The 72,089-nt window shown below is 37.8% G+C and overlaps 1 protein-coding gene across 1 annotated transcript; it reads right to left on the bottom strand.

The window, feature by feature from the left end:
- Positions 1-15,121: 15,121 nt before the first annotated feature.
- LOC123038038 (monocarboxylate transporter 13) lies at positions 15,122-63,538 on the bottom strand. Its single transcript, XM_044461488.1, has 5 exons — positions 63,247-63,538; positions 39,041-39,143; positions 17,281-17,505; positions 17,099-17,225; positions 15,122-17,042 (listed from the first exon to the last, which is right to left on the bottom strand). Exons 2-5 carry the CDS (start codon positions 39,138-39,140, stop codon positions 15,518-15,520), a joined length of 1,977 nt encoding a protein of 658 aa, XP_044317423.1. The 5' UTR covers positions 39,141-39,143; positions 63,247-63,538; the 3' UTR covers positions 15,122-15,517.
- Positions 63,539-72,089: the final 8,551 nt, after the last annotated feature.

Genomic DNA, 72,089 nt, shown 5'->3' with positions numbered 1-72,089 from the left:
CTCTCCGACACGGCGTTCCTGACAAATCACACGTCCTCGTGTGCTACCTTTAAAACACACAATTTTCACATATCAGTTGTAATTCATTTTTATTCTTTTCATTAAAATTTCTTCACATAATTTGAGGCATTTAGACCAACATTAACAAATAAGTTTCTTGATAAGATTTTTTACATTACTTTTCTTTCTTAACCATACTTAACAATTCATACTAACTTATGAACTTCATAAACTTGTGCATTTTGATTCCCACCAAATTACCGACCCCCGCCATAGCATGTCCCTCTGCTATGGTGCGGTCACCACCGATTCCCGCCATAGCATGTCCTTCTGCTATGGTGCGGTCACCACCGACCCCCGCCATAACATGTCCATCTGTTATGGTGCGGTCATTAAATCCCCTATTGGATTCCAAAGCACCTACAGTGGCATCCATATCTTCATTCCCCACTTGGGAATCAGACTCAGCTCCTTTTGAGTCGTCGAATTCTTCATCAACTTCTTCACTTATTTGTCTATTTGGCAATGCTCTCAAAAATTCATGCGCATACTTATATGTTCTCTTACTTGTTAATGATTTTTAAACATATCTATCTCCATCTAGTAACTCAATGATTTCAAACGGACCTTTAAATTTTGGGTCAAGTTTGGTCTGGTGTCGCTCTTCATTTTTCAACAATACATGGTCTCCAACGTTAAATTTAATTATTTTTGCTTTGTTTTTATCAAATCTACGTTTGTCGTAAGGAGCATTAACTTCCATATTCTCCTTAGCTTGTTTTCTTACGGATTCTCTATTAATTAAATTATCCTCTTCTTCACCTGTTGGCAATAGGCCGAAAGGTCTAGCTTCCCTACCGTTAAGCATTTCTAATGGGCTGACTTTGGTGACTCGATTAGCTGTGGAATTCATTGCCAACTGTACTTCGGCCAATGCATCTTGCCACGATCTCTGACTGGTTTCGAAAGCGGTCAACATACTCTTAAGTGTGCTCATAATACGTTCAACCTGGCCATTTGCCCTACTCGCGCCAGTTGCAATTAAGTGAAGCTCAATTTTTTGGGAAGAACAAAAATCACGAAATCCTGAACTGGCAAGGTACGACCCTGATCCGCTATAATTCGAGTAGGCACACCAAACAAACACACGACGGCTTTAACGGCTTTAATGGAACTTTCTGTGTCAATGTTTAAGGTATGATGAAAATAAACCATTTTTGTGAACGCATCCACCAAAACAATTACATACTCTTTTAGGTCGTTCTTTCCACTCAACTTTCCAGTAATATCTATGTGCACTGTGTGCCACGGAATTTCGACCTTATTAATCGGATGTAATTCCAACTGAATTTTTCCAACCGGTGGCTTGGCTAGTTTAAAACAGTAATACAGTTTTCGACAAACCTTCGAACGTACTTCGACATATTTTCAAACCAATAAAACCCATATACCTTATCCAAGGTTTTTTCCCAAACTAAATGCATAATAGATTCGTGGACGTGATTAATCACTGCCCATCTAAATGACCTAGGTATTACAGGTAAACACTTGTTTTGCCGTTCCTTTGTATTTTTCGATTTAACTTAGCTAATAAATCTGCTATTTCAGGGTCCCGTTGTTGCTCAGAAACTATCCAATTGTCAGTTACCTCAGTCAATTCAATTCGCTTTTTAACAATTTTCTCTACACTCTTGCATTCTTTAATCATCGGATTTCTTGATTAAAAATCTACGTGTGCCATTCTTTCTCCTTTCGTGTACTGAATGTCAAAATCAAACGACTGTAGAAAAGCCCACCATCGATGCACCCTTGGTGAAAGGTCCGATTTTGTTCGACTAGCTTTTAGCGAATTGCAATCTGTAAATACAACAAATTTACGCCCCTGTAAATAATACACCATAGCCAATTGCGCTGGCATCTGTATGAAGTTCAATCGAATGTTGAGGGTCGAATATGGTTAGCACAGGCTCCTTGGTTAAAACGGATATTATTTTCGAGCGAATTCTTTCATGCTCTAACAGCCAAACGAAATCTGAGTTTTTCTTTGAAGTGAGCGAATACAGTGTTTTTAAAGTCTCTGAAAATTTTGGCACAAACTGCCGAAAGTAAGATGCTAGCCCTATACATTGTCTTAATTGCGTAACGGTTTTTGGGGGTGGCAATTCTGTCAGCGCTTGAATTTTGCGTGGATTAGGGCGAATCTGTCCTTTGCTCACTTCAAACCCCAGATATTCTATCCTAGTTTTAAGAAAGGAACACTTAGTTACATTGAATGAAAATCCAGCCTTGCTCAAGGTTTCTAGTACAATCTCCAATCGATCTAAGGCTTCATCCTTAGTTTCGGCCACAATCAAAACATCATTGATATAAACGATGGCGTAAGTGTTACTTGTCTGAGTGATACTTGTCTGAGACTGTGTTCTCATTCAAAGCACGGTAATCTACACAAAGACGATCACTGCCATTTTTTTTTAAAGAGCATCATAGGACTAGCGAAAGGTGAACAGCTGGGACGAATAATATTAGATTTAAGGAGCTCATCGATTTTAGAACGTACATGCACTTTCTAATCTTCGCTAAGTCTATATGGCCGGCGCTGCACTGTCTTTTGTAGACCTATTAACCTAATTTCCAAGTATTCCCTCTCAGAATAACGTTCCAGAATATTTTTCAAGGCCATCTTATCGGAGTTACTCAAGTCGCCATCGGAATCTACAAGGTTCTTATAATTGGCAAAATTTACGACATTCACTCTTTTAGTTTTGTAAATACTAAATTTTTCAGCGTTTATTGCTACACTAAAGCCCTGGTTTAATATTTCACGACCAATCAAAACATCGTAATTTAGGTATTTGTCCATTACAACATGCTTTCCTTTAAACTTGTCTGCAACGCTTTTCTTTACCAACGAAGTAAAGTCGAAGCAAAATGGAATTGACTCACCGGATATATTTATTATTCCCTTGGACGGGGAAACAGTGCAAATGTCCACACGCTTCTCGAAGATCTTCTCATTTCCCCTGGTCCGGATTTTAGGACATGAACTAGCGTAATGTCCCAGTATGTTGCACTTAAAACATCATATAATGCGATCCTTTGCTCCAGCATGGCTGCTCCCGCTCTGGTTGTTTCCTTTTGCGTTTTGTCCCCTTTCCAGTCGACTACGGCATTCAGCTATTTTGTGGCCAATTTTCCCGCAATGGTGGCACTTTACTTGGAATTTGGGCTTCTTCCGCTCTGGGCCGGTTGAGTATGCATCCTCTTCGGTATTACGCTTCTTGAAAGCGTGGGCCTGGAGTTGCTGTTGTAGGTCATTTCGGCTTGTTATGTTGGTGGTGTATACCCAGCGCACCAAACCGTTGTCGATTTGGGCCATGTGTGCCAACGCTACCAACACGGCAATTTCCTCCAAGTCTTTACCTTTCCACTTGGACATGAGCGAAGTTACAATTCGACTGCCATATTCTGCGAATCCCTCTCCAGATTTAGGACGACCATTCAAAACGTTCAGTAGAATTGCTGTAAATGTCTCCATACCCACAAAGCGTAGGACAAACAGCTGCTTGAATTGTGTCCAAGTTATGCCCGCAAAACATATCTGGGATAACCATTGCGATGCGCTGCCGTCTAGCGCCTTGCTTAACGCTATCACAAGAGCGCCGCCTTCGAGGATATTTTCATCAAGAATCAGGTCCACCGTCAGCCGATCCCACTTCTGATATCGGGGGCTCGACAGATTCATTATACCCTTGCAGAGGGTATTATAATTTCAGTCAAAAGTTTGCAACGCAAAGAAGAAGACATTTCCGACCCTATAAAGTATATATATTCTTGATCAGCATCACCACGAGAGTCGATCTAGCCATGTCCGTCTGTCCGTCCGTCCGTCTGTCCGTCTGTCCGTCCGTCCGTTTCTACGCAAACTAGTCCCTCAGTTTTAAAGCTATCTGCTTGAAACTTTCCCAAAAGTTGTCTTTCTATTGCAGGTAGTATATAAGTCGGAACGAGCCGGATCGGGCGACTATATCATATAGCTGCCATATAACTGAACGATTGGAAATGCCATAACTTTGGTGTTTTTAAAATTAGGAAATTGGGACTTTTTATGAGTATTAAGAATGCATCAAATAAATAATTTTGAAGAATATAATTTACAGAATATTCTGCAAGGGTATATCAACTTCGGCTCCGTCCGAAGTTAGCTTTCCTTTCTTGTTTTTATTTAATTTTCAAAGCTCAGCAAGTTCTGCTCGTCTCTATGCCGCAAATCGAACTGCCCTCCGAGAACGCAGAGCTCAATTTTACCAATTCCTTATTTGCTCCTGCCTCTGTTCTCACTCAGTTCGTGGAATACGATCAGACCTCACTCAGTAGCAGACACTCAATTTCCGCTACTATGCTTCTTTCCCGCTAGCTGCGCATTTGCAATCCAAAGATCCAAAATATGTCTCGCCAATGCGTCGTCTACTTTAAATGATGTTCTAGGAAATGCACTTACGCAGCGAACACACTCTGACCTACGATGAACATGTACTTGCTCTACGACATATATATAATATATTATAATAAAATAACTTTATATATTACTTTGTTCTTTAAAATGGGGGAGATGTAGTGTGCTAACATACAGAGTACACACTGTACCATCGGCAACAATGTTAGCCAAATCTGCAGGATCAGCACTCTTCAAGTGCAAACGTAATTTGACCACACACGCCATCAGCGAGTGATAAGTCGCGCCAGCTTATTCCCACAGCTTGGCGACTGCAATAAATATACCAATGTATGCACATAACATTCCATTCCCTCTCTCTGGGCACCGCTCTCAGAGATAAACATAAGCTAACATATAAGGCTGTTGCGTCGCTGCCGGCTTGACCGACTGCGCAGCATAGAGCTAAGCTAAGCCAAGAATATATGCTAGCAGTCTAGAGATGACGGCGAACTAAACCAGTAATTGAATAAACATACATATATAACAAAAGAGAACGCTATAGTCGGGTGCCCCGACTATCAGATACCCGTTACTCAGGTAAAGGGAGTGCGAGGGAGATGGAGATAGAAACTTTGATCACGCATAACTTTTTAACGAATGGTCCGATTTGAAAAATTTCTTCTACATTTCGATAGGTATTGATAAACACAATAAAACTGCATTTTTACTTTTCCGAAATATTTAAATTTTTAAAATCGTATATTAGCGATTGTGGGCGTTAAAGGGGGCGTGGCACCTTTTTGAAACAAACTTGCGCTGCGTAGGAACTCCTAGAATCTGCATGCAAAATGCCAATCTTCTAGCTTTTATAGTTTCCGAGATCTCAGCGTTCATACGGACAGACAGACAGACAGACGGACAGACAGACGGACAGACGGACATGGCTATATCGACTCGGCTAGTGACCCTGATCAAAAATATATATACTTTATAGGGTCGGAAACGCTTCCTTCTAGTTGTTATATACTTTTGCACGAATACAATATACCCTTTTACTCTCCGAGTAACGGGTATAAATATATAAAATATAACCAGAGCGTTTTAATAAAAAAACTGAGAACCTTTAATGTCAACATAACAGTATCGTCTCTTTGGATACAATTTATAGAGTCATCAATTGGCACCGAAGCTCGAACAAAGAAAGCAAACAGATGACACCCGGATTGGACTCTTATAGAACGAATTTTAAGAACATTTCAATATGGTAATAGTAACTGAACTATGATAGAGCGATTCCAGTTTCCAGTAGTACCTGCTGAAGCCATAACGATACAAAATAGTCAAGGAGCGACATATAGCGAAGTGGTTGTGTATGTGGAAAATCGAATAAGTCGAGCTGCTCTTTACGTTGCCTGCAACCGAGCAACGAAAGCTTCTGGTCTGTATATTATTGGAAAATTTTCTCCCCCCAAGAAAATGAAAGAAACAGATTCATTTTATATTGAGAACTGAGAAGAATATTATTTCTTTTCACAAGCAAATCTTCGACAATCAAGAAGAGAAAATTATAGTTTACATTAAAACATTCAGGGATTACATTTGCGAATGGCTGGTGTACAAACGGACATTTTTATAAGATCAGCGGACATCTTGTGCTTTGTCAAAAGTTAGACTCTTAACGAAGAGGACTGCGAAATTAATGGATTTAATAAAGTCGCTCAAATCAATGGTATAAACCAAGGAAACAGAAGGTAATTGTGTTTGCAAAGCCACACATTTTCCAAAACATTGAAGTAATTTTTTACCGAACTATTAAAATGGGAAACATTAATGAGTTAATGAGTTATAATAAGTTATTGCAATTAAGCACTTTCAAATCATATATGTATATTATACAGAAATCCTTTATTTCCAGTGTCAAGGTTGAGGAATGCACTTGTAGACTGCATAGAGCAGGAGTTGGGCTTAAGAAATTGAATAGTCATTTTGGGTGACTTTAATATATTTGGCTCAACCAGTGAAGCCATAATGGAAAGGAAGCTAAATGAACTAGACTTCACGGCGCCTTTGGAACGAGTTTCAACAACAAAACAAAACACGAGCATAGATTGGACATTTTCAAACTTTTGTTTACCAAGAGCTTTCATGTATGAGACTTTTTACAGTCATCACGACGGAATTTTTCTCTACCTGGGCTAAATGTATAAAATATAATTAGTAAGAAGCGAAATATTATATGATTAAACCAAATATTATTATTTTAATATAGAAAAGGGTATATCGTAGTCGGTGTCACTTAAAACACCGACTGCTCTTAAGTGGTTCAGAAAACTTCAAACCAAATCAGCTTTGGTTGTTTTTCTGCTAGCGGATGATGCCTGGATACCCTACCGACGATTAAATTTTAAGGCTGCAGACAGAAATGAAAACAGTTGTTTGGCTTTTTTTTTTTTACATTTTTTAGGACACTTGTTTTGAATGTTATGTTTAATTATCTTTGGTTGATTTTTTTTTTGATTCGCAGTGTAATTTTGTTTAATGTTGCTATTTAAAGTCTTAAGGGGGTCCTCTACTCTCGAGGCCCGAAAATGAAGGGGGTTTTCGTGGATGGATTGTAAAAAAACTACTGAACCGATTTTGAAAATTTTTTTTTATTTGCAAGGTACATTTTTGAACATTAAAATATTCTTCTGTTGTACGAAAAAAACGAATATCGCGACCTTGGAGTGCCATCAAATGTCGCCATATAAAGAACGCAGTTGTGACTTTTAGGTAACGATGATCTGAAATCAGAAAACGGATATTTTTTGTAATCGGAGTTACGTTGACTATGTTTTCCCGTGTACGATTTTTTTTATTTTAAAATTTATAAAAGTTATGCAACAATTTGTGAAAAATGTAGATTTTTACTGTTTTTTTTACCTATTAGAAGCTATGAAAATTGAACTAAACAAAATTTCGAAAATCGTACACGGGAAAACATAGCGATGTGTTTTCTGAACAATTGAAAAAAAAATTATTAAAATCGAACTATAACTTCTATGAAAAGGCTTACCTGAAAGGTAAAAAAACACAACTTTCGGGAAATCGCGTTTAAAGATAAAGTACAGTGTAAAACATGATCGGAAACGGCCGCGCACGGGTACCTTCCGGTTCCCAGAAACATGACAAGGAATATGATTTGTACCAAACCCTTTCTGTGGCGTATTCTTAGATACATATAGATCAAAATAAAGCAAAAAAAAAATCGATTTTTAAAAATTTGGAGAGTAGAGGACCCCCTTAAAGTCTTAAAGTCTTAAAGTTCTTAAAAGTCGGCGCTCGAATTAGTTACCAATGAATGTTACATATATCCACATGTACACATGTGTTATATGGTAGTTTTTAAACTATTTCAAAACTTAAAAAAAATAATTTATGTTAAGCTTTTAAAATCCTTTTTTTATTTTTGTAAAGGTAAATGAAACAATAATACAAATCTGCATTTTTTATTTAAATAATATTTTAATGAAAATAATTGTATAATTTTAATCTTGGAAAACGACAAATTGTTTAATTTCTATAGGGTACAATCAAAAAATATAAGTGATTTTCTTAAATTTGTATTACTATTTTAAATCAAGAAGTAAACTTTTAATGATTTTTAATATATTTAAATTTCGATCCAAAACTAAAGCAACGTATGCTATGTTCTTTTCGATCGGAGGAACAGATGTTTTTGTTTCTGCCCGCTCCCCTTACGCTGATTTGGTTTGAAGTTTTCTCAACCACTTAGGAGAAGTCGGCGTTTTAAGTGACACCGCCGCTGGATTCCCAGTTTTCTAGTCGTAAGCTATTAAAAGAGTCCCCAAAAAAGTCCCGCAAAAAAGCCGCTGGTGGTAAGCAGGAAAAGGGGAACACACCGCAACCATAATCAAAAGAACAACAGAGCGTTCCGGCGGATCAGCAGCAGCAAAGCCTCAAATGTTGCTAAGATCAGCAGATAAAAAAGATTCGGTATCCGAACAAACCGTAGCAGAATGTAAGCAACCAGGGACTTCTAAGAATTCCGATTTGTCCGCAGTGGTTTCACAATTACAAGGGACCACTAAGCCCGGACAACCGGCTCAAGTTGGTTTTGCAGAAACAAGGTCTGCTCCACCAAAATCCCGTTCAGTGGGTCAATAATCGGGTACAGTTATAGAAGAAAAATTAAAAAATACATTGTTTTCGCAAGGCAGACTTTCTTAGGCCAATTAATTTTATTTCTGGCTTTAATTGTTCTGATCTTTACTTATGCAATAAGATTTCCGATGCAGTTAATGTTTTTACACTGCAATAAGCCCATTTTCTAATTCCTGTGTTCCGTGGTACTATCCGTCAATCTCCAATAATTCACATTGGTTTAGCAAAGAGTTGACACACTTAAGAAATGTAAAGCCCAGACCATGATACAATAACATTGTATCATATCATATCATTGTATATTGTATAATGGTCCAGACTAATCTCTTTTTGCTAGATCAAGAATCGGTCAAGAATCACCGTGCTAAATGCTCAGTGTTATAATAGTTACCGTTCTAAGGTCCAGTTCTCTCACGACCCGAAACAGTTTTATAACTTCGTTAACACCAAGCGTTAGTCTAATTATTACCCTTCCTCGCTCTCGTTCGAAAACAAACATGTCGTTCGAAAGCGACAAATTAGACAACTTGCTAAATATCTTATAACAAAATTAAAAAAGATTAACAACAAAAAAAAATTGTAAGCACTTTTTTTGCGTTTTTTTCTGATTATATTCAGCTTTTTTTTCTTTCTCTCCAGTTAAAAACAGCTTTTTTTTGTTTTCAAAAGTTGGCAGCCTTATTCTTACATCAACCTCATATTCTGTTCAACATTAACAGAAAGCTCTCTTCTTTTGGATCTTTTTCGTATTAAGCCTGGGTGCGTGGTTAGGTATTGCGCTAAGGCCCTCTGCAAGCCTCTTCAGAAGTTGTTTACCTTATATTTGGACGGAATCATGTTATTCCTCTTTACAAAAAAAGGTAAAAAGTTAGAAGCCAGTAACTATAGAGGAATATCTAAGTAGTCAGCTATTGCTAAGCTTTTTGAAAAAATCATTACTCCCATTTGCAGATCTATCATTTTTCCTTGCTAACGCGGATTTATTAAGGGGGTCTAGAAATTTGAGAAAATCGAAAAAATTTTTTTTCATAATTCATAATATTTAAAAATATCTCCCTAAAAGGAATTTTCAAAACTCAAATTATTTTAAAAGATATAGCCGTTTTATTGAAGTGGCAACTAGACCGGTTGAGCGAACGACTGGAACAATAAGTGCAATAAGCCCGGGCTACCTTAGTATGAATAACTTTCTTTCCTTCTTTCTATAACAATACCCTTATTTCCAGTATACTACACTAATCGTTTGAAGGTTATTGTAAGAAGCTGGGACAGCTCATTAAGGGAATGTAATTTATACGTAATATTCTATCAGTTACGCTACCCGAAACTTAACGTAAAACTTTAAACGCGTTTTTCTCGAAACTACTTTTTTTAATGCGGTCGCCACTATATCTCAAGATCTAATCAGTCGATTTACTTTAAATTTGGCATGAATATTCTTTAAATATATCTCTATCGCCGGAACCAACAAAAAGCAAACATTTTAAATTTATAATATTTTTAAAAATTAGTAAAAAAAATCTACTTTTTTCTTTGAGTAGCCGCCATTTCATGAAAAAAAAAAATTTTTTTTGGTGCTTCATGCCATAGCGACATTCGTACTCATTAAGAATCTATCATTGTTATATTTTTATACCCGTTACTCGTAGAGTAAAAGGGTATATTGTATTCGTGCAAAAGTATGTAACAGCTAGAAGGAAGCGTTTCCGACCCTATAAAGTATATATATTCTTGACTTGCCGAGTCTATATAGCTATGTCCGTCTGTCCGTCTGTCTGTCTGTCCGTATGAACGCTGAGATCTCGGAAACTATAAAAGCTAGAAGATTGGCATTTTGCATGCAGATTCTAGGAGTTCCTACGCAGCGCAAGTTTGTTTCAAACTGGTGCCACGCTCCCTTTAACGCCCACAATCGCTTATATACGATTTTAAAAATTTAAATATTTCGGAAAAGTAAAAATGCAGTTTTATTGTGTTTATCAATACCTATCGAATTGTAGAAGAAATTTTTAAAATCGGACCATTCGTTAAAAAGTTATACGTGATCAAAGTTTCTATCTCCATCTCCCTCGCACTCCCTTTACCTGAGTAACGGGTATTTGATAGTCGGGGCACGCGACTATAGCGTTCTCTCTTGTTTTCAAATAACGACAAGCATAGAAATCATGGCGACGAGGACACGGCCTCTTTTTGCCTCAAATGTTTTTTTTTAAATTTATTTTATGTGCTCCTTTAAGTTTAATAAACAAATGATAAAAAACGACTTGTAAAAATATCCATTGCTTTTTTTTTATTAATTGTTAAAAATAGCTCGGAATTCAAGCCTCTAGACAAGAAGACCTCCTTAAACGTAGATCAACAATCGCAGACGTCATTTACACTGACTTTAGTAAAGCATTTGAATCTGTAATCACTTACTTCATGTTCAAAAACTTGAGGTTAGGTTTTCCAGCTGATCTCCCTATATGGATCTCAAGTTACTTAACAAGAAAGGAAAGCTAACTTCGGACGGAGCGAAGTTGATATACCCTTGCAGAATATTCTGTAAATTATATTCTTCAAAATTATTCATTTGATGCATTCTTAATACTCATAAAAAGTCCCAATTTCCTAATTTTAAAAACACCAAAGTTATGGCATTTCCAATCGTTTAGTTATATGGCAGCTATAAGATATAGTCGGCCGATTCTTATGAAATTCGATAGGTCGGATTAATTAATATAATAAAGCTCATAGAAAATCCCAACTTCTTAACTTTACAAACACCAAAGTTATGCCACTTCCGATCAATCAGTTATATGGCGGCTATAGGATATAGTCGTCCGATCCTTATGAAATTCGATAGGTCGGATTAATTAATATAATTGACGCCCGTTCCGACTTGTATACTACCTGCAATAGAAAGACAACTTTTGGGAAAGTTTCAAGTAGATAGCTTTAAAACTGAGGGACTAGTTTGCGTTGAAACGGACGGACGGACAGACGGACGGACAGACGGACATGGCTAGATCGACTCTCGTGGTGATGCTGATCAAGAATATATATACTTTATTGCAAACTTTTGACTGAAATTATAATACCCTCTGCAAGGGTATAAAAATGCAATTTCTAAAATTCTCCGAGTTACCCTTGGTGTCCCACAAGGGAGCCATCTGAGTCCGATACTTTTTACATTATTTATTAACGATCTTTTTTCAATTATACATTATTCTCGCGTACTTATGTACACAGATAATGTTAAATTATCCCTGCAGTATGAGGACATTTAATACCATTTAGACTTACAATCCGATCTAAATAATTCACTAAATTTAGACGTCTTTAAGTGCCAGATGATGACTTTTATCGGATCAATCCGAAATAAACGATTCTCTGCCGCTCCTAAAACAATTAATACTGACTTTTCCCTGGACTTTTACCTATGTATATTTACATACATATCTCGAGTCTATCTTCTCGCGAATCATGCCGTACGATACACGACTGCCCCCCTCGGTCGGTTGGGCGGGTAAGAGGGCCGTGGGACTCCGCGCGAAAAAAAGTTGTTATATAATTAAATCGTGTTCAAAAATGGCATACAACATTTTTTTCACATGATTTTTATGTGCGTGGTTATTTGACAGATTCGAAAGTCAGATCAACAAATTCCATACTTTGCCTTTAAGCTTTTAATAGCTTTTAAAAGGACAATGATGTGCGAAATGACTCCAACTTCATCCCCGACTATAAAGCCTAGTATCCAGATCGACGAAAACCGTACGCCAGTCATGAGAGAGAGGCAGAGGCAAACTGCTGGCGTTCATTTTTCGTCGGGCCTTTCTTTCACGTCGGTCCACTGATCGACGAAAAAAATACCAGAAAATTCCATAGCGTTGCCAGTCTGCGGAAATGAACTTTGGGTGAACCCTAGCGAAAAGATTAAAAAATTAAATCTTTTGGCGTGCGCTTCTCACTGAACATTATAAGAAATGGAGGGAAAAACTCAAAAACCTCACAAAAGTCGATTGCAGGTGTTTATATGTGAGGACAAAATAACATGAATACTATCTGGGGTGCCTGTTGTCAGAACAAAATGTTTTTTAGGTCCAGAATGTACGAAAAAAACACATTAAAAGTGCAGCTATGAACTTTAAATTAGCAAATAATTATCAGTAAATTAAAAAAAACAACTGTTAAATGTAAATTGTATTGTTTTTTAATTTCTTTGTACAGCGGCAGACTTGTCTTCCCAAGGTATTTGATAATATCTTTTAAAGGCTCTTTCCCGCAAATACGATATTTGAATTTTAACTGCTTGTCAACAAACCCAGCTGATTGACAGTACGACCGTAGCACGCTTAAATCTGATGAACTCTCAAACTTTTGGTCACACTGGAAAGATTAAAATTTTTACGCTAGCGTAATCGTTTGTCGATCTGGATACTAGGCTTAAGCAGGGAAGTTTTTCTACCAAAAAAACAATAAAGTACCAGAATATTCCCTTGAATTCTGTAATGCATATTGAATACTTTCCCACCTAGAAAAAGCAAAGGCAACTCTGCAAAAACAATGGTTCCTTCCGTTCATACAATGTATTTCTACAATGACAAAATAACCTTTTTACCAATTTTCACACGGAGTAAACTATTTGCAAAAAAAGCCATATATGGCATACTCTCAATGCGCTAAATGCATATTGCTTCAAAAAATTCTAAACAGTACTATATTTAACAAGAAAAACGTAAGCTTAGGCAAGCCGAATTTGCATAGTGTTATATATTTATTGATTCAATATCTATTGCCAGAATACATAAATTTTCCAACCATAATTTTAGAAGAAATTAAGAAATAATTTCCTCTGCAAGGGTATAAAAATATAAAATTCGGCCACTAAAGTCAGTGTTTTTTCGGCTTGACACTGAAAAAAACTGCTTCCGCATAAGGGCTACTTAATACGATTGCATCTATGACAGCTATATAAAACATATATCAGATAGATAGATAGATAGATAAAAAGTATTTAAATAAATATTAAATAATAATAAATCACCAATTTCAGAATTACGGTTTTAGTTCTATAAATATCGGACGACTATATATAATATAGCTGCCAAAGGAACAATAAAAAATTTATCGAAACATCGAAAGTCGATATTCATTCATTGTTTTTAAGCATCGAAATCGAAATATATAGAATTTATTTAATTGTAAAGCCTAGTATCCAGATCGACAAACGATTACGCTAGCGTAAAAACTTTAATCTTTCCAGTGTGACCAAAAATTTGAGAGTTCATCAGATTTAAGCGTGCTACGGTCGTACTGTCAATCACCCAAAGTTCATTTCCGCAGACTGGCAACGCTATGGAATTTTCTGGTATTTTTTTAGTCGATCAGGGGACCGACGTGAAAAAAAGGCCCGACGAAAAGTGAACGCCAGCTGTTTGCTTCTCGCTCTCTATCATGACTGGCGTACGGTTTTCGTCGATCTGGATACTAGGCTTAACAGTGTAAATAAAATTCGGCTTGCCGAAGTTTTTTCCCTTCTTATATTTACATCACTTTTCACTAAAATTTACAGAAATAAAAAAATTTGATAATTTCAAAATTCTGTAAAATGCGATAGCACTGTGCCTACGAATACAAAAATAGAGTCACATCTACCCACTTTTACGAATTCGTTTTAAAAACAAGAGAGAACGCTATAGTCGGGTGCCCCGACTATCAGATACCCGTTATTCAGGTAAAGGGAGTGCGAGGGAGATGGAGATAGAAACTTTGATCACGCATAACTTTTTAACGAATGGTCCGATTTGAAAAATTTCTTCTACATTTCGATAGGTATTGATAAACACAATAAAACTGCATTTTTACTTTTCCGAAATATTTAAATTTTTAAATCGTATATTAGCGATTGTGGGCGTCAGAGGGGGCGTGGCACCATTTTGAAACAAACTTGCGCTGCGTAGGAACTCCTAAAATCTACATGCAAAATGCCAATCTTCTAGCTTTTATAGTTTCCGAGATCTCAGCGTTCATACGGACAGACAGACGGACAGACGGACATGGCTATATCGACTCGGCTAGTGACCCTGATCAAGAATATATATACTTTATAGGGTCGGAAACGCTTCCTTCTAGCTGTTACATACTTTTGCACGAATACAATATACCCTTTTACTCTACGAGTAACGGGTATAATAATGTATCTATTAGAGCAACCCAAAGGTGTATGCTCTTTAAATATAAATCTATAAAACTGCAATTAAAATTGAAAGTTGCACAAATAAATGATTTTTATCTATATAACATGCTAAATTTGCTGTGGCCCACGCCTTACAGTATTGGTTCCTTTTGGTATAGGATATTGAAGATCGAAAAGATTCAAATGCCTATAACCAAAAAACATTTATGGCATTACAAGCGTTTGTCGAAATACTTTCGTTAACAGAATTATGTATCTTTCATGAAAAATAATTTGATTGACTAATAAAATGTTCACAAAACCAAGTTTCTTAAGAGTTATGCGTACAACGAATTAATTCTTTCTTTTTCGGTGTATTTTTATTTTTGCAGATTTTTTTGTTTTATTTTTCGTTTATTTTGTTTTGGCATATTTATAGAAAAAATAGTTATAAAATCGTTACTTTTTATCAACTCTCATTGGATTCCTTTTAATTTTTATGCGGTCTAGGCCATCATAGTATTGGTATTAAGTAAATAATAATTGTAGTATTATATAATGTAATAGTGACGACTAACCAGTAATACAAAAAAAAGCAGCTGAAAGAAACAAATTAACAGTTTCCAAAACTTTGATGCGCCTGCATAATTTTGGCCGTTTACAGCATGTACACTTAACTATATCTTTGTTTGTACGCAATTTAAAGCCTAAAATCTAGTTGTTATTGTACGTCGTTTGATACAAGAGTTTTCGCCCGATTAGTGGATATGGACAGCCTCTTCATCAATTTGTGCCTCTAGTTGCTCTTCCGTTTTTGCTTTGCGTCGATTAATCCAAGGCATGAAGCTCCAAAGACTGGCTCCGGCCAACAGCGTCAAACCAAGAGCGTGGAAGAGAGGATTATAATCATTGACCGCCTCAAACCAATAGTTACATAGTGGGGGTCCAACCAACTGAAGCAAGCCATTAACGAAAAGGCTTATACCATAAGATGACGTAAGTCGTTCTGTGCCAAGCATGTCTGCCATGATTACGGCAGTAATTCCCACGTAAATTCCTGAAGCGAGCCCAAAAAGTGCGCACCAGAAGCAAACCGAACTGTATGACCATGCAAAAGGTAAAAACGCAAGGGAAAGACCTGAAATTGACAAGCCGCCAACAAAGTACCAGGTCTTAGGTATATATCCCATGTCGGAAAGTGCTGACCCACCAATACGTCCAATTAGGTCAGTGGCTGAAACAACTGAAAGCAGATACGCAGATAATGATTTGTTGAAGCCCCTGGCTTCTCCAAAACTGGGCAGCAAAATGATAAAGTTTGTGTAACTGATTGCATTCGTCGAATTCGAGATTAATATGACCAAGTACATCGGGTCTTTTAACAGGCTGAGATCAAAAAACTTCAATCGTTGTGAAGGTAGCGCTTTGCTCCTGGTTGCAACATCAGTCTGTGATCCGTCTGGTCCGGTCGAACCGCCTGCAACGCCCGTTCCACTACTAGTCATTGAACGAAGAGACAAGTGGGAGGAGAATTCCTTCGGCTGGAATGACAGTGTGCTGCCATGGTATGGTGTGCTGACGTATAAAAAACTGCTGGTTGAGGGGGAGCGCTTGGATAACCGCGACTTTGACGAGTTCCTTAAAGTAAGCTTGTTCGAGCTTGATCGGTCCTCTGGTACAGCGTACAAGGAAGACTGTGAATTTAACTGGCCAGGTGTAAATGTCTGATTCCGTTGGGGTAGCCTCACTGGTGTACTAATCTTACGAGATCGAGGCTGAAACTCGTCTCCAGGCTTTGAGTAGCTTTGGACAACCGCTGCGGAAGCGCTCCGTACAAACTGTAGCTTCTCATCCTCCGGAAGATACAGAGGTGATGGAGGGGTATTGAAAGGTAACAACTGTTTCTCTGCCTGCTCATTGTTTGAGGCGGACTCGTCGACATTCTCGAACTTCATTACGATGCCAATATCTTCCTCTTCGGGAATGTCCTCTAAGGACTGACGTGCACGCCGTACTCGTATCATGTGCTGCTCAACAGGCTCATAGAAAAGCGCAGCTACAAATACGTTTAGAGTGATGCCACCCATGATTAGACAGGAACCGTGGTAGCCGTAGGTCTCTAGTAGCCAGCGGAGAAGGGGCGGAAGAATAATGCTGCCCAACGCGCTGCCTGAGATGCACAAGCCATTAGCCAAGCCGCGTAGCTTTGCAAAGTACGACGTCACAATATAGACTGTGGGTGGAAAAGAGAGACCAGCCCCAATTCCCACCAGAACGCCATAGCTGGAAAACAAAATCATGGATTACTTTCAATTCTGTATTGCTGGCGTTATATTTACCTGATATACAAGTACTCAATAGATGATGCCCAAAAGGAAAGTATCATTCCTAGTGATGCAGAGGCCCCACCAAGAAGGGTGACTGTACGATACGAGTACTTTACAGACAATATGCTTGAAACGGGACCTACAAATGACATCACATCACTATTTTGCAATTGACTAGTGCTGTTGACACTTACCTAACGAACTGTAAAGAAAATAGCACAGCGCCGGTATCCATGCAGCCTTTGTGGGTGAAGAGTTAAAAGCCTCAGTAAATTCCGAAAATAATACTCCGAAACTTTTGATGGTACCGGGGATAAGAATGTTTGTCAAGCACGAACCCAGTAGCACCAGCCAGCCCCAGCCGCCATCAGGCGGAACAAGGTCATATTCTCTGTCATCTTTCTTGTTGAGTAAACTTACTGTGTATAGATAGAAAAGATAAAAATGGTTAAGAACTAAAAAAACACGGCTTATATAACATTATCTCTAATTATGGCCCGTTTAACGTATTCTTAATGATTGGCACTTTTAAAGTTGACCAAAATTGTTTGTTGTTGCATAACCAAACATAACCGGGAATCCATATGTCCGCCGAGTGCCGTCTACGCAGACGCCTTCGACCCAGTGGTGATGCAAGATGTCTTGCCAGACAGTTTGCATGTGTGAGCAGACGTTCCTGGTATCGACTTGAGGATTTACAAATCGTCTCCGTTACCGTCGGCACTCCTGTGTCCTGGATTATAACTCGGTTTTCTACATAATGGTGCCACTTCACCCCTAGCATCCTCCTGAGAGCCTTTGTAATGCATGTTTGCACCCTTTTTAGTGACGAATCACAGGCCGTGCCCCAGCAAGTGTTTCCCCAGTTTAAAGTTGGAAGGACAATGGCCTTAAAAAGCCGCACCTTAGCTTCAAGGGATAGGCCGCTGCCTGGACGAAGGAGCCAGTCCATTTTGTCAAGTTTTGTTCTTGCTGATCTACAAACTCGATCAATTTGTCCCTTCCAACAAAGGCGACGGTCTAAGGTAACTCCGAGGTACATCACCTTACCTTCGTGCTTGAGCCTATTCCCATCAATGTAAAGGCTACACCACTGGGTCGACGGCGTCTCCGCAGACGACACCCGGCAGACTTATGGATTCTCGGCCGTGACAGACACGGTCGTCTTCTGCAAAAACACATCTTGATTAACTTTTGACCGGCTATGACCACACCTGATTTGCTCAAGAATGAAGCACCCGTTACCCGCTTATTTTGGGATCCTTAGAAATAATTCGTCAATACACGAAAACAAGGTCCATCCTTGTGAGGCGTGTTCAATTACCTATAAAAAAAAAAAAAAACTGTCGGCTCTCCCGGGTCCTGGAACATAACTCGATTTTCCACATAATGGTGCCACTTCCCCCCCAGCATCCTCCTGAGAGCCTTTGTAATGGACCTTTTTAGAGATGAATCACAGGCCGCTCCCCAGCAAGTGATTCCCCAGTTTAAAGTTGAAAGGACAATGGCCTTAAAGAGCCTTAATCCCCAAACAACTATAAGTAATGTAGAATGTATCAGAAATTATCTTCCGATTTAAACAAAATATTTATTGATAAGAAGGTATTGTAACGACCTGTTTCATTAATTTCTGCTCGCTACGTAAACGTGCGGCTAGCTCAGAGAGGTTGTGAGTTCGTTCCACCAAATTTATATTGAGTGACCGCCCGTGACCAAAGGATAACGCCAGAAATGATTAGGTTGGTGCTGGTTTATTGTTTCACTAAAATATAGCCTTATTGCTATTAATCTGCTACGTTGCTTCTGGCCCGCTGCTGCGTTGCTCCTGGCGTGCTGCTGCGTCGCTCCTGGCTTACCACTGCGTCGCTCCTGGCCTGCTACTGCGCTGCTTCGGCTTGCTGCTCCGGGTGACTGAGATCGGGACGGCTCCACCAAAAACCCTGGATGTGATACGAGTTTCCCTACCGGGGCCGGCAAGGTGTATCGCCTAGCAGGTGAACCGAAGTTACGCATTATCGCCTAGCCACCTTTATCGCCTGGCTTCCGGAGTTCAGCTTGGACTTTGTCGAGAAGATGTATCGCCTAGCAGGTAGAACAAAGTTCACCCTTATCGCCTAGCCACCTTTTTCGCCTGACACCGCGCAAGGACTCCCTAAGTTTGATTTCACCACGACCTAGCACCGTTGGATCTCAGCGTTGTAGCCTCAGCCTTGTAGACTTGTCGTCGTTCGGCGTCTCGACTTTGCGATCTTGATCCTTGGGCACTTCGGTTTCGATTTGAACTTATTCCGCGTTCACGCACTCGCTCTGATTCTCGCACTCGTACTGTCCCGAGCTGCGCTTTCGCCGTCCTTTTTATAGGCGCTGTAGGTGCCGTTATTTCCCTCGGGTCCAAGGTCCACTGAGGTACCGTTAATTCACGGTGTGTCCTCTTTTGGGAGGGTCCGAAGTCCGCCAATTTACCGTATGACCTCGTTGCCCTTGCCATATGATGGTCCAAGGTCCGAATGTTTCCCGTTTGACCTACATTTCTCCGGCTTTCTCGCCTCCTCCGCTGTTGCTAGGCCGATCTACTGCATCGGGATTTGTGGGGAGTTTAAGACTCCTCACAGTATTGTGGTGTTCTTTAGGCAAAAGCAACATTTCAAAAAGTCAATTGGTTTATAAAAAATAAATTCGAGATCATCGGCTATAAGATACTCTTTACTTTGCTTCCCAATTAAAAACAAGAGATAACGCTATAGTCGAGTGCCTTGACTATTAGATACCCGTTACTCAGCTAAACAACTTAATATAAATTTGCTATTGTATTGCGCCATCTACCCCAAGACATTGGTACCACGGGCCATGAAAGGCGGAAATGTAGGCGCTAGCCAGGCTTAAGCGTTTAATGGGTTTTTGGGCGTTAGAGTGGGCGTGGCAAACTTTTATTAGGCCAATCGATAGGTATTGACGAAACAAATACATATCAATTAAAATTTTCATAATAGCATCAAAACTGTGGCCACAGCTTGTGGCTTGTGGGCGTCAGAGGGGGCGTGGCACCATTTTGAAACAAACTTGCGCTGCGTAGGAACTCCTAAAATCTACATACAAAATTCCAATCCTCTAGCTTTTATAGTTTCCGAGATCTCAGCGTTCATACGGACAAACAGACGGACATGGCTAGATCGACTCGGCTAGTGATCCTGAACAAGAATATATATACTTTATAGGGTCGGAAACGCTTACTCTACGAGTAACGGGTATAAAAATACATTATCTAAAGGATAAATTTCCCCAGGTAACGCTGTCGAAAATATCGATAATTGGCCAAAAATCCCGAATGAATAACATTACACCTAAAAGCACATGACCATGCTATTCGCGCGAGATTTGTACATACTTAGCAAAATCAAGTTAATCACAGGATTCCGATAGCAAGTTATCGGATCTAGGAACGCTTTTAAAGAAGGAGCCCAGAGTGATTCATAACGTAAAAATGATTTATAAATTACACAATTTATAGACCAAAAATGAATTACAAAAATTTGACAGAATTAAATTATGACAACTTGGTGGCTTAGTTTAACCTTTATTTCTCTATCCTTACATAAAAGAAAGCGTTACCGACCTAATGAGGTATATTTATAATCAGCACTATCCGAGGCGATTAAGCCCTATCTTTCCTTATGAACGTCCAAATCTCGGAAACTAAAAGAGCTTAGAGAAAAATAAAAAAGCGTTTGCCCACATCTAAAAAATAGTTCATTCTGACAAAAACGAGCCCACCTCTTAAAACAAAATTTTTTTTATCAAAATCATTTCCCTACCCCTTAAAAATCGTTATTCGTTAATCCGCCTTCAATTTAATAATACAAATTATTAATAATACAGCCAAATACATATCGAAATTTTTAATTTACAATTATTTTATTTGAAGTCTTGTGACAATACGAACAACTTATACATCAGTAAAAACGTCATGTGACGGTGTCATGGGTGAAAAGCGAACATCCTATACAAATTGAGCTGATTGAGTGGATTGGCTATTTGGTGAAACATGCATGTATGTAACTTCAAGCCTCGTTGTTCTATAAGTGTGCTCCTGTAATGGTTTTCGTGCAAAGGGAGTTGTCTTTTAACCATTACAAAAGAAGCGCCCAAAGTGTAGGCAACGAACAAAGAAAGGCATTAAAAGAAATAAAGGAAATTTTGAATTTAACACCAACATCCGTTAAGCCTTATTCGTTCAAAGGTATGTCTGATCAATTTAAATCATTGTTGGAGAAACCTCTGGAATACAGCTGATGACGTGGTAGAAAACTGAATAGAGCCGTCCGAAGTATGCGAAAAAATTGTTTTATGAAGTAAAATAAGAATCTTGTAATAGGGATGTTACATTGCAATCTTTACTGCCCGGAATAATAATCCTTTTTGCATTGACGTACTGTCCTTATTAAAGACAAAATATTTAAATAATTGTAGGAAAAGTTAAAGATTTGCGTATATATAAAAAAATATATATGTATTAGTACCCCTAAAAACATTGAAAATTCATAACTGTGAGTGAAATAAATTAGAGTAATATGCCAAAGAATGAAAGTAGTTTTTTTCACAGACTCTGTATATTGAATGGGCTTGATAGATCTCGCCAGATTTGTAACCATAACCACTAACCATACAACATACAGACTAATCATTTCATACAACGAAAGTGGTCACAAAATTTTTGAATCGGGAGGTCCCATAGCTGGTAGCGGCAGGCCCCGGACACTTCGTGTGCCTTCGGGTTTTTTTCGTTCTCATTCTTATTCTCATTTTGACGCTCGCGCGCTCATTACTCGAGTTCATGATACAATAACATTCGTTTTTTAAAGGAAAAGGTTGTCTGAGGACGAATTTTTTACAGAATTAACCCTTGAGCAACATAACTATTTGCAATGTGTGCCGCAAACACGTCGATAGCGTAAAATTTTTAAAGGCACCTAAACTTTTGGAAAAAAGAGCGCTGTGGGAGGAGTCGCTGAGATACTTTTAAAATAACAAAGAATGTAAAAGAAACTTTAATAATCGCAGCCGAAAATGTTAGTATAAGTTTGGACATAAAAAATTTTTATTTTAAGATTAGAATATATTTTAGAATTAAGAATCTTTACAAAAGACTTAGCATTCAAAGACAAAAACAACGCCTAATTTCAAATTCCAAATTATTAAAAATTAAATTATAAAAAAAAAATAAACTCCTTTTACTATGAAAGGCACGAAAAAAACCCCTGAACCATCTAAGGGTTAATCCACACATTCTATTGTCGCTCTGCTCGCACTTACTAAACAGTTCCCATTTCACTCGCACTCATTGTTATAATAGTAGAGGTACCAGATTTTGCCGACGAGACTACCTTATGTTATTGTATCATGATCGAAATGAAATGATCGCACACATGCATCCCTGTATGAGAATGCATGAACACGCATACATACAAAGCCCAATTCAAGCGCAGGGCAACCTTCTTCAATGCGCGTCTCTGCGACTGAACGACCGAACTCGAGTAATGAGCGCGCGGGCGTCAAAATAAGAATTAGAACGAGAGCGAAAAAAAACCCGAAGGCACACGAAGTGTCCGGGGCCTGCCGCTACCAGCTGTGGGGCCTCCCGATTTGAAAATTTTGTGACCATTTTCGTTGTATGAAATGACCAGTCTATATGTTGTATGGTTAGTGCCATAACGTAACAAGAAATAGTCTTATGGAATTCGTTCCAAGAGACGCTTTGGGGCAAAACACAGAAAACGATTCCAACGGAAGATTGTTATTATCCAGCGGACAAAAGAAAAAAAAGAAAAGAGTACCGGAGTCAGAGGTTGCCGCTAATAACACCAGTTACACCTAGAGACGAAAATATAGAAAATTCTTATAATTCTGAGGATAATAGGCATTCCAATTCAATAGAGCAAAAGATCAAAGCAATCGAATATCAATTGAAAATGCAGCTAATATTGAACCAGAGTGGGGTAGAAGTATAACGCTTAAATGAAGAAGCTCCTCCTTTCGTTCCATATGGTTCCCAAGGCCAAAATAATCAAGAAAGAGTGAGCAAAAGTAATAACATCAGTGCAGATATTGGAAAAGTAGTAAATATTATGAGTGGTTGGAAATTATAGTATAATGACTCTAGAAATGGCATGCCTGTCGGTAAATTTATTTATATGGTGACTGCCTGAACAGGTGATTGTTTGTCCACTAAATTTGAATACTTTTTATTGGGAGAGTGAATGATTCTTGAGGTAACTCGAAGAGAAGCTTTTAGTGAAGATTACAATCGAAAAGTAAATGAAATATGTATAGACCATCGAAGTACAAACGATTAGTTAATGGAAAATGAAATTTGTGAAATAAAAGAAGATAAAGCTGATTATATGAAAATACTGTGTTCGAATTTTAGAAGATATGGACATAAATTCATAGATTGTCAATCTGAAAGGAAAATTTTTTGTATGGGATGTGGTACGGAAAATGTGAAACGACCAAATAGCGAATTCTATCAGAAAAACAGATGGTGGAATGAATATGACAACACCATTTATAGTTCCAATCCAAAAACTGATTAATTTGATAGACTTAACTCATCCATCGCCAAAGTACAATAATAAAATAAATTAAATATTGAAATACACATATATATTGCTATTAAGACCAAGATATGTATTTGAATGTTAACATGGAGAAACTAAACTTATTTAATACAATGGTGTACTAAAAGAAAACAAATTCGACGAGCACAGGGGTCGGTACACTGGCCGCCGGAAGGGGCACATTGTCGTAGCTGCGTTGATTCTGCAGGGTAGTGGCAGATCCGGCTGCTCCGGCTTCGCGAGACTTTTCTTCTGGAGCCTCCGCTTGATGAGCGCCCGCACTTGGTCGAAGAAGCGCTCGTTGAGATTCACACCTTGCCCCAGATCCACGACCAATTCCGATGGCAGCCGGTTGCTGCTGCTGGGCGCCACACAACCGAGGCTAATGGCCAGCAGTGCCACGAACAGGAGGCGCGACATTTTCTGGAAGTCCTGCGATTTTCTTCACCAAAAAAACTAGGATTTGGATTCTAACTGCGCTCACTCGATTTTCCACACTGCCAACATCTGTTGGCGGTGTCTATTTGTTAGGCTGGCAATAGATTAACTGACTTTGGCCCAAACACACACTTGCACACGCACTCCCACGCTGTTCGATTTTCGGTTTCAATGCGACGCCTGCGCTTTAGTCCTGCACAGTGGGACAAAATGAACATTTGAAGAGAAAAACATCATTCAGAAAGAGGGATGTATTCAATGAAAAGAAACGTCTTATTAGTAAAAGTTATTTCATTTCCTAACAAAAATTCCTTAAGGGTTAACACACCAAATTTCTTGCATTGAAAAGTGTTAACAAGGTTGGGCGGGTAATATAGAGCACTTCCACCAAGCTCATACAAATAAAATATTACGCATAAACATAACTAAAAATGTAACACCTAGGTTAGCACATAAATTGTTTTATCATTTCGTTAGCTAGTTTTGAGACCCAACCGAAACCAAAGCCCCCACCAATTTACATTAGGGAGAAAAGCTCGAACGCCCTGGTCAACAAAATTGTTGCGCTGGTCGGGGACGGAAATTTTCATGTTGTTCCGATCATTAAAGGGAATATTCACGAAACCAAACTTCAGAACAACTCCGAAGAACCCTTCCGAGCTGGTTCTAAATAACTGGAGGAAGCTAAGAAAAACTACTACACGTACCAACTGAATAACTTGCAAGTTGTACTAAAAGGGATCGAGCCCGAGCCCCCAATGAAGTTATCGATGCCCTCAAAGAAAATGGTTTTTCTGCAAAAAACGTTAGTAACATCATTAACAGGAACAAAAAGCCGCACCCACTTTTCAAAATAGAGCTGGAGCCAGACAGAAGAGTCTTGAAGAAAAATGAAGTGCACCCCATCTATAACCTGCAATACCTATTGCACCGAAGAATTAAGGTGGAAGAACCACATAAAAGGAACGGCCCAGTTCAATGTACAAACTGTCTTCAAGGTCGAGCTGGAGCCAGACAGCAGAACTTTAAAAAATAACACAGTGCACCGGATCTACAAGTTGCAGTACCTTTTGCACCATAGGATCTCAGTGGAAGTGCCGCACAAACGGACCGGGCCAGTGCAATGCACAAATTGCCAGGAATACGGTCATAACAGGGCTTGCTGCACCCTCAGGTCAGTATGTGTAGCTTGTGGAAACTGCCACGGCTCCGAACCCTGCCCTGCCAACAAGGAAGACTCTCTGATTAAAAAGTGTGTAAACTGCCAAGGAAACCACACAGCATACAGAGGCTGTCCAGTCTACAAGGTGATGAAAAGTCGGATGCAACAAGCGAGAACGGCACGCTCCCTGAACACACAAAACACTTACATGAGATCACAAACGACACCGGAAGTTTTCTTTGCAAAAGCAGCCGGATCATCATTTGGCCCTTAAATTACCACCAACGGAATTTCTTAAGCCAGTGCTATAAGATCAGGCACAGCTCACATAGAGCCGAAAATTGATAACCTCCAGCAGGCCAAGGGCAGCCACAAACTAACATGGAATCTACGATGATTACTTTGCAACAAAATATGATGGAATTTATGTCCTTCATGAAAACCACCATGTAAACCCTCATGCAAAACCAAAATATCTTGTTACAAATACTTGCAGCTCAGCAGTCCAAATAAACCATGCCTAGCCTTCGAATAACTCTGTGGAACCGATCATCCAGACAGTAAAGCGCATGGCGGAACTGGCATCTTAATAAAAGACCGCGTCTAACACCACTTTCACCAACGGTTTGCAAAAAATAATCTGCAAGCAACATCGATAAAATTACAGTTGGGCAACTGCAAACTTGCCATTGCCGCTGTCTACTGCCCACCCCGCTTTACAGTCTCCGAAGACCAATTCATGGAATTCTACAATTCACTTGCAGAGCGATTCATAGCAGCAGGAGATTATAACGCCAAGCACACGCACTGTTTATCCCGCCTTGTGACCCTCAAAGAAGGCAACTATATAATGCACTCATTAAAACATGCAACAAACTGGACTACGTTTCACCAGGCAGCCCTACATACTGGCCTACAGATCCTAGAAAACTACCTGATTTAATTGATTTTGCTGTAATATCTGCAAAATCGCTTTTGGATCTTTTGGAGCACTCTCGCTGGCTGACATCGCATCGAACCAACTGGCTAAAGTTCAAAAAGTACGTAAGTTCCCACATTGAACTAACTCCACAGTTCAACATCAAGGAGGACATCGACTGCTATGCCGATGCACTGGAGTCTGTACTCGACGCAGCAGCCAAAGTCTCAACACCGCAAGGGAGGGATGGAGAAAAGACGTTTGAGACGTGGTTGGCAAACCAGCAGATCGCCATCCTCAAAACAAAGTCTTAAGGAAGCTGGTCGCAGACTTACCAGGGGTCTAAGACAAGCAGAAGAAAAAGCCCAACGCCAGTACATTGAGAAACTTTCACCCACCAGCACTAAGCATAATTCCCATAAGAGACTCTTCAGGCAGCTGGGCCAGAAGCGACAAAGACAGAGCTTGTACATTTGCCTTACACCTTCGAAATGTTTTTCAGCCAAACCCTGCAACTAATTGGCTAATTCCCAAAAAAAATGGAAAAAATCGGTAATCATAATGATGCCAAAGCCAGGAAAAGATCACACAATACCAGCTTCGTACAGACCGATAAGTTTACTCTAGTGTCTGTCAAAACTGCTCGAAAAATGCCTTTTGACGCGCATATCTGAAAGAGCGCAATGTTATTCCAGCACACCAATTTGGCTTTCGAGAAAGCCATGGAACAATAGAGCAAGTCAACGGATTAACAACAGAAATACGGACTGCATTCGCGCTTCGGGAATACTGCAGTGCGGTATTCCTTGAAGTTGCACAGGCTTTCGACCGAGTCTGGCTTGATGGTCTTATGCATCAAATCGGAACGATCCTGCCGGGAAACACTCACAGGTTACTTGAATCGTACCTTTACAACAGAGCCTTCGCCGTGAGATGCAACACTACAACATCCGACGACTACGTTATAGAGGATGGAGTTCCCCAAGGTAGTGCCTTTGGTCCAACTCTATTTCTCCTCTACACCGAAGATATTCCCACGAACGAGCGCCTAACTACTTCTACATTCGCAGACCATACCGCGATCATAAGTCGGTCCAAATGCCCAATTCAGGCCACAGCACTACTATCTGATCATCTCGTGGTAGTGGAGAGATGGTTATCAGACTGGCGTATAAAAATAAATGCGCAAACATAACGTTTACTCTTAACAAACAAACGTGTCCCCCGCTAACCCTGAATAACATGCCACTTCCGCAAGCTGACGATGTAACGCATCCACCTAGACAGGAGACTTACATGGCAGAGACATGTCGAAGGTTTTAAAATGCACCTAAAACTAAAATCAAACAGTCTACATTGGCTTATAAACGCGCGCTCCATCCTCTGCCTGGACTTCAAGGTCCAGCTCTACAATTCAACGCTTAAGCCAGTCTGGACCTACGGCTCCCAATTGTGGGGAAACGCGAGCAGCAGCAACATCGACATTATTCAGCGAGCACAATAAAAAATCCTGAGGACTGGGGCACCTTAGTAAGTTGGGAACGACAACATCCACAGAGATCTTGGCATTCTACCCGTAAAAGATGAAATATCAAAACAAAAAGCGTCCTACCACACCAACCTAACTTCTCATCCAAACCAGCTCGCCAGGTTCCTAGCCAGGGTTTCCAACGCAATGACCTTCCAGCTCAGCAATAGTTATTAGAGCCCCTAAATCTCGCGCCAGTCACCTTGCCTGTCAGATAGTTTTTATACCCGTTACTCGTAGAGTAAAAGGGTATATTGTATTCATGCAAAAGTATGTAACAGCTAGAAGGAAGCGTTTCCGACCCTATAAAGTATATATATTCTTGATCAGGATCACTAGCCGAGTCGATTTAGCCATGTCCGTCTGTCCGTCTGTCTGTCCGTATGAACGCTGAGATCTCGGAAACTATAAAAGCTAGAAGATTGGCATTTTGCATGTAGATTTTAGAAGTTCCTACGCAGCGCAAGTTTGTTTCAAAATGGTGCCACGCCCCCTTTAACGCCCACAATCGCTAATATACGATTTTAAAAATTTAAATATTTCGGAAAAGTAAAAATGCAGTTTTATTGTGTTTATCAATACCTATCGAAATGTAGAAGAAATTTTTCAAATCGGACCATTCGTTAAAAAGTTATGCGTGATCAAAGTTTCTATCTCCATCTCCCTCACACTCCCTTTACGTGAGTAACGGGTATCTGATAGTCGTGGCTCCCGACTATAGCGTTCTCTCTTGTTTAATTTAAGATTCTATATACTTATTGTTAGTCTCAATTCAGCTCCAATAAATAAAATGCAAATGTTAAAAAAAATAAAAAAAAGGAGTATGGACACACCAGAACATACTGCACACTTCGATCAGTATGAGTAGTTTGTGGAGACTATCACAATTCGGCCCTGCCAACAAGAAAGACCCCCAAACGAAGAAATGTGGAAACTGCGGAGCAAATCACACGGCAAACTACAGGGGCTGTGTGGTCTACAAGGAGTTGAAAGACCGCATGCGCCGAGTGACAACAACGCGCCACCAAAACATTCAAAACGTGTACACTTACTCAAAAACGACGCCGGAAGTATTTTTCGGGACGGCTGCAAGACTCTCATTTGGTCAGCTAAATACACAGAAAGGATTCTTATACGCCGATGCCCTTCGAACAGGAACGGAAAACCCACTCCAGTCTTATCTAGGAAATGTTCAGCAGGTCCCAGGACAGTCAAAAAGCCCACTGGAAGCTATGATGGTTACTCGGCAACAAAGTATGATGGAATTTATGTCCTTCATGAAAACGACCATGCAAACACTGGTTCAAAACCAGAACATGGTGTTACAGTTGCTTGCAGCAAAGCAGTCCAAATAATTGATGGCAAATCTACGAATAATCAGGGAACGCATCAAACACCACGAAAGGTTTGCAACTAATTGCTTGCAGGCCACGTCTATCAAAGTGCAGTCAGATAGCGGACTCCTTTCCATAGCCGCTGTCTACTGCCCGCCTCGCTTTACAATTACTGAAGGAGAATTCATGGATTTCTACAACTTACTTGGAGATCTCTTCATAGCAGAGGGAGATTATAATGCCAAACACACCCACTGAGGATAACGAATCGTGACTGCTAAAGGAAGGCAATTATATAATGCAATTATAAAACTGCGCAACAAATTGGACTATGTTTCCCCAGGTAGCCTCACATACTGGCCAGCAGAACCCAAAAAGGTCCCAGACTTAATTGATTTTACGGTGACAAAAAACATTCCACGCAATATTATAAGCGCCAAAGCGCTTTCGGACCTTTCATCTGAGCACTCGTCAGTGCTAATAACTCTTCTTCAAAGCACAGAAACTACAGGTCACCCCCAGAGACTGACATCGCACAGAACAAACTGGTTAAAATATAAAATGTGTTGAACATTTATATATTTTTAGTTTAAATTTAAACATATAACAGACGATCAGTGTTGAAGAATGCATTTATAATTTAGTTCTTTTAAAATAAGAATTTTTGTAAAAACCGAATTGGCAACGCCGACAGAAGAGGCGACCACTTGCGAAATAAAGTGTCTATGTGAACGACGTACAAATCTGAGACGCGCATTTTAAATTTGGTCTTTCGATCGGATATTAATAATACAACTTCAGGTAAACCCTCAACATGGTCCTTCGATGTCAACTGAACAGCAAATGGATTGAAAAATAGTTTTCGCAACCTCAGTTTTCGCTTCCTCAGGACTTCACATACACGCTCACATAGACGACGACTTGAGTTGTGTGTGTGTATTCGCGAAAGCTTGCAATATATCGTAATATTGTGAAATTCGGAATCTACGACGCAATAAATGATTTCTCTACGATCTCTGTGAGGTGAAAACAAGACGCAGACAGCAATCATGGCACCAACAGGACATAAAAAGAAATCGCAAGGAAATCAACAACAAAAAACTTCAAATACAAAACAAATTAAAGCGGATAGACCTGACGACACACCGCGACCCGATCTTTCGACCACAAGGGACACAATTCTAGAAAATCGCAACCAAACACTGGTTGCATCTACACCGGCGATTATAAACGCAGTGAATGAATCCGTACATCCGCATGGAAACCGCATACACTTCGGAGGAAGTCAATCCTCCCGCAGTTCAGCCAAGGTGCAACGACTTCAGGTACAGCTTGAGTACTCTAAGAAACAACAGGAGCTACGTGATCAACTGGCAAAACAGGAACAAGAGCGAGCACGGCTACAATTTCAACAGGAACAATTGGATCTCGAGCAGCAATTATATTTGGCCCAATTGGGATCCGATGCAGGCAGCCAAATAGATGACAACAATCTGGACAATCTGGAACAATATGACGACGACAACAAAGATTTCCGTACGCGTGAGTGGGTCAATGGAGCTCAACGTAAGCTTAAGTTTCAAAACGATACTATGTCTGAAAACAAATTATCTAACCATAACGATATCGAAACATTCATGGCCAGGCAGACGATCAAACAAGATCTTCCATCGTTTTCAGGGGACCCATTAGAGTGGCCCATATTCTATGCAGAGTTTGAAAATAGTACTAAAATTTGTAATTTCAATGACTATGAAAACTTAAGTAGACTCAGAAAAGCTTTAGGAGGACGTGCCAAAGAATGTGTTCAGGCACTTTTAATTTTACCAGAAAATGTCGACACCATTATTGAAATCCTTAAAGAGCGTTTTGGAGACCCATGTTACATAATAAGATTGCTCCTTGACAAAATCAAACAGTTCCCAGTTATTAGAGACGACAAATACGACAAACTTTTTGCATTCTATGACATAATCACCAATCTGGTTCACACTTTGCTGAATATCGGTGATATAGATCAAATACGAAACCCTTTAATTTTCGATGAGATTTTAGACAAGCTTCCCATGCATCAACGTATTGCCTTCGTAAAATACTATCAAAAGTTAAAAGAAAAAATTGACCCAAAAATAATCATTTTTCATTCGTGGCTAGGTGAGACTATCAAAGCTGCCACCACTTTAGGATTTGGCCACATTATCAGCAAGTCTAGAGACACCACTTTGACGGTTTCGGGTATTCGGGATGGCACAGGCAAAGCTCAGGTGAAAGGTTTTTGCAATTTTTGCAAACTGACTGATCACTACGTGAATACTTGCACTAAATTTAAAGATTTAAATGTTGACAAACGCTGGGAGCATGTAACTCAAAATAACCTGTGTATTTCGTGCCTTGGTAAAAACCATTTACTTAAAGACTGCAATCGTAAAAGGCAATGTAACAGAAATAATTGTAGTTACAGTCATAATAGTCTTCTACATAAAGACAAATCTCAAAACATACAATCAGGCAAGTCTGAGGGTAGTGAACAGACAGTCTCAAGTAACACAGAAAAGAATTGCAACGTTAACTGGAATACAAACAAAGTTTTGTTAAAAGTGGTACATGTCACTCTTATGGGACCACAAAATACGATTGAAACATATGCTCTTCGTGATGAAGCGTCCACCATTTCCTTAGTTGATGAAAAGTTAGCTAACGATTTAGGTCTTGACGGTCCAACAAAGCCTTTGAAAATGCAATGGACTAACAATGAAACATATGAACAAGATAACTCTAAAGTAGTCAGCGTACGCATCAAAGGCAGTGGTTCTAATACTAAGACACACACGATGAGAAGGGTAAGGACTGTTTCTAGTCTCAATTTGCCGCTGCAAACCTTAAACATAGACGACATGACAGACAACTTTCAGTTTTTAAAGAACTTTACCCATTGCTCTTACGATCGGGCACATCCTAGAATTCTAATAGGACAAGACAACTGGTCTCTTATTGTATCACGCAAGTTGAAGTACGAATCCTTTGACGGTCCGGTTGCTAGCAGCACATGGTTAGGTTGGGTCGTGCATGGTTTAACACAACCTGAAAGACAGTCGAACGAGACAAATCATACACTACATGTAACCAACCATTTTACAGAAACTGACGATTTGGATGAGCTTCATAACCTAGTAAAGTCTTACTGGTCAATCGAAAACGAACTCTCAACTCAAAAAGACTTTCCAATGTCTGTAGACGACAAAAGATGCATAAGTATTGTTGGCAATACTTTAAAGCGAGTAGGTGACAGGTTTGAGTGCGGACTTTTCTGGAAAAAGATAACCTACAGCTTCCTGAAAGCTATAATAACGCTATGTCTAGGTTACTATCATGCGAACGTAAAATTGACAAGAATCCCGACTATGGACAAAAATATTCCGAAGTAATGGAATCTTATATTTCAAAAGGGTATTTAAAAAAGCTAAGCTCGACAGAAGCTAACATTAAAACACCACTGGCTTACTATCTTCCGCATTTTGGTGTACAAAACATCAACAAACCAGGAAAACTGCGAATAGTGTTTGATGCCGCTTCTAAAAGCCACAACTATTGCTTGAATGATTTTTTACTACCTGGACCTGACCTCTATAATCAATTATCTTCCGTTCTTATGAACTTCAGAGAAAAGAAAATAGTTTTCGTAGGAGACATTAAAGAAATGTTTCTGCAAATCCAAGTACCTGAGACAGATAGACATGCTCAAAGAATTCTATGGAGAGGGGATAGAAGACAGGGCCCTCCGGACGTTTATGAAATCCAAGTTATCTTTTTCGGAGCCAAATGCAGTCCGCGTATAGCTCAACAAGTAAGAAATTACAACGCGAATGATTTCCAACAGAAGTATCCCAAGGCCTGTCAAGACATTATAACCAAGCATTATATGGACGATTACTTAGGCGGAGCAGATGACATTGACAGTGCTGTTCAACTGATCAAAGACATTTCATTTGTACATCAAAAAGGTGGCTTCCAAATGTGTAATTGGATATCAAATTCAGCAGAGGTTCTGAATCAAATAAATACTGTCAATGGTCAAAATAATGCTCAGGCTTCTCATAAAATCAAAACACTTACAGAAGAACGTGTGCTAGGGCTAATGTGGAATTACGAAACCGACACATTCGCCTATAATCTTCAATTTACAAAAGCACATCATGAAATAATTAATATGTCCAGGCGACCCACCAAGCGAGAGATTCTAAAGATTACAATGTCGATTTTTGGGTTTTCTCTCAAATATTCTCATAACTAACAAAATACTTTTGCAAGCTATATGGGATAGCGGTATTGGCTGGGACGACCAAATCATTGACGAACATTTTGCGATTTGGAAAACACTCTGCGATTCTTTTCGAAAAATCCGAAACTTTGCAATTCCCAGACTTATGACAACATTGCCAATCACAGAATGCGACATTCAGTTGCACATATTTACTGACGCATCAAAATTTGCATATGCAGCATGCGCTTACATTCGATTTGAAAAAAATGAGACAATCGATTGCATGTTGATAACAGCGAAGTCACGAGTCGCTCCTCTTAAGCCTATGTCGATCCCAAGATTGGAATTACAGGGTGCTTTATTAGGTGCAAGAATGAGCAAAGCACTACTAGAAACATTAAATTTGAAAATAAATAAAATATATTTGTGGACTGACTCTCAAATTATTTTGTACTGGCTAAGGTCTAGCAGTAAGAGATTTAAAACCTTCGTATCCCAGCGGTTAGGTGAAATTCAAGAACTAACCAACGTTCGTGATTGGAGATATGTTCCGTCAAAAATCAATCCCGCTGATGAAGCCACAAGGGTCGCAAAGGTAGATTTGGAAAAGAACAATTCGTGGATAAAAGGCCCAGTATTCTTGTATACCAATATTAAAAAGTGGCCAACAAGTCAAATAACCTTTGAAGATGACGACACAAACGAATACGTAAATGTAATATCTGAAGCAAAACGTACATTTGTTTTACCTGATGTAAGCAGATTCTCCAGTTGGACAAGGTTTTTACGAACAACCGCTTGGCTACTTCGATTTGTGAAAAATCTCAGGAGCAACAAAGAACTTCGCCTTTATGGCGAACTTACAGCTAATGAGTTAGTTGATGCCGAAAATATAATTCACAGAAAAATTCAATCGGATTCCTTTCAAGCTGAAATTCAAAGTCTACAAAAAGGAGAGTCAATAGGGAACTCAAGTCGCTTAAAAGCTTTACCATTATATTTTACAACCGACGGACTACTCAGATTAAAAGGGAGATTGGACAATTTGAATGACGTGGACTATAACATGAACGCAAAGAATCCGATACTTCTTAGTAACGACCATCCAATCACTGCGCTGCTGATCTTTTTTTACCATAAACAAAATTGTCATATTTTTACTGAGACGGTAATTTCTAATCTTAGAATGAAATATTGGATAATTAGATGTAGAAATACGGTGAAGAAAATAATTCGTGAGTGTCAATTTTGTAAGAATAGACGTGCTAAGCTACAGACAGCTCTAATGGGACAGCTTCCTAAATGCAGAATTGAACCAACAGAAAGAGCTTTCCTAAAAGTTGGAATAGATTACTTCGGTCCCATCGAGGTATTGGTAAACAGAAGTCATGTAAAAAGGTATGGTGTAATTTTTACTTGTATGACCACTCGTGCAGTTCATTTAGAAATAGCAGAGGACTTGTCTTGTAATGCATTTATGCATGTGTTTCGTCAGTTTGGTTGCCGTCGTGGCTTTCCAATAGAATTATACTCAGACAATGGGACCAATTTTAAACGAGCAAGTAAGGATCTTAAGATAATAATTGACAATTGGTCAAATGACGAAATGACAGAGTTCTTGGCACAAAAAAATTGCACATGGTTGTTTAATCCCCCGTTGTCGCCTCATATGGGAGGAGCCTGGGAGAGATTAATTCAATCTATTAAAAAATATTTATGTTTTTTACTTAAAGAACGGTTCCCAAAAGAGTACACACTTAAAACTTTGTTTTGCGAAATTGAATTCATGATGAACAGTCGTCCACTCTTGTTTGTGTCATCTGATTTACCAGATGAAGAGCCTTTTACGCCAAATAATATATTAATTGGTCCAAATTTTCGAGAATCTTTCCATTCTGATGTGTCGGATGGAGACCTAAAATTGTTAAATATGTGGAAGGCTTCTCAGAGACTGGCTGATATTTTTTGGGTCAAGTGGAGAAAAGAATACAGGCAATATATTCTGTATAGCCGTAAATGGGTTAAAAAATTTGATAATTTAAAGGAAGGAGATATTGTGCTGGTTATGGATGCAGATTTACCAAGAAACGTTTGGCCAAAAGGTATTATTGTAAAAACCTATCCTGCCAAAGATAACACTGTTCGAATTGTAGACGTTAAGATAAAAGGAAACATCTACAAGAGACCCATTGTTAAGTTAATTAAATTAGATGTTAAGAAAACAATGTAAGAGCTTAAGTATTGCCAACTTAATTATAATGCAATACTTGGGAGGAGAATGTTGAACATTTATATATTTTTAGTTTAAATTTAAACATATAACAGACGATCAGTGTTGAAGAATGCATTTATAATTTAGTTCTTTTAAAATAAGAATTTTTGTAAAAACCGAATTGGCAACGCCGACAGAAGAGGCGACCACTTGCGAAATAAAGTGTCTATGTGAACGACGTACAAATCTGAGACGCGCATTTTAAATTTGGTCTTTCGATCGGATATTAATAATACAACTTCAGGTAAACCCTCAACAAAATGTATGTAAGTTTTCAAATCGAACTAACCCCGCAGCTCAACATCGAAGCGGACATCGAAAGATCCATTGATGCTCTTGACGATGTATTCGTGGCAGCAGCCACTATTTCAACACCACAATCGAAGGACGTGCAAATCAAGCATTTCAAAACTAATCTGCAATTAGAACAGCTTGTACTGGAAAAGAGCCGTCTGCGACGTGCTTGGCAAACCAATAGATCGCCATCTTCAAAACAACGCCTTAAGGAAGCAACTCGCACACTAAACCGAGCCCTGAAGAAAGACGCTGAAAATGCACAACTGCGGTACATCGTAAAACTCTCGCCAGGTAGTACAAAACATCCTCTGTGGAGCGCTTACCCAAATCAAGCTCCCCAATCGAAACAGTCACTTCAATAAGAAACCCATCAGGTAGCTGGGCCCGCAGCGACGAAGATAGAGACGAAACTTTTGCTTCACATCTCCCAAGCGTTTTCCAGCCGAACCCTGCCACTGGTCCATTTCAACTACCACAAATTGAATCCGAAACTATATCCTTACCAACATTGCTTCAGCCAAAAGAGATAGCAAAAGAGATCGGGGATCTGAAACCGAAAAAGGCTCCGGGTAGTCACCTAATAACACCAAAAATGATAATTGAACTTCCAAACTCAGATATTGAGGCTATTTGTAAACTCTTCAATGGGATCATACGTCTCGGCTACTATCCGAGCAAATGGAAAAAAATATACTATCATAATGATACCGAAGCCCGGAAAAGACTACACAATTCCTTTATCCTACAGACCAATAAATTTACTATTTTATTTCCTTCTTACACGGATAATACCATATCTGGAAGCACACAATGTTATCCCGGTACATCAATTTGGCTTCCGTCAAAGACATGGTACAATCGAACAAGTTAACAGAATAATATCAGAAATCCGCACTGCCTTTGAGAATCGGGAATATTGCAGCGCAATATTCCTTGATGTATCTCAAGCTTTCGATCGAGTCTGGCTCGATGGCCTCATGCATAAAATCAAAATACACTTGCGTACATACACTCATAAACTACTTGAGTCGTATCTGTACAACAGAGTCTTCGCAGTAAGGTGCAACACAACAACATCTGACAACTACATTATCGAAGCTGGAGCCCCGCGAGCAGCTAACAACATCTACGTTCGCTGACGACACTGCAATCCTAAGTCGTTCGAGGAGCCCAAGCCAAGCAACAACACAACCAGCCAGGTCTTTTCATCGTAGTTGAGAGGTGGCTATCTGATTGGCGTATTACAATAAATTAACAAAAATGTAAACACATAACGTTTACTCTCAACAGGCTAACATACCCTCCACTATCATTGAATAGTACTCCGATTCCCCAAGTCAACGAAGTAACGTATCTCGGCTTCCACCTAGACAGACGACTAACCTGGAGAAGACACATCGAATGCAAGAAATTACATCTAAACTAAAAGCCAGCAGCTCCCACTGGATATTAAACATTCGATCACCCCTGCGTCTGGACTACAAGGTCCTGCTCTACAACTCTACTCTCAAGCCTATCTGAACATACGGCTCCCCGCTATGGAAAATCCTGAAGACTATCACTGGGGCACCGTGGTATATTCGCAACCAAAACATCCACAGAGACCTCGGCATTCTTGCAGTGAAAGATGAAATTGACAAACAAAAGACGACCTACAAACAAAAACTCTCCGTGCACCCAATGCATCTCGCAAGAGGCTTGTCTCGGGTTTCCAGCAGAACCCGCAACGACCTTCCAACCCGGCAATAATTCTCATTATTAGTTAGATTACTCTAAGATTTGATACACTTATTGTTAGTATCCGAAAGGGGAAAATAAATAGCAAAGCAATTTAAAAACAAAAAAAAAAACGTTTTGAAACAAGATATATATATATATATATACATTAATAAAAACAATGAAGCTATGTCGATTTTGGTCTGAATTTTTATCGTTTCTATGGCAGCTATATGATATTGTTGTCCGATTTTAACAAAACTAAAAGTGTAATTCTGATAAAGTAAATAATTACTACATCTGAAAGAAATAATTTGAAAAACAGCAAATTAAAAATTTTTTAATATATTGTAGATGTCCAATTTTAATTTAGTTCAATTCCATAGTATTTAAATATTACCAAAAAATTAAAAACAAAGTTATACTTTTCAAAAAAAAAAAATTTTTTATTGGTCCAATGGGAGCCAATGGGAAAGCAGATAGCTTTAAAACTGAGGGACTAGTTTGCGTAAAAACGGGCGAGTGGACGGACAGACGGGAATGGCTAGGGTTATCATAACCTGGTTGGGAAGTTTTAATGCATCCACGTTATAGTCCGGACATTGTCCAAAGCGATTACCATTTGTTTTTGGCTATGCATTTTTTCGATGGGCAAAAATTGAGTTCAAAGGAGGCTTGAGGGAATCGAATCGCAGAGTTTTTTGTTAATAGAACTTCTTCGGGAGAGGCATATATACATATTACCATCAAATGGCAGCAATTAATCGAACAAAACGGAACATATAGCACTTAAATCGGACAAATGTTAAAATAATCGTCAAAAATCAATAAGAAAAAAAAACTTGTTTCTTCCATGTCTATACAGAATTTCGAAATTAGTAGGCGCTAAAGTGGCCATGGCCAAATTTTAAAATAAACTTCCGCTGCATATCCCAACTTCCTAAGTTTTATAAATTCGGAAATGTTAATGTTCTTACGGACGGACGAAAATGGCTAGTTAGACTGGTTTAAATTCTGATCAAGAATACAACAAATACAATTAATATACTCCACATATATAAAAATCGGGCGACTATCGGAGTACTGTTTTATTTATTTACTTTGGTGTGTAACCGCAATTCGGACTTCACCTTTTAAAAGAACTCATTGAGACTATTGATTTACATTTCTCTTTTTCTAGCTTTTATTGCGCTTGAATATTAGCGATGTAAAGATTCAAAGTAAAATTCATAATGGAATTGCTTTTAATAATAAAACCATTGCTAAAGCCTAGTTTCACGACTCACTAATAAAGACTCATAACGACTCACTTTCCAAAAAAGAAAACTTTATGTCAGTCAAAAAGATCGTCAAAAAAAAAAATAGTTTCACCTGTTAGGTTTGTAATAATTGATGAGATTTTTGTTTACTGACCTGCTTTATTTTTAGTTTCATTTGTAGATCCATTTAATTTATTATCTTTGTTGTTTACTGGCTTGGCATTTTGTGTGCTTATAAAATTTTCCTTACGCATGGTCTGCAAAAAAAAAGAAAGAGCAAACAATTTTTGTGGTAAAAGTATGTAAAAATAATATTAGGCTTTTAATAAATGTAAAGGTTAGTCCTTAAAAACATTATTTTACAGCTGAGGGTGACAGCTGCAAGGTTACATAAACTTCGGCTTGCCGAAGTGTCTTTCTTCCTTGTCTAGCTGCACAAATACACAAAGTATACCTGTTTTTATACCCTTGCAGAGGGTATTATACTTTCAGTCAAAAGTTTGCAACGCAGTGAAGAAGACATTTCCGACCCTATAAAGTCTATATATTCTTGATCAGCATCACCAGGAGAGTCGATCTAGCCATGTCCGTCTGTCCGTCCGTCTGTCCGATTCTACGCAAACTAGTCCCTCAGTTTTGAAGCTATCTGCTTGAAACTCTCCCAAAAGTTGTCTTTCTATTGCAGGTTGCCCGGATCGGGCTACTTTATCATATAGCTGCCATATAACTGAACGATCGGAAATGCCATAACTTTGCTGTTTTTAAAGTTAGGAAGTTGGGATTTTCTATGGGTTTTATTTTTGGTCAATCAGTCTGACCTACTGAATTTCATAAGTATCGGCCGGCTATATCTTATAGCTGCCATATAACTGAACGATTGGAAATGCTATAACTTTGGTGTTTTTAAAGTTAGGAAGTTGGGATTTTTTATGAGTATTAAGAATGCATCATATGAATAACCGATCCTATTTTGGAGAATATAATTTACAGAATATTCTGCAAGGGTATATCAACTTCGGCTCCGTCCGAAGTTAGCTTTCCTTTCTTGTTTTTAAATATTCCTGTCTTTATATAACAAGAAGTTGCCGCAGTGTCAATTAATATTTTTAATTATTTATTAATTGTTTGATCTGTACGAATTAAGTAGGGTAAGCTTACTTCTGAGCTTAGCCTAAAAAATTATCTTTCTCAATATTGTTGAGCCTCATTGTTTTGTTAACCGGTTGATTAACAGTTCCTGTGGGCACTCTTTTATTTTGTACTTGTTCCTGCTGATTGTATGGTTTCCTATATTGATTCCATTTATTATAATTATTATTCTGATAATTATTTCCCTGATTAAAGTTATTATTGGGACTATTCTGAATCTGCAAAGATTCGTCTATTTCCATAGGCTCTGTCTTATTCTGTGGTTGTCTGTATGGATTCCATTGATTTTGTTGACTATAAAAAGGTCTTCCCTGATTGAAATTATTATTTCGGTTCTGATTAAAATTGTTTTGATTTGCCAATTATTACTAAAGTTATTATTTTCCTGATTAAATCTAAAGTTGTTATTGTTCCTTTTATTATTGTTATAATTATTTAGTTGTCTTGGTTTGTTGTTTAAAAATATTTGACCGTTACCACTTTGGTTGTGCTCTGTGATTTTTATACCTTTGCAGAGGGTATTATAATTTTGGTCAAAAGTGTGCAACGCAGTGAAGGAGACATCTCCGACCCTATGAAGTATATATATTCTTGATCAGGATCACCTCCTGAGTTGATATAGCCATGTCCGTCTGTCTGTTTCTACGCAAACTAGTCTCTCAGTTTTAAAGCTATCGAATTGAAACTTTGCACACACCCTTCTTTCATTTGCACGCAGTATATATGTCGGAACGGCCGGGATCGGCCGACTATATCCTATAGCTGTCATATAACTGATTGATCGGAAATGCCATAAATTTGGTGTTTGTAAAGTTAGAAAGTTGGGATTTTCTATGGGTTTTATATTTGGCTAATCAATCCTACCTACCAAATTTCATAAGGATCGGCCGACTATATCCTATAGTCGTGAATTTAATTATTACCGCTGGATTGATCAGATGGGGATTTGTGCAAGAAACACATATAGTATTTTTAACGATTTGATTTAGGTGTCAGTTTATTACCGCTGGATTGATCAGATGGGGATTTGTGCAAGAAACACATATAGTATTTTTAACGATTTGATTTAGGTGTCAGTTTGTCTCTCTCCTGGGTATGAGTCGATGCCGATCTAGTTACGTTTTATTTATTTCCGCAGTTTTGACTCGATCGATCAGGTGACTTGGTTATAATTGACCTTGGTTAGGTAAAACTCTTAATTATAATACCCTCCGCAAATGTATAAAAAGAGAGTTACGCGATGTGATTATGTTTGTCCTCTAAATTTAAAACATTAAAAATATAAATTATTTGTTTTTAAATTTTTTATTTTTAAATTTAAATTTAAATTTGTTATTTGGTTTGGTAATACCGTAATACTTTTTTAATGTTTTAAAAAAATTACATTTATGAAAAATAAATTATTTCTTTTGATTATTAAAACTTATTTTTCTTTATTCGTCTTTGCTTTGTTAGTCCTAAAATTTTTTCAGCCGCAAGCTAACAGTCAGTTTGAGACGCTTGAAAATGGGACTACACTGATTATTTTCAACAGTATATCGCAGACACTTGTGAACTGTCACATTCCACGTTTTCTATTTCCGACAAACAGTATTTCTGGTAAAGTTAGAGCAGGTGAAAAATTAAACGGTTTGCAAGCCCACAGTTCCCGCAAGAGGGATTATCTGAACGGGAATCGACACCATCTAAAATAGCAACGCGTCATATCATATCACTAGAGAAGCTCCTCAGTGCCTTAAGGGGTTATCCTGGTCTTGACACTTTTTACAAACAAACTTTTTTATATAATAGTATAAAGTGTCAGTAATGTTGTCCGAAAATTTGAAGTCGATCGAAGCAAAACTATAGGAATGGGAGAAATTGAAAGCCCAGCGCGTCGAATGAGTCACAACTGGCAATTCGGGCTCTGGCGTCGAGCAGGTGCGGCACCCAGAAGCAGGTAAACGGAGACTATTTTGTGTCCGCTTTAAAACTTTAAACGCGTTTTTCTCAAAACCACTTTTTAGAAGTCGGTAGTCACGTTTTCTCAAAATCTATTGCACCGATCGACTTCTGCTTTTGCACACTTCTTTACAAAAATGACACTTTTAATGAAAAGTGCTACAAAAAATTAAATTTTTAATTTAAAAAATAATCCTTCGTTCAAAAACAAGCCACAACACTATCAGAAAAACTTTTTTGTTTATTTCAGATAAAAATTGACGGAGATATTATGCCTACCGCAAGTACATGATTTTTGGTGTGGTCAAGTTCAAGCCTGCCTCAACGGCTCATTTTTTCATATTTTTTGTTCAAATTTTTACACAATGTTGTTCAAACCTTACACATTAATGTAGAATAAATGAAATTTGTAAATTGTCGTAAGATCTTTTAAAAAAAATTAAAGAAAATAGGCTTTTTTTGTGCTTCAAAACCCGGATAACCCCTTAAACGATCGGCGCTAGAAATCGTCCCTGGAAAGCTTTTGACCCCAGCTTTAGTACCCTGTGCGATTAATACGCTGAGAATGCAGTAGCCTTTGTGCCACTATGCTGTCAGTACGACTACAGGTATTCTAGCTGTCCATTAGTAACACGTGTCATTTCAGTAGAGCATTTAACCATTTCGGCGCAAGAGGTCGATCTCATATCAACGTAGGTATTATAAAGTTTTTGGTGATTATCCTTCGTGCCTCCAGGTTTGCTTCACATAGGCGGCTCCTGGGAACGCATGGTACGTTCTACAAAATCTGCACGTCAAACTTAATGACGTTGACTTTTACTGCGTTGCAATCTTTAAATTCGGAAGCTCTGACACCGAATCTTTTCTGGGTTGGCAACTGAACTACATGATCCCGGCTCAATGGAATGCTAAAAGGAGGATAGGTAATAATCAGCAAAGCCACTTGGATTATTAATTACTTTTTTTTTATTTTCGCGCGGAGTCCCACGGCCCACTTACGGCACGATTCGCGATAAGATAGACGCTAGATAGGAAAATAAAGGTAAAGGTCCGGGGAAAAAAGTAATAGTTAGATCAATCTTGTGCCAATGAAGCAAGTATTAATTGTTTTAGGAGCGGCAGAGAGTCAAGATTTGATATTACAGGAAAAAGTCTATTATAGTCACAACATAATACTCTGAAAGGCTCATGCAAGGCATAATCTACTTGGCACAGAAAAGTTTAGCCGAATTAAGATAAGATTTGCATCCCAGTTTAGGCGCCGTAAAGCAAAAAGAAGGAAGTTTTTTTGTACAGATTCAATACGACCAATATGTATTCCGTATTGTGGACTCCAGACGGGAGACCCATACTCCAGAATCGGACGGACTAGAGAAATAAATAAAGTTTTAGTCAACTAAGGATCATCGAATTCTTTTGACCACCTTTTAATAAATCCAAGCACTCCTCTGGCTTTATTAACCATGGACGAAATGTGATTAGAAAATTTTAGTTTAGGGTCCAAGAGAACGCCAAGATCGTTTACAAGAGTTATTCTATCAAAAGAGCTGCCACTTAACGTGTAAGTCGCGTATATCGGATTGGCCCGATAAAAAGTCAGCTTGCACTTGGAACCGTTTAAATTTAGTAAATTATCTTGGCACCAGTTTTGAAAATTATCTAGATCGGATTGCAAGTCTAAATGGCAGGAAATGTCCTTATACTGCAGGCACAACTTAACATCATCTGCGTACATAAGTACGCGAGAATGACTTATAATTGAGGGAAGATCGTTAATAAATAATGTAAAAAGTAACGGACCCAGATGGCTCCCTTTTGGGACACCGGAGGTAACACGGAGAATTTCAGAAAATGAATTTTTAAAAAGGACCCTTTGTGACCTGCCATTCAGATAACTTGAAATCCATTTAAGCAGATCAACTGGAAAACCTAAAAGGTCAAGTTATTTAATAAGAAGTAAGTGATTTACAGAGTCAAATGCTTTACTAAAGTTAGTGTTAATGACGTATGTTTGAAAACTACTATTGAAGCCTTTTATCACAAATGTAGTGAGCTCTAGAAGGTTTGTGATTGTGGATCTACGTTTAATAAATCCGTGTTGACACGGAGAAATGATTGATCTGCAAAGGTGCTGCAAATGAGGAGTAATAATTTTTTCAAAAAGCTTTGGAATAGATGACAATTTAGAAATACCTCTGTAGTTACTGGCTTCTAACTTGTTACCTTTTTTGAAAAGAGGAATAACAAATGATTCCTTCCAAATATTTGGGAATTGGGAGGTTTCTAGAGATAAGGTAAACAACTTGTGAAGAGGTTTGCACAGGGCCTTAGCGCAATACCTAAGCACGCACCCAGGAATACCATCGGGCCCTGGCGAATAAACAGGCTTAATACGAAGAAGATCGAAAAGAAGAGAGCCTTCTGTTAAAGTGGGACAGAATATGAGGTTTGACTTGGACATGGTGTAAGAATAAGGCTGTGATGAATAATCTAAAGTAGAGTAAGTCGTTTGAAAAATTGGGCAAATAAATCGGCTATTGCTTGATCTGTGGTTGCCGTCATGTTTTCGAACGACAGCGAGGAAGGAAAAGAATTAGATTTACGCTTGGTGTTAACAAAATTATAAAACTGTTTCGGGTCCTGAGAGAACTGGACCTTACAACGGTTTAAGTAACTATTATAACACTGAGCATTAAGCACGGTAAATCTTGACTGAGCACTTAAATATCTAGTAAAAACAGATTGAGAATCGGTATTTTTATATTTCCTAAAAAGTCTGGACTTTACATTTCTTCAGTGTGTCAACTCTTTGCTAAACCAAGGTGATTTATTGGAAGTTGACGGATAGTACCACGGAACACGGAACACAGGAATTACTTACTGGGTAACCTGCGGGAATACTTACTTAAAATGTTATAAACACATTATATTGGGCAAGAAAAAGCCATACATACGTATAATTTTTAAAAATCAATCAAATGTATCTAGTTTGTTCCGAATTTTCAAAAGACACGTTAGTGCATGCGCGTCGGTATCTACGCAGATGACGTGCCTAGGTCTTGCAATCTAAACTTAATTATTTTCAAACAAAGAGTTGTATGAACAAAAACATCGAACAGCATCCACTTAACTTTCATCACACTTGCAGTCACAGTCACAGAACCCGACTATGATACTAGTTTCGTCTGCACGTCACCTCAGACACATCAGCTATCTACGGGGATAAGCAAAGCGTCAGAAAATCATCAATGCTACGATCAGAGACGCTTTTTTGCAATTGTGAGTTGCCAAACTTCATTGGTTTTTACATAGGTGTCGTTAAAGCTTCTATTGGTGTGTGAATTCAGTGTTTTCAGTGTTCCGCTTTCAGTGTTTTGTCTTTTGAAAAAGATATTTTGATGGTGCTAACAAAATGTTATGTTTTAAACTGTCCCCTTCTTTTGAAAAAGGGGACAACGAACAGAGGAAAATGTACCGTGATGAAAAGTTGACGTCAAAATGTCTCTGACAATCCTTTAAGCAAGCCTCCACAACTTCGCCTGATCTTCAACTTCACCTAGCCGAGGATGAGGTAGATATCAGAAGACATTGTATCCCTATTAGAGATTCTAGATTTTCAGCTGAGAGCATGGTTTACGTGACGAAAGTCTCGACGATGTGAACCCCCACAAGTTTATAAAAGATCTTGTCCAGACCAGCGGGCGACATTATTGCCAAAGCGAATGATGTCGCAATAGCCTTCACGGCAATGCAGACCCCCTGTGACCGTATGACTGACAGCCTCAGATTTTTATCAGACTAGACAGTCAGCAATGTGGTTTATTCACTAAAAAAGTGCAGGTGCAGAATGCAACTACAGCTTATTATAACTGCCAAAAGGCTATCAGGCTAGCTGGACATATCCCAAGTAATAGTACGGTAGATGTGTATCGCGCTGATCCGACCGTTACTTCTGTAAGGGTACTCGGCCTATAACAGGCGAACGACTTTGCACATAGAGAATAGTAAGAGAGAAACTTGGCTATCAGAACAGTCAGCGTCCCACACACATAGAGTACAGATGCAGTTGCATCTCCTTCCGCTTCAAAATTTTCTTCAGAGAGGAATTAACTGCAAAACTCCGGATCCCCCCTAAATCATCTCGCATCTAAACAAGAAAAATGGACAAGTGGGAGAAGGAACTTGATCGCTGTTGTGCCTTTCAGCCAGAAAAACTTGCCAACAGGAGAGCACTACTAATTTTAGCCTTAAAAGGTCTATATAAACGGCGATAATGGCTCTCGACTCCATATAGTCTAACTCCAAAACTGTGAACCACGTTCGCTGAAATTTACACATAATAGCATCGGCATCTACCTTATTTGAGTCACAGGCGTAGGGTCATAAAAGGTAACAGAGCCGCAGACGAGAAATCCAGGATGGGCACTACCTTCCCTCTTAAGATAGAAATGCTGTTGCTACTTTCAGGCTTAATTACAATGAACATTGCAACCGTCCAGGAAATCAGAAAAGGAAAAATCTCACCACTTGTAGCGAGCGACCTGTGGTAGCACCGAGCGCTTTAACGGTCTAAGGAGCAAATTCGCTTCAAAACAATATAACACCCTGTTTTGCACTGCCTCGCAGTAATTAAAAAATTAAGCGAATAGAAAAAGGAAGAGTTAGAATTGGTAAAGAGATATCTTTTTTAAAGTCATTTTTCTTCACAAAATCCTAAATCTACAATACGTTAGCTAAACCCATCATGAATAAGAATCTGTGTGTAAATATTTTAAAACAGCAGCTTAAACATGAAAAAATTTCTTATATCAAGTTTTTTGACGAAAATGTATATAACACTGCATAAATACACATTCTAAAATTGTTAACCCTCTGTTCTACACAGACGTATTCCTTCATGGAACATATAAATAATATAATATAACAAGATTTGACCGTTGCCTACCACAAAAAATTGGACAGTCCTTTGACTCAACAAGTACCAGGAGTTACCAGGAGTGGACCCACTTTTTCAAATCCAAAAGCCAAAATTGCTCCAGCAATTTTTTTTTGAGATATTCTAACCTAAAAGTGTGAAAATGGCATATTTCAACAAGCTATATATTCGATAATACATTTTTTTGAACCAATTTTACCTCAAAGTGCACATCCTAACCTTTAAAATTCTTTTTTAGTTTTTTAAATACGATTATTCGTTCCTGAGATATGACCATTTAAAGAACTGTAAAGTTTCTGTAAATAACTATTCTTATTTTGGTTTGGGCGTTAAGGGGTTCAATAAAAACATTCTTTAAATGGTCATATCTCAGGAACGAATCCGGTGGCTAGTGAGCCACTTATTCTCTACTTGAAAAATCAATCAAGTCAGGCTACTTTCTTAGGATCTGTGGTGTTAAGGCTTGCCCTGAGAAATAAAGTCAAGTTTGCTTCGTGGTGTTTATATTAGACTTCTGCATGAATGCATCCAAAACGACAAATGAATAACTTGTTCAAGAAGTGGGAAAACTTTTTTTCTGCACAGTATATTTGGGTGTGAGTAAGTAGGGTAGTATTGTTTGTTTTGATTGACTGTGTTCTCTCTCATTCCATAGCTGTACAGCTGTTGATGAGTACAGCAAAATTGGTGTGCAGTAGACAACGCACGGTACAGTGTTTTTTGTGTGCAGTTTACTTACTGTACAGTGAGTGAAATTTTTGTATTTCATTGAAAGAATACGATAAAAAAATTGATTTGTATTTTCGTTTCAAATGTATTTATTATAAAATAAAGAATTTAGAAATTATTAATATTTTAATTAAAACTAATTATAATAATTATTTTATCTTATTAAAGAATCTATACTTAAGTTATTAATATGGAAATTAATGAACATTATTTTATTTACCATGTCTTCAGTGGTGGCAATTTTTGACCATTTTTCGCTAATTAAATCTTTGCCAACAGAAAACGCCCTTTAAGATGCTGCTCTGCTCGCGGGAATTGCTAGTATCTTGCAGCTAATTTGATAAAGCAGATGAAAACGGTCTTTATTAATTAACCACCACTGCAGAAAATCAAAATCTTCACTATACGCTTTATTTACATTTTTATATGTTTGAAGTTCATCCTGAATATATGATAAAATGTTATTGCTCTGAATGGATTCTGAATAATCTGAAAATATATTATCGACGTCTTGTGTAGGTTTAATTATTTTTTCTGTGTCATCATTTTGGCTATTTATATGAATATAAATCATCATTTTTTCTACGTCATCATCATCATCACTCAACTGCACAGTTGTACACAGTCAACACACAAGCGTGTTTAAAAAGGACAAATCTAGTACTCACTCACGAAGAGTACAACCATATACTGTACTCACTCGAAGTGAGTACACTGAAAATGTGGTGCTATCTTCAATTGGCCTATAGAGTACACTGCACATTACAGAATGAGTGCAGTATTTTTAAGAACACTACACTACTGTACAGATCTGTTATGCTACAAATGAGTACATTCATGCAGAAGTCTTGTTTATATCCAGCATAGTTGTCTTTCTTTAAGTCGAGATCCCCAGTGGGTGTGCTTTACATTGTAGTCACCTAATGGGTGAACAAAATTTGTTTTAATATCGGCTTAGAGACTGAGCAGAGATTTCTTTGGATGCGTTAGTTTTCTTAGTTCGTTTTTAGCTTTCTCTTTATTTGCACATAACGCTCCGTTAGCATTTTTCGTTAGGTTGGGAGAGAGGGAACTTACCAGAAAGAACTAACGATAACGGGTGCTGAGTAACTGCAGATAATGCTGTTGTTGTTAGGGTCAAGGTCACACAGTAATGTGATAAGTTGTTAGGGTCAAGGTCACACAGTAATGTGATAAGTTGATAGACACGACAGAAGCCCAATAGGCCCATTTGACGACGGCACGGACTTGTCCTTTTTAGCTTTATGGAACTTTGTGATGAGAGACATTTAGTCATATATACCCATACATACCCTCACTTATTAGCATAAGTTCTTTACATACATAAGCTTAAACTTGAAGCTTTTGACTCCAAGCTTAAGCGAAGTAGTTGATAAGATGACTTACAACGATACGCACGCATCAATTAAAACTCTTTAAATCAAAACCTTAGTCGTTTTCATTAAACTTATTTCATACGACAAAGAAGTCGATTGAAGCGTTTTCTCGAGGACTTCTATATTCATCCTTCAGACGACAAAGAAGTAGTGAGGACAGTGATCAACACATACGCATTTGGGATCATCCATCCGGACGCAGAAGTCTGGGCTTGGAAGGCGTTATTATACCTTCCAGCTAACTGGCGACGAGGATCAAGAAAAATTAAAACCAGCCATTCGTTAAAAGCGGACAACAGTAAAAACCACAGTAAGCGCTTCTTATGTAATTACCGCCTGGAAATCTTCGATACACATGGTCCAACACACGTGGACGAACATAAAGAAATACAGAAAATATAACTGGAAAGTTTCCATCGGAACCACAGTAAGCTTTCCTTATCTAATTACCGCCTGGAACTCTTCAATACACATGGTCCAACACACGTGGACGAACGTAAAGAAGTGCAGAAAACATAACTACAAAGTTTCCATCGGAACACAATCGGAGAAACCCAAAGCAAATCTGGAAAACTCTTAATACAACGAAAATAAGATTTTAGGTCATTGCATACATATTTTTTTTTATAAAGCTTTCACGGCTAATTAAGCTAATATAAGAAAAACAAAAGGTGCAAACTGATAATATTTGTAAAACTTAAACAAAACTAAAATGAATGAAAACAGCTTAGCCGCGTTTAATTCAACCATGAATTGCATAAAATTAATACAAAATTTTGACGGTACTGATACCAATCAGCTGCCAGATTTAATAACACAAATAGAACTTGTCCTTCCGACTGTTCAAATTTTCGACGGAACTACCAAAAACATTTTGTTTGGCCTTGTAAAAAACAAATTCGTGGGATTGTGCAAGCCAGTGCTTCATAGACATGGCAATGTAACCGATTGGGAAAGGTTAAAACAGATTATTTTGAAAAACTTTAATGAAAAAGAATCAAGCGATTTTTTAATGGATATGCTAAAATTATGTCGAGTCGAATCAACCATAGAAGAATATTATAATACAATTAATGAAATTTCTAATAGAGTACACAATCGGATACTAATCCATAACGATAATACATACACTTCATCAGAAGTGAACCGAATCGCACTTCGCGTTTTTAAAGATAACCTGCCCGAACCTACAAAAAACCTTGATTTTCGCTAGAAATCCAGAATCCGTAGACGATGCCTATAAAATCATTGAAGAGGCTAGGCATCAAAGCTACACAGTGTACGGGCCTATTCGAAAGAATAATAAATATAATAAATCCAATTTCAGAACAAATTTTAGTAACGATGATAGAAATGTAAACGAGCCAATTGTTACACAAAATAGTTTTGAGGAAGCAAACAGGGAACAACAGAACAATGCCGTTCCAAACGAGAATCGAGCATCAGAAAATACATTTAAGATGAACAATAGAAGGCAGGGGTATCAAAATCAGTCGAATAATTCGAATAGAGTGTCAACAAATAATATAAATTTGCAAACCTCTGAGCAGAGCAGACGTAGCTTCGAGCCAATGGATGTAAATTTAAATTTTCGGATAGAGGATCAAGACGATTACCATATATAAAAATTAAGGGTAAAAAGAGATCACTTTTGTTTATCATCGACACTGGAGCAGAGTTCAGCGTGATTAATGAGAACATATGTCACCCAAAGTGGAAAACAGCTATTGACATAGAAGTAATAGCTATGGGCAACAAAATTAAAATACATAAATTATGCCGTTTCCCATGTTTTCATGAATTTAAGGCCGAAAGTTATATTTGCGAATTTCTAGAGTATAATTTTTACAGCGCCTTCGACGGGCTAATTGGTTGTAATATCCTCAATGACATGAATGCAGTCATTGATTACAAAAACAAAAAACTAAAAGTCAATGACGTGTGCTTAGATCTCTTTATACAGGAAAACCAATTAGATCTACACATTAATAACTTAATTCCAATAAACTTTATTAACCCACAGGCCAGATTCTTAGTAAATAATCTAATACAGAAATTTAAAACTATTTTTTATAAAGAAGGCCAAGACCTAAGTTTCACAAGCAAAATTAAGCATAGTATTATTACAAAGAATGATCTTCCAATTTATTCAAAAACATACAAATACCCCGAAATGCACAAAGACGAAGTTAACAAGCAAATTGGTGAAATGTTACATCAAGGTATTATAAGACATTCAAAAAGCCCATATAATAGTCCTTTGTGGGTCGTTCAGAAGAAAATGGACCAATCTAATAAGCAAAAGTGGAGGCTTGTTGTAGACTACCGTAAGCTAAACCAAGAAACAATCGAAGATCGATTCCCGATCCCAAATATAGACGAGATATTGGACAAGCTAGGGGGCTGTAAAATATTCTCCACCCTAGACCTTGCTAAAGGTTTCTACCAGATAGAAATGGACATTAAAGATGTTCACAAAACAGCCTTTTCAACAACCAGCGGCCACTACGAGTTTCTTCGTATGCCTTTTGGACTACGTAACGCACCATCAACGTTTCAGAGGCTAATGAATGACATCCTTAGCCCCTATACTGGACAATTTTGCATCGTTTACATGGATGACATCCTTATATTTTCAAAAAATATAGAAGAACACGTCAATCATCTAAGCTGTATATTCAGCTGCCTATCTAAGGCAAATATAAAACTCAAATCAGACAAATGCGAGTTTGCCAGAGAGGAGATCGAATTTCTTGGCCATACGATTAATTCAAAGGGTCTTAGGCCAAGCCAGAAGAAAGTTGACGCAATTTTAAAGATAAAATTACCAACAAACCAGAAAGAAATTAAAAGTTTTGAGGCGCCACATAAAAGACTATTCTAAGATTGCACAGCCCTTAATAAAATACTTAAAGAAAAATGCTAAAATAAACACACATGATCAAGATTACATAGAAGCTTTTCAAAAACTAAAAAGCCTTATAACAAGCGATCCAATAGTCGTATATCCCGACTTTAATAGGCAATTTACGATTGTTACAGACGCGAGTAACTATGCATTAGGCGCTGTGCTCATGCAAGACAATAAAGTAATTTCCTACGCTAGCCGTTCGCTTAAAAATCACGAACTTAAATATAGTACAATAGAGAAAAAACTTCTTGCCATTTATTGGTCAAAAAAATACTTTAAATATTATATTTACGGAAGAAAGTTTATAATTAAAGCCGACCACAGGCCCCTAGTTTGGCTTAATAATCTAAAAGAACCTAACCTAAAGCTACAGCGTTGGAAAGTGCAACTTAACGAGTTTGATTTGACATCAATTTTATAAAAGGCAAGGAAAACGTTTTGGCAGACGGACTTAGCAGAATTGTAGAGGCATCAACTGATGAGTATGACACAACTGTCCAAACAAAATTAGAAATAAATAACTTAGATATACTTATACTAGAAAACAATTTATCAAATATTACACCTAGAACAAAAAATGACGATGAAGACTTCTCGGAAGATATAATTCATATGTTTGCTACCGAAATTGATGACTCAGCAACAGTTCACAGTGCGGATTCCGACGACATTAATTTTATTAGTCTTACCGAAAACTGTCTTAATGTCTTTAAAATCCAACTACAAATTATAGAGGCGGAAAGAGATTCTAGTACCTTCAAAATTTTGCATAACAAGAAAATAAGACATATATTTAAAACAAGCGGCGATAAAGAGAAAATGCTAAAGTTCATGCAAAAAAAATTGCCAGAAAAAGTCCTAATCGTAATATTCTGCGAAAATTTAAGTTTATTTGTAAAATTTCAAGAAATATATAGACAATTTTTTTCGAATAATAAAAACCTAAAGTTCTTAAGTCGAGCATATTACTAGAAGATATAAATGATAAGGAAAAACTGTTAAGGATAATTGAAAACGAACACATGAAAAATAATCACAGAGGCATTAATGAAATTTATATATCTATAAGAGAAAAATACTATTACCCAAAATTACAAAAAGTTATCCAAAATTATATTATATTGTAAAATATGTAATTTAGCTAAATATGATAGAAAACCTATAAAATATAATTTGAATATTACGGAAACGTCACAGAAAATAAATGATATAATACATATAGACATATGGTTCCCTAAAAGAAATATCATGTACGTCACATCTATTGACAAAATGTCTAAATATGCAACCGCTCAACATATCAAAGATAGATCATGGATCTCTCTGCTCAACGCCATAAAATTAAGGCTTCATTACTTAGGAAAGCCAAGGAAAATTGTAACTAACAATGAATTTAACATAGTTGTAATAAAGCAATTTCTCTTGGAAAACAAGGTAGACGTGCACTTTACAACACCTTATAAGAAAACCGGAAACTCGGACGTCGAAAGATTACATTTAACACTAAATGAACATATAAGATTGTTTAACGCGGATCCAAACAACATTGATACTGTCCAAGAAAATGTTTACAAAGCAATTGTTTATTATAATAACACAATACATTCAACAACAAATACTAGGCCAATAGACTTATTTAACAACGTACTTTGTCACGAAGATATTTCTAAGTTGTCAGAAAAACTAGCTAGGAATAAAGAAACCACAAATGCAAAAGAAGATAGCATAGACGAGTCAAACTTTGCGAATATATTTGTTAAAAATAATCAAGTAGGTAAATCAAACCCAAAATACAAAGAAATTAGTAACCACAGGCAGGTTGGCAACTACTTGATACCTGATAAAGACTCAACAAAAAAAATCTATAAGGATCAGGTGAAAAGAAAATATCAATTCCAAAACGAAAATTGTGAAAATTAAGAACCTTTTGTATACATTTATTCTATTAAATAATTTAACCACATTGTCGAAACATAAGCTGGGGGAGTCATGTATACCCATACATACCCTCACTTATTAGCATAAGTTCATTACATACATAAGCTTAAACTTGAAGCTTTTGACTCCAAGCTTAAGCGAAGTAGTTGATAAGATGACTTACAACGATACGCACGCATCAATTAAAACTCTTTAAATCGAAACCTTAGTCGTTTTCATTAAACTTATTTCATACGACAAAGAAGTCGATTGAAGCGTTTTCTCGAGGACTTCTATATTCATCCTTCAGACGACAAAGAAGTAGTGAGGACAGTGATCAACACATACGCATTTGGGATCATCCATCCGGACGCAGAAGTCTGGGCTTGGAAGGCGTTATTATACCTTCCATCTAACTATATAGACATAGAAAATATACTGATTAATACGTCCGGTTGTGTATGTAAAGGTGATTCACTCTCGGTTAAGTTCTTTAATACTTAAATATGCTTGAAAACGTGACTTCTGTTGATATAGTCGTCCGATTTTTTCTGATAGATTTCTATTTTCTTTTTTTTACGATTGATAGATAATATATATACTACTACAACAGAAAAAAGACATTTTGCTAAGTTTCATCTGAATAGCTTTAAAGCTGACGACTCGATTGCGTAGAAACGGACGGAGAAACGGACTGACAGACGGAGATGGCTAGATCGACTCCCTTGGTGATGCTGATCATGAATATATATAGTTTATAAGGTCGAAAATATATATATTTATATTTATTTTTTTCTCTTTAATCAAAATTACTCACTGTCACCGGACGACTCACCGACCCACTCACCCAACAAGCACATTCTGCACAATCGTCACCACCAATTCTATTAACAAGAAAATTCACTTACTCTGTAAGACACATTATTGACACTTAACGTAATGTATACTTTATTCATAAAAGGAAACAAGTCTAACCAAGGCTAAACTACCCACTTGGCGGCTGGCTGGCCGCTTTGTTTTCTTCAAAAACAAATAAAACATCTCATTAAGAACAACGTCATAGATTAATTACAGAGAATACTCGATGTTAAATAGCAATTTTGTGACATTGACAACGAATAGTGAGATGCGGCATAGCCGTCCGACAGCAATTACCAAACAAGTGTTCAGGCTTGTATGGAGCCGCTGCCATAAATACTTCCAGATGAGCTATCGCTTTGAATCTTTTACCAATGATCTTCAAAAATATCATAAGTATATAATACAAAATTTTTCCAGATCGTACCACTATATCCTAAATTTACTTCTACAGTGTGACGGCTGTGTTGTGAGGAATGATCAGTTGCGATCAATTTGAAGTTTTGCCGCCAAGCCATATAAAAACAAGAGAGAACGCTATAGTCGGGTGCCCCGACTATCAGATACCAGTTACTCAGGTAAAGGGAGTGCGAGGGAGATGGAGATAGAAACTTTGATCACGCATAACTTTTTAACGAATGGTCCGATTTGAAAAATTTCGATAGGTATTGATAAACACAATAAAACTGCATTTTTACTTTTCCGAAATATTTAAATTTTGAAGATCGTATGTAAGCGATTGTGGGCGTTAAAGGGGGCGTGGCACTTTTTTGAAACAAACTTGCGCTGCGTAGGAACTCCTAGAATCTGCATGCAAAATGCCAATCTTCTAGCTTTTATAGTTTCCGAGATCTCAGCGTTCATACGGACGGACAGACGGACATGGCTATATCGACTCGGCTAGTGACCCTGATCAAGAATATATATACTTTATAGGGTCGGAAACGCTTCCTTCTAGCTGTTTCATACTTTTGCACGAATACAATATACCCTTTTACTCTACGAGTAACGGGTATAAAAATCATCAATAGTCGACTTCACTACCATTGAAGCAACTTTGTCGACCTTGGCTGACCAGCTGGTGTATTACTATTACCACTTACCATACAACATATAGACTGGTCATTTCATACAACAAAAATGGACACACAAAATTTTTTCCGGCAGGCCTCACAGCTGGTAGCGACAGGCCCCGGACACTTCGTGTGCCTTCGAGTTTTTTTCGCTCTCATTCTAATTCTCATTTTGATGCTCGCGCGCTCATTGCATGAGTTCGGTTGTTCAGTCTCAAAAACGCGCATTTTGGTGAAGGTTGCCCTGCGCTTGAATTGGTCTTTGTATGTATGCGTGTTCATGCCATTTCGATGCAGCAAGAATATTTTGTCTTTTGCTACTTTTCAGACTTGGTACCCTAACAATATGGGCGTATTCACTATTGGGTTAATGACTAAAATAAGAATATTATATGTTATAGTATTTTTTTTAATATTTCAGCATAAATTTAATTTTAGTTTACAAATTCATATCAGTGGTAGCAGTAAAATGTTTTTCATATATGTATGTTTTCCAATTAATAGAAATCAATCTACTGAGATACGAACAGGGCATATCGCAGTCGGTGTCTGCGCTTAGTGGTTAAGAAAAATATTCTTCGAACTAAATCAGCTTTGGCTGTTGTTCTGCGAGCGGATGGTGCCTGCATGCCTGCATACCCTACCGACGATTGAATTTTAGGGCGGACAGAAAAAAGAACAGCTTTTTTTTTTACATTTTTTAGGACAGTTGTTTTGAATGTTATGTTTAATGACTTTAGTTGATTTATTTTTTTAAGGTTCGCAGGTTAATTTTGTTTAATGTTATTTAATGATCTACTTTTTATTTTAATGTATGTTTGTTCTTAAAAGTCGCCACGAATTAGTTACCGAGAAATATACATACATATATGTGCACCTGTGTTAAATAGTAGTTTTTATATTTCTTACTCTATGCTCGTGCAATGAGCGCGCGAGCGTCAAAATGAGAATAAGAATGAGAGCGAAAAAAACCCGAAGGCACACGAAGTGTCCGTGGCCTGCCGCTACAAGCTGTGGGGCCTGCCGCTACCAGCTGTGGCGCCTCCCGGCAAAAATTTTGTGTGTCCATATTCGTTGTATGAAATGACCAGTCTATATGTTGTATGGTTAATGCTATTACTCAAGGCGCGCACTTCCGAGTGGTTTTATCTTTTTATTCAGACACGCTCACAATATATCAACAGAAATATTGGCTTTGTGCGACATGATTCTTTGATGATTTTTTCAAGCTTAATGTGATAAAATTCTTGCTTACGTCCTTAAATCAAGTGTTATGTGAACCCCTAAGAATTATTTTCGATAAATCACTCTCAAGTGGTCAATTTGCAAAGAATTTACGACTTCCGCATACGTCACTCTCATTTTAAAATCCGGTCCTAAAAATAACATTGCTTATCATTGGCCCATCCCAAAGATTAGTAATATTACTACATTGCCTTATTGTATTTTTCCCCATCAGCAATATTTTCTTTTAACACGCTTCGTCAGTAATTGTTAACATGGTTTTAGGGCAGGTCGTTCCACTACGAAAACTGCTGCTAAACTGCTGCATCCATGTTTTTGATATGCGATGTCAAGTTAATGCTATATATGTATACCGATTTTGTCAAAGCTTTTAAAAAACTGTTAGCCAAAACTGTCCCGTTTCGGTATCCACTCGGATAAACTGATTAAGCTCATATTTAGATCATCGTATGTACAAGATAATATAAGTTTTTTGGAATCTTATTTGGCAACATCTGGCCTACCACAGTGGAGATAATTTGTAACACAGTGAAAGAAACATATCCGACCCTATAAAGTATATATATTCTTGATCAGCATCACCATGAGAGTCGATCTAGCCATGTCCGTCCGTTTCTACGCAAACTAGTCCCTCAGATTTAAAGCTATCTGCTTGAAACTTCCAAAAGTAGTCATTCTATTGCACGTAGTATATAATTCGGAACGAGCCGAATCGGGCGACTATATCATATAGGAACAATCAGAAAAGAGGAATTAAAAAAAATTGTAACTTTTTTGTTTTTTTAATTTTTTTGTTGTTCTTTCGGATTTGTTAATATTTAAATATTATGGAATTACGGTTTTAATTAAATTAAAATCGGACAGCAATATCATATTGCTACCATAGAAACGACGGCCAAATGAAGCGGAAAATCGACATAGCTTCATTGTGCTTATATATATAGGCATATAAATCGAAATTTAGTCGTTTTGTTATAACTGCAAGGGTATATAAACTTAGGCTTGCCAAAGTTTGCCTCCATTCTATTTGCTTTGCTTCGATTTTATTTAGATTCCTTTATTTCAGCCTATCTTAAAGGCTTGTTCTGAAAATGATCATTTTTTTCATTGTAACAAATTAAATTCAATTGACGATTCTAATTGAAGCGGTTTAGGAACAATCACGTAAATTTATAATAAAACGATCTCGAGGTCTAGGTATTTAATTTTATACCCTAGCAAAAGGGTTAAATAATTTCACTTTTAGGATATACAAAAAGTGCATGTTTTCCAGCTATTTAACACATAACAAAACAAGAAAGGAAAGCTAACTTTGGGCGGAGCCGAAGTTGATATACCCTTGCAGAATATTCTCTAAATTATATTCTACCCTCTTCAAGGGTATATTTATTTGCTGATTTATTAAAATTATCTAAATATCTTTTTGGTATTTGTTCTTGATTTTTATAATTAGTTTTGATTGTTTGTGTTTTATTTTATGTTTTTGTGATATTTAATTTTGCCTTTAGGTTTTATGTTTTGTTACTTTTTAGTTTGTATTTTATGGTTATTTTTTTATGATTTTTTTCTGTTTTTTTTAATTATATATATATTTGTTTATTTTTTTAAGGTGAGGAAACAACATATCAAAAATTCAAACCATCGTTTTAAAAATTATAATTTAAAAACTTAAGTTTTTTTATTTGCAGCCAGATTGGTAAAATGCATCGAAAAAATTATATTATCGTTTTGAATTTGTTATTCTTTTAAAGAAAATAAAGCCCACATTAATATGTCGAAATAGTTCTTCATAAACGAAATTTTAAAATAATTTAAAATCAGTATCCATCAATTATAAAAAAAAAGTATTGTTTTTTTTTTACCTATTAATTAATGGCGTGGGTAGACTGAAGACATTTTGCTTCTTGAAGCAGAAATTCGATGAGAAGAAAGTTAACCATGGAAGTTGTTGTTTGACAAAAGTATACATTCAAAATTTCAGATTGAAATTAATCTCTGTCTAAAGGAATGAGAGTAAATTTTCACCAGACGGCCAGAATTTGTAACAAGGCAAATTGACTGCAATAATCGCTGATGAAATTAAGGTCAGAAAACTTTTGCTCTTTATCTTCGCGACGAAGAGTCCTGCTGTTCCAGACCTCGCTCTGACTTCATTACTAACCATTATTTAAACGAACAAACAGAACAGCCATTTTTATTTTTACACATCCCATAATACCCCTTCCTATTTAAACCAATTTTTTCGGCACTACCGGGATTAATAATTTTAACGCGAGTCCCCTATATGCATCCAATTACTCCTGGGATTCCATATTTTTTAAAGAAATGCTGCTTTCATTTTGTCAGCTTTTCCTCCGTTGGTTTAAACTTAATGAATCGAGGTCCAATATTTCTTTCCAGCAATGGAAGCATTTTTTAAATTTAATTTAAATTATTCCTACAGTTTGCCTTGAAATGGACAGATCCTTAACCTTTCCTTTGAAATGACCAGTCTCTTGTAAATCGTCGGGTAGTCGAATCTGAGTATTCTTCGCTCTACTGTGCCTCTTCTCTGCCTGCGTAGCATTCCGGCGAGCATCAGTATAATTTTCGCGAATTTTCAAGCGTTAGCGATGCTGGGTAACCGGCTGATTTACGCTTATTGCTTACAAAATTATAAAACTTTTTTTTGGATCTTGTCAAGCTTTTATAACACCAGTCGATAGGCACGGTAAAATTTGACCAAACCCTTAGATATAGGGAATTTTGAAAAGGGTAGACTTAACATTTTTTAGGAGTGACAACTCCTTGTTACCCATGGAGGTTTATTTGAAATTGAGGGATAGTATAACACACAGATAAAAGAAGCAATTCAATGCATTATAAGCGAATTCGTTTAGCATACTGACGAATTGTGTACTCACCCGAGTATATTTCAGAGCTAAGAAAATCCAGCATTAGCCCGGATTCATACAATAATATTTTATGGAAAGGAAAAACTATCCGAGTACAATTTAGTCAGCTTACTAAGTAAACGTCTTGTATTCAGATAGGAAAAAGAAAGGAGGAGGCAATTTTTTGTGGCAGAACAGGATGTGGAGGTCGCTGGGAATGGTTATTGAAAGGTATTTTCTATTTCCCTTGAACTATTCTTTTTTTTCTTATCTTCGTACTCTTTTACAAATATGACCTCAGGCCAGAAACTGATTTGCCCTGGTCCAGCTTCTTAAAATTGATTTTTTGGACACATGCATTGATTTTCTTTTTACTTTGTAAACAATCAATTGTTCCTTTAATTTAAGGCACTTAAACAATTATGGCCTTAAAATTTATCATTAGAGTATTAGGAAAACGGGATTTCAATAACTTCTATACTGCAAAAATGTCATATAAAAATAGAAAAAAGGGCTATTTTCGCAGCCTTTAACAATTTTTCCGAGGGAAGCTATTATATATAGACGTCCGATTGGCAAGCGATTTTACCCTGATCAAGGTTTGCGTAAATAAATAAGACTTGGAAAAATGTATGTCAATAGCTTATGCACTGCGCGAAATATTCTGAAAAACATCAAATTTGGACCGATTACACCCTATTGTTCCTATGAGAGGTAGAGGATATAGACGTCCGATCGGCACGCGCGTTTACCCTGATCAAGGTATGCATAAAAAAATACGATTTGGAAAGATTTATGTCAATAGCTTATATACTGTGCGAAATATCCTGAAAATCATTAAATTTTAACCAATTTCACCATATTGTTCCTGTGGGAGCTGTAAGATATAGACGTCCGATTGGCACGGGATTTTACCCTGATTAAGGTATCCATAAAAAATACGATTTGGAAAGATTCATCTCAATAGCTTTTACGGTGCGCAAAATATCTTCTATTCTTGCTAGATATATCCAATTGTTCCTTTGGGAGCTATAGGATATAGACGTCCGATCGATTTTCAAACTTGATCTGCCTACACTTGTTTTAGGACGACTGTGAAAGTTTCAGATCGCTAGCTTTTAAACTGAGCTCGCAAACGGTATTGAAACAGACGGACATGGCTATATCGACTTCCCTATTGATCCTGATCAAGAATATATATACTTTATGGGGTTGGAAACGTCTTCTTCACTGCGTTACAAACTTCTGACCAAAATTATAATACCCTCTGCAAGGGTATATAACGGGCTAAATCGATAGTTTTAACAAAATAGTTTACTAAAACCAGTATTGCCTATAATTTTGTTCAGAGAAATTGGTTCCATTTTTTATTTTTTTTTATTTCTAATAAATTATTTATAAATGATACATTAATGATGTCACTTGCATTTAACAGTAAATGAGTGATTCCATTTACAAATATTTTGTTTCATTTATATATCAGCATATTAGATAAAGAAAAACAGTCCTAAGGTTCAACATGCTTGCTATGCCAATAATTATGTTAGTCAATGTACATATAGGCATGCCATCTGAGTTACAGTTATTTTTTAGTTTCATAGTATTTGTGAAAAGTTTCCTGGTATTTCTAAAAGTATCATTGCACTTACAGTGACTCCATCGCTTAATCGGACAAGTACCTTCTTATGATAAATGTGCGCTAAAAATATAGTAGTTATTCAGCTCAAAAAATATTTTTGTTGATTTTTTTATTCAAACAGAACCTTTAATTAATTAATAAAAATCAACAAAAATATTTTTTGAGCTGAATAACTACTATATTACCGGCTTCCAAAAATCCCCTGTTTTCATCAAATATTCTTTTGCATATTTAATGCGATTTTATTTGTTCTTGGGGCTAATAAAGGGCTTCTTCCTCACAAATCTTCCGTGGAAATCGAATTTATTTACAGTATTACGCACAGTATAGAGACACACGTCTTTACCAATTCGGTTTTGTAAAGAAATCTTTAGTTATTTAGCAGTTTTGAAGGGATCTTGTTTAATTTCTTTTAAAACCGACCTCTCTTCTCGGTCATTTAAGATCTTTTTTTGGCCTTCCCTGCTTTTATTGGCAAATCTAAATTTATCACGGAACCGCTTAATAATGTCGTGGACCGTAGATTTGCTTTTTCCAACTAATTCGGAGATTTCCCTTACAGTTTTTCCTTCAAAATGTAGCTTAACAACTAACTGCCGAAGTTCTACAGAGGATTGCTTTCCATTTGGAGCCATTTTTCTACTATATAATAGCAAATTTATGTTTTCTGCCCCTAATCTCTATTATAAACCAAACGCAATTCAAAAAGCCTAAAGTTTGCATCGAATTCCAAGAAAAACAACGATTTTTTGTGTTCATTTTGGGATTGTCCGATTATACGTTGAGCGCCAAATATCGATATAAATTTGTATTTGTTTGAAAACTTTGGGTTCTTAACAAAAATGTTGACTTTTTTCTTTTGTTTTAGATAGATGAAAGTGTATATTTATAATAAAAAAATTTTTAAAAATTAATTAAGCCCATTTAGTATATTTTTAGCGCACATTTATCATAAGAAGGTACTTGTCCGATTAAGGGATGGAGTCACTGTATGTTTTTTTTTCTTGGAGTGTAAAAATGGTTTTGTGCTTTTTTTTATCATTTTGCTTTTTTAACGCTCTTTTTTATTTGTCCGTGTGATTTATCAAAGTTGGCGAAGAGCTCTCCGAGTGTTTGGACTTTATCATATACATAGCTTTTATAGGAAGGACCGAAAAATTGTTTGGAAAACCGATATAACTTATTCGTTTTTTATAAAGGTGCAAAATAGCTTCGAATTGCCTAAATTTGGCTACTTTTGTTGTAAAGTGTCGGACAGCTTGAAAATGTGCTTAAAATGGTCACCAATATATATTTGGTTCTGCTAGGCAAGAGGCCACTGAATAGACTTTATAGGGGCGAACATTTCTCATTACATTTTTTAAAGTTACCAGCACCAGTGACATATCAGAGGTCAGATCCTGAGACCTGTAAGCTAACTTAGCGAATTATTTCAACAGCATGAGGTTACAGTAATAAGAGTAATTAATGATAGAGTAAACAATGACATAGTAAACAATGACTTTTTACAGATAATGCCAACAATAAACAAGTAATCACACAGTCGCCTGGCTGCCCAAAGGTTAGCAAGATTCGAAAGAGATCAATTAAAAAAAATTTCGGTCATTGTTTTGGTTGACGTATTGTGAACATGTGTCAGCTGATTAGCTACCATCTCTTTTTCACCGCAAATAAAGGTAAATGCGTACTCACCTTGGTATCTTATATTTTGCAAGGAAGCACGAATTTAATTTTTTTTATTTAAATTGTTTGCAATATTACATGACAATTGGCGTTCGGTTATTTACATCCGACCTTAATATAATCAATAATCGGCTTCGAGTGGAAACGTGCTTTTACAAAAATATACTATTTACATGACCCTATTTTATCCTAATTTTATTTACTTATTTCGTTCAAAATATATACAAAAACAAAACGCGAAAAACGAAAGACCGTCCGTTGTTTTTTCACACGCTTGAACCAGTGTGACCAGGGCCGGGCCTTCAAACTATACCATCAGAAATGATATTAAACAATCAACTATGTCTGTCAGGCTAGCGTCGGCGCCATAGCGTCGAAAGTGAAACGGTGGCTTGTGGTACATGGTGACTTTTTAAACCGATGGATCATCTGTTAAGAATAATTGTCTCGAGCACTCATGTGAAAATAAACCCCTCAGCGACCTTGAGTCACCGTCAAGTATTTTCTGATCGATAGAGACAGACCTTCTTTTGCAACTTACAGCTCAATTATGTAAGATATAAGCAATAAGCATAATCAGCCCAAAATCAATTTGAAAACAAGAAAGGGCAAACTTCGGCAAGCCTAAGTTTATATACCCTTGCAGTTATAACAAAACGACTAAATTTCGATTTATATGCCTATATATATAAGCACAATGAAGCTATGTCGATTTTCCGCTTCATTTGGCCGTCGTTTCTATGGTAGCAATATGATATTGCTGTCCGATTTTAATTTAATTAAAACCGTAATTCCATAATATTTAAATATTAACAAATCCGAAAGAACAACAAAAAAATTAAAAAAACAAAAAAGTTACAATTTTTTTTAATTCCTCTTTTCTGATTGTTCCTATATGATATAGTCGCCCGATTCGGCTCGTTCCGAATTATATACTACGTGCAATAGAATGACTACTTTTGGAAGTTTCAAGCAGATAGCTTTAAATCTGAGGGACTAGTTTGCGTAGAAACGGACGGACATGGCTAGATCGACTCTCATGGTGATGCTGATCAAGAATATATATACTTTGTAGGGTCGGATATGTTTCTTTCACTGCGTTACAAATTATCTCCCCTGTGGTAGGCCAGATGTTGCCAAATAAGATTCCAAAAAACTTATATTATCTTGTACATACGATGATCTAAATATGAGCTTAATCAGTTTATCCGAGTGGATACCGAAACGGGACAGTTTTGGCTAACAGTTTTTTAAAAGCTTTGACAAAATCGGTATACATATATAGCATTAACTTGACATCGCATATCAAAAACATGGATGCAGCAGTTTAGCAGCAGTTTTCGTAGTGGAACGACCTGCCCTAAAACCATGTTAACAATTACTGACGAAGCGTGTTAAAAGAAAATATTGCTGATGGGGAAAAATACAATAAAGCAATGTAGCAATATTACTAATCTTTGGGATGGGCCAATGATTTTTTTTTTTTTTTTATACCCTTGCAGAGGGTATTATAATTTTGGTCAAAAGTGTGCAACGCAGTGAAGGAGACGTCTCCGACCCTATAAAGTATATATATTCTTGATCAGGATCACCTCCTGAGTTGATATAGCCATGTCCGTCTGTCCGTCTGTCCGTCTGTCCGTCTGTCTGTCCGTCTGTCCGTCTGTCTGTTTCTACGCAAACTAGTCTCTCAGTTTTAAAGCTATCGAATTGAAACTTTGCACACACCCTTCTTTCCTTTGCACGCAGTATATAAGTCGGAACCGCCGGGATCGGCCGACTATATCCTATAGCTGCCATATAACTGATTGATCGGAAATGCCATAACTTTCGTGTTTGTAAAGTTAGGAAGTTGAGATTTTCTATGGGTTTTATATTTGGCCAATCAATTCGACTCACCAAATTTCATAAGGATCGGCCGACTATATCCTATAGCTGCCATATAACTGATTGATCGGAAATGCCATAACTTTCGTGTTTGTAAAGTTAGGAAGTTGAGATTTTCTATGGGTTTTATATTTGGCCAATCAATCCGACCTACCAAATTTCATAAGGATCGGCCGACTATATCCTATAGCTGCCATATAACTGATTGATCGGAAATGCCATAACTTTCGTGTTTGTAAAGTTAGGAAGTTGGGATTTTCTATGTGTTTTATATTTGGCCAATCAATCCGACCTACCAAATTTCATAAGGATCGGCCGACTATATCCTATAGCTGCCATATAACTGATTGATCGGAAATGCCATAACTTTCGTGTTTGTAAAGTTAGGAAGTTGGGATTTTTTATGAGTATTAAGAATGCATTATATGAATAATTTTGGAGAATATAATTTACAGAGTATTCTGCAAGGGTATATCAACTTCGGCTCCGCCCGAAGTTAGCTTTCCTTTCTTGTTTTATTTAACTTTGCTTTTATTTATTGAATCTTCTCTTAATTTTGAGACTAACAATAAGTTTACGAATCTTAACATTAGCATTTAACTAACAGTATAATAAGACTTCATTCTGGTTGCGCGTGCCTCAAGTCGGTCGCTGGATGGGTAAGTCATTGCGACGAAGGCGTGATTGGTTGATCAACCTTGTAAGACCTCTCGCCAGGTGGTTAGGGTGCAACGATAGCTTGGTAAAGTACTTTTTCTTCTGTTCTGCGATCACTTCTTTGACTGGTAGAATGTTTAAGTCGCGATGTATGGTTTCGTTGCGAACGTACCACGGTGCCCCGGTGATTGTTCTCAAGATCTTCGACTGAGCTCGCTGGACTATGTCAATATTGCTATTGCTGGCATTTCCCCATAACTGAGAGCCGTATATCCATATAGATTTTAGTACCGAGTTATACAGCAGGACTTTATATTCAAAACTAAGGGGAGACCGAGCGTTGATAAGCCAATGAAGGCTACTGGCTTTTAGCTTTAGGTGTGTTCTTTTGGCTTCAATGTGCCGGCGCCCTGTGAGTCTTCTGTCGAGGTGTACTCCTAGATATGTCACTTCGTTTGCTTGCGGGAGTAGAGTATGGTTTAACATGAGCGGCGGGCAGTTTTGCCTGTTCAGGGTGAACGTAACGTGCTTGCATTTTTGTTCGTTCACTTTAATTCGCCAATCTGATAGCCACTTTTCTACATCGACCAGATGGAGAGCGAGCTGCGCAGTTGCTTGCATCGGGCATTTTGAGCGGCTGAGAATGGCTGTATCATCAGCAAACGTAGATGTTGTTAATCGTGTGCTTGTTGGGATGTCTGCTGTGTAGAGGACATATAATGTTGGCCCGAGTACGCTTCCTTGAGGAACTCCAGCTCCAATAGTGAAATCGTCAGTTATAGCAGTGTTGCATCGAACAGCAAATTTTCTGTCGTAGAGGTAAGACTCTAGAAGCTTATGGGTGTTGTAGGGGAGCATTGTCTTGATCTTGAACATTAGACCTTCTAGCCAAACTCTATCAAATGCTTGAGAGACGTCTAAAAATATGGCAGTACAGTACTCTCGTTTTTCGAACGCGTTCCGAATTTCTGATGTTATCCGGTTGACCTGCTCAATTGTTCCGTGCTTTTCACGAAACCCAAATTGATGTGACGGAATTCCTTCCTGGATTCTTAGGTATGTGTTTATCCGAATCAATACGCATTTTTCAAAGAGTTTAGATAAGCATGAGAGTAGGCTTATAGGTCTATACGACGTGGAAATTGTGTGGTCTTTTCCTGGCTTTGCTATCATTATTATAATTGACTTTTTCCATCTCACTGGAAAGTGGCCAAGTTTTGCGATGGCATTAAAAAGCTGGGTGATAGTGCAAACGGCGCAATATGGGAGCTCAATGATCATTTTGGGAGTTATGAGGTCGCAGCCCGGGGATTTTTTCGGAGTCAGCTGATTTTTGATGATGTTAACGATTTCGTTTGGGCGAAACTCAATTGGTTCATGTTGAAGCTGAGGCTCATGTGGTAAAGTCGGCAAGGTGAACGCACTAGTGGCAGGATTTGGTTTGAAGACATTTTTAAGGTGGTTGGCAAACGTGCTGGCTCTGTCTGCATCGCTGCGCGCCCAGCCGCCTGTGGGGTTTCTAATAGGCATCACGGTTACTTTCGGTGAGAGTAGGGTGAGCTCTCCATAGTGAGTGTTTTGTGCTAGATGTTGACAATTGCTCTATGTAGCGTCGGTGGACATGTGCTTCTTCTTGCTGTAAAGCTTTTGTGAGTTGACGTGAGGCATATTTTAAGCTTTGCCTAGCAGATGGTGATCTGTGCAGTTGCCACTCTCGACGTAAGCGTCGCTTTTCGAGGACGAGCTGTTCTATTTGTAGATTTGTCTTCTTTTGGTTGCTTTGTGTACTTGTAGTTTGGGGTGTTGAAACTAGAGCTGCAGAGACGAGTACAGACTCCAGTGTATTAACAAATCTGTCTACGTTGGCTTCATCGTTGAGATGAGGACTTAGCTCAATGTGTGAGCTAATGTATTTCTTGTACTTGACCCAATTGGTTTTCTGAGATGTCAATTTAAACGATTGCTCCAATGCGCCTGGATGTCGGAGAAGAATAAACAGGACAGGCGAGTGATCCGATGAAAGATCCGAGAGGCATTCGGCGCTTATCAGATTTTTAGAAATGTTTTTGGTAATTGCAAAGTCTATTAAATCGGGTAGTTTCCTTGGGTCTGCCGGCCAGTATGTTGGTCTGCCAGGAGAAACATAGTCCAGCTTGTTCTTGGCTTTTATAACTGCATTATAGAGCTGTTTTCCTTTTGGAGTCACGAGACGTGATCCCCAGTGTGTGTGCTTGGCGTTGTAGTCCCCTGCTGCTATGAAGTGGTCTCCTAGTGAGTTGAAAAACTGCATAAACTCATCTTCAGCTATGGTGAAGCGAGGGGGGCAGTATACGGCGGCTAGTGTAAGTTGGTTGCCAGTGTTTGTTTGTATATTTATAGATGTGGCCTGTAGATAATTTTTAGCAAATTTGTTATGATAGTGGTGCTTAATACGGCTTCTGATTAGAATTCCAGTCCCACCATGTGCTTTACCATCTGGATGATTTGTTCCGTAAAATGAATAACCTCGTAGTTGAAAATTGTATTTATTTGTAAGGTGTGTTTCTGAAAGCAGCATTACGTCGATATGGTTGTCGAGTAGGAATTGAGCTAACTCAAGTTTATGCTGTGAGACGCCGTTAGCGTTCCACGGAGATATCCTTAGGGAAGTCATTATTTGGATTGTTGTGAAACCAGCATTTGAATCAGTAGATTTTGGTTTCGCATTAAATCTTGCATAGTTGTGCGCATAAACGACATAAACTCCGTAAGGCTTTGCTGCAGGCTGTATATCATATCTTCGAAGTTGCTTTTTGACTGCTCCGGGAATTGTTGCTGCTGAGCCGTGTTCGGTTCTAGGTATGCTGATTGCAGAAATGAACTTTTTGAGACAGGGTTAGCCAGTCCTGATTTTAAAGCGCTTGCGTAAGTCACATTTTTATCAGAGTTTAAGGGTCCTAGTGAGGATCTGGCTGCAGTCGAGAAGAAGACTTCAGGGTTTGTTCTGGAAGCTGTCATCTGTTTATTTTGGGTGCGGGCGGCAGTTCCTCTCTGGTGGATGCGACTTTTCAGCTCCTTGTAAACAGGGCAGCCTCTGTAGTTAGCAGTGTGATTGCCACCGCAGTTGCCGCACTTTTTCGAGTTCCAGTCATCTTTGCTCGTTGGGCAGTGTGCGGAGTCATGAAGATCTCCACAAACTACACACACCGGGCGCAGTTTACAGTATGACCTTGTATGGCCATATTCTTGGCAGTTTGCACATTGTACCGGCCCATTGCGTTTGTGCGGTTCCTCAACTGTAATTCTGCGGTGCAGCAGGAACTGAAGATTGTAAATGGGGTGCACTTCGTATTTCTTTAGGGGCTTATTTTCTGGTTCGAGCTCAACCTTAAAGAGTGGCTGCGGCTTTCTATCCCTGTTAAGGATGTAGAAGACTGTCTTAGCGTTAAATCCCTTCTCTTGAAGCGCCTTTGTTATCTCTGCAGGCGTTACGTCGGACTCTATGCCCTTAAGTACGACTTGCAGGCCCTTGCTACTTTTTAGCTGATACGTGTAAAAGTTCTTTTTATTCTCGGAAAGATATTTCGATAATACTCTGTAATTATCTTCAGACTTCATTTGAACCTTTGTTTCCTGGATGTTGCCCTTTACTAGAGGTATTATGTGGAAGTTATCCTTTCCAATAAGCTCGATAATTTTGTTGACAAGAACATTGGAACTTTTTTCTCGAATATAAATAGGCGGAGGTTTTGGCTTCCTTTTCTCGACTTCAGTGGATTCGGCCGCCTCAACGTCATAGGCGTCTTCCAAGATTTTAAATCGGTTTGAGTTCGTGGGCATTTCTATTCCAGCTAGGCTAGCATTGTTACGGGTTATTTTGCGTTGAGAATTTAGAGGGCTCAGCTTCCTTTTGATTTGGATGTAGCGATCCATACCAGTCTGCACAGCCGGCTTAGTACATTCATTGGTTTTGTTCTGTTTTTCGGGCAGCGCAGTGGCAGACGTATTAATATTTGCGCTGCTAGCTGATGATGTCATTAAACGAGCAGTCGATACGGTTGCAGTTGTTGTTGTAGTTACAGTTGACGTTGTTAAAGAAATTGCGGTGCTAGTTACTGCTGATGAGCTTAGGTTATTGCATACCTGCATTGGAGCACTTTCAGCGCTCTTTGGCCGCAGAGACGTCGATGGTAGCGAGGGGGAGCAAGAACGCTCTCTCGCTCGATACGTTTAAGAACTCGGTCAAGTTGGGGGTAATTGCCCGCGCTTGATCAGAGCTTGCATTATTTTCGGTTGCTTTAAAAGAGAAGTAAGCGTTATTTCTTTGTACTGAGAGCCGTCTCTCGTCTTGCTCACGTTGACGTTGTGTGCGAACGTCGTTCAGACTCATTGTATTCGTGGTAAAGTTAATTAGAGTTTTAAGTGTTAAGTTTTATATTAATTAAATGACCAATCAATATAGACATTCGCGATTTCATCGCAGAAAGCGTCTTTTCGCGTTATAGTAGATTTATTAAAACGGTCACTGCACTTTTGTGATTTTATTGAATATTTTTTCCCGGAGCACAATAAATACACGTCTGCATGCGACGACGGTTTAACTTCAATGATAAGCAATGTTATTTTTAGGACCGGATTTTAAAATGAGAGTGACGTATGCGGAAGTCGTAAATTCTTTGCAAATTGACCACTTGAGAGTGATTTATCGAAAATAATTCTTAGGGGTTCACATAACACTTGATTTAAGGACGTAAGCAAGAATTTTATCACATTAAGCTTGAAAAAATCATCAAAGAATCATGTCGCACAAAGCCAATATTTCTGTTGATATATTGTGAGCGTGATTGAATAAAAAGATAAAACCACTCGGAAGTGCGCGCCTTGAGTAATAGCATTAACCATACAACATATAGACTGGTCATTTCATACAACGAATATGGACACACAAAATTTTTGCCGGCAGGCGCCACAGCTGGTAGCGGCAGGCCCCACAGCTTGTAGCGGCAGGCCACGGACACTTCGTGTGCCTTCGGGTTTTTTTCGCTCTCATTCTTATTCTCATTTTGACGCTCGCGCGCTCATCGCACGAGCATAGAGTAAGAAATATAAAAACTACTATTTAACACAGGTGCACATATATGTATGTATATTTCTCGGTAACTAATTCGTGGCGACTTTTAAGAACACTTTTAAGAACATACATTAAAATAAAAAGTAGATCATTAAATAACATTAAACAAAATTACACTGCGAACCTTAAAAAAATAAATCAACTAAAGTCATTAAACATAACATTCAAAACAACTGTCCTAAAAAATGTAAAAAAAAAAGCTGTTCTTTTTTCTGTCCGCCCTAAAATTCAATCGTCGGTAGGGTATGCAGGCATGCAGGCACCATCCGCTCGCAGAACAACAGCCAAAGCTGATTTAGTTCGAAGAATATTTTTCTTAACCACTAAGCGCAGACACCGACTGCGATATGCCCTGTTCGTATCTCAGTAGATTGATTTCTATTAATTGGAAAACATACATATATGAAAAACATTTTACTGCTACCACTGATATGAATTTGTAAACTAAAATTAAATTTATGCTGAAATATTAAAAAAAATACTATAACATATAATATTCTTATTTTAGTCATTAACCCAATAGTGAATACGCCCATATTGTTAGGGTACCAAGTCTGAAAAGTAGCAAAAGACAAAATATTCTTGCTGCATCGAAATGGCATGAACACGCATACATACAAAGACCAATTCAAGCGCAGGGCAACCTTCACCAAAATGCGCGTTTTTGAGACTGAACAACCGAACTCATGCAATGAGCGCGCGAGCATCAAAATGAGAATTAGAATGAGAGCGAAAAAAACTCGAAGGCACACGAAGTGTCCGGGGCCTGTCGCTACCAGCTGTGAGGCCTGCCGGAAAAAATTTTGTGTGTCCATTTTTGTTGTATGAAATGACCAGTCTATATGTTGTATGGTAAGTGGTAATAGTAATACACCAGCTGGTCAGCCAAGGTCGACAAAGTTGCTTCAATGGTAGTGAAGTCGACTATTGATGATTTTTATACCCGTTACTCGTAGAGTAAAAGGGTATATTGTATTCGTGCAAAAGTATGTAACAGCTAGAAGGAAGCGTTTCCGACCCTATAAAGTATATATATTCTTGATCAGGGTCACTAGCCGAGTCGATATAGCCATGTCCGTCTGTCCGTCTGTCTGTCTGTCCGTATGAACGCTGAGATCTCGGAAACTATAAAAGCTAGAAGATTGGCATTTTGCATGCAGATTCTAGGAGTTCCTATGCAGCGCAAGTTTGTTTCAAA

This window comes from Drosophila rhopaloa, unplaced genomic scaffold, assembly GCF_018152115.1.
Source record: "Drosophila rhopaloa isolate 14029-0021.01 unplaced genomic scaffold, ASM1815211v1 contig_36, whole genome shotgun sequence".
NCBI classification, from domain to species: Eukaryota; Metazoa; Arthropoda; class Insecta; order Diptera; family Drosophilidae; genus Drosophila; species Drosophila rhopaloa.
The sequence above is the reverse complement of the archived record's forward strand: the minus strand, read 5'-3'. Positions and strand labels throughout refer to the sequence as shown.

Bases quoted from the DNA above. Each gene is read 5' to 3' on its own strand.
- LOC123038038 (XM_044461488.1), bottom strand. From the start codon at position 39,140: ATGCGTAAGGAAAATTTTATAAGCACACAAAATGCCAAGCCAGTAAAC. The intron at 17,226-17,280 runs GTAAGTGTCAAC...TGTCATTTGTAG, and splicing joins TTTTCTTTACAGTTCGTTAG to GTCCCGTTTCAAGCATATTG. The intron at 17,043-17,098 runs GTAAATATAACG...TTTGTTTTCCAG, and splicing joins ATTGAGTACTTGTATATCAG to CTATGGCGTTCTGGTGGGAA.